Source organism: Piliocolobus tephrosceles, chromosome 6, assembly GCF_002776525.5.
Source record: "Piliocolobus tephrosceles isolate RC106 chromosome 6, ASM277652v3, whole genome shotgun sequence".
Lineage (NCBI taxonomy): Eukaryota > Metazoa > Chordata > Mammalia > Primates > Cercopithecidae > Piliocolobus > Piliocolobus tephrosceles.
Genome location: NC_045439.1, coordinates 104,585,304 through 104,657,392, shown reverse-complemented (window position 1 = coordinate 104,657,392; position 72,089 = coordinate 104,585,304). Strand labels below are relative to the sequence as shown.

Genomic DNA, 72,089 nt, shown 5'->3' with positions numbered 1-72,089 from the left:
GCTTATAATGGTAATAACAACTTACTGGCCACCATTTTTATACATTATCTTATTTGATCCTTAAAACAATTCCGTAAGTAAATATCCTCATTCCTTATGCATAAAATGCTAGCTTCCTATTTCAATATTCATTCTTCCTTTCCTTTTAGAAATAGAAACTTAATTTCCAGCAGCATATATTTTGGCCTAGTCAAAAGTATTTCAGAGATACTCTTACATGTAACTGTGGCTTTATAACTAAATGAAGCAAGATAATCATATGAATCTTCCATGGAGTTTCTGTGCCTTCATATAGCTTCATAATCTTCTATGCCTCCTTCCTCATTCCTGCTTCTCAAAACATGACTCTAATGGCTAGAGCCTTCACTGCCATTTGGAACCATGAGGATAATGACTTTATCCTAGGCATGGTTAAACAGGGAGTTGTAAGGATTCAGAATCCCTGATCATTTTGAGGAGCTACTAAGTAATTGCTGGACCACCTACCCTGAATATGCTTTTGTGTGTGAGAAAAAAATTAAACTTGTTTAAGCAACATAACCATAGGCTTTTTATTAAAAGAAAAACCTAATCCTAGCTGATGTAATACTATTTTGCCAATGAGGATAAGGAAGCTTAAGGAGGTTAAGGAACTTCCTCCACTTCTATGGAGAAAAATAGCATCTACATAGGATGCTATTTTATGTAACATAAACCTATTTTATTTTGGGGGGGCAGATAGGAAGAATACATTTCCCAGATTCCCTTCCTGTTAGATTTGGATCATGTGACTGAGTTCTGGCCAATGGAATGTGAGTGGAGGTAACATATAACACTCCCAGGCCAGGTAATAAAATCCCCTGCACTATCCTCCATGCTTGCTATTCTTATTTAGTAGTGATCATCTATGCTGAGGATGGGGGTATCAAAGAATAGAAGGACCTTGAGTTTTGGGTGGCTTTGGGGAACAGAAACTCCCACCATGCCATACAGACCCATGTTTAACTGTGACATAATAGGGAAATAAATGTTAGAGTGTCAAGGTACTGCAATGGTGGGGCTGTTACTGCAGCTGGTATTGACTATCCTTACTAATTAAACTTCTTTCAACTAGCAAGTAGAGAAGCTGAAATTTGATGGTTACAATTGACTTCAAAACGTATGCTTGGGTGTCTGCCCTAGAGAAGCTCATGGCGGGTGGTGAGAAGATGGATGGATACATTGTTAGGTTCAGTGGAGTTTTAGGGTTGTATAACAGAAGTTTGCAGAGTATACAACATGGTGCCGAGAAGATAATGGTCAATTTTGGAGGTTTGAGAAAGCATTGGTCAGGAGTGGGGAAAGGTGACATTATGCTAGATATTTTTAGTATATAAAGAAGCTTAGGGTAAAGATTCTGTCCTCTATTACCTTATAACCAGGCTACGACAGCAAAACAACTACAGAGGCAATAGTGGGAGGCAGTGCAGTGTGTGATTAAGAGACAGACTAAGTGACACAGATACTGAGAGCTTTTCAAGAGCTGAGAAGAAAGTGGAGTGAAATATGGAGTGGGCAGGGAAGACTTCAAGGGAGTCTGACTCCAAACTAGACCTGGAATGACAGATGGGATTTGGGTTGGCAGAAGAAAGATACATGAAGTATTTCATGGGAAAGAAACAGTAAGAGAAAAGGCAAGGGTGAAATTTCTCATTTAACAAATGCATTAAACCCCTATAAAGTGCCAGGGAGTTTGCCTTAAACTTGAGACACAAAGATAAATCTGACAAATTTCCTGTCCTGGAGGACTGTATGGTCTAGAGGGAGTGAGAATGTCTCCGGATCAGTAATTACCACGGAATAAAAGCTGCTCTCAGAGGTGGTGCAAAGGGCAGTGGGAACATAGAGGACACAGGAAGACCAGGAAGGACTTAGGCAAGGATCTGGCCAACAGAACACGGAAGACTTCACTGGGTCCTGAAGGAAGAGTGATATTCGCCAGGCTGGTAAGGTGCAAGCAGGGAAAACCATCCCAAGCACGGGAAACAGCCTCTGCAGAGGGGGCAAGAAAGAGTATGGCGTGTTCACGGATAGTAACACAAGTCATGAGGCTATAATAGAGATTCACACTAAGATGGAGTAATGGTAAGGGAGACTGGATAAAGAAGCAGAGTGGATTAGGAAGATTTTTAAAAATCTAGGCAGAAGGATGTACGTCAAATGCAACAATGGGGGAAATGCCCACAGCATAAATAAGAGTTATGTGGAACAGGTATAAATAAGCTATTCCTTTAGAAATATGTGTGGAATCCAGACCTCACTTTTCTCAGATTGGGGCACATTAGAGGAGAAGATGCACATTCAACGTGGCTTAAAAACGTGGAGGGAAAGTGTCAGTCAAGTTACAGTGCAGAGTTCCTTCATCTCAGATCTCAGCCAGCCACGGCAAGGCTCAAACTGGAGAGTGGCAGAAGTAGAGCTGCATAGAGAGAAGGTGAGAAAAAGATGTGCATAGTAGAGAATGGTTAGGAGATGTTAACAGTGGACGTGATTGAAAGTTTTGGAAAACTAAATAAGGCCTTCAGGTACCAGATGTTTTCTCTTCCTCTTCTTCCAAAAATATTGAATTCCTTACTCTATCATATTTTTCCAAGTGTGTTTATGATTTAGCCATGAACTGTAAGTAAAAGATCAACAAACTAGAGATGATCAAAATTTAAGAATCTGCTGTTCCAAAAATCACTTTTAGGAAAATGAAGAAAAAAAAAGTAAGTCACAGACCAGGAGGAAATATTTGCAATAAACTAATCTGATAAAGGACTTACATTTACAATCTACAAAGACGACTCAAAACTCAATATTAAGAAAACAAATTACCCAATTAAAAAATAGGCAAAAGATTTGAATGGACACTTCACCACACAAGAATTATGGATGGCAAATAAGCAAAGGAAAAGATGGTAAGTATCACTAGTCTTTGGCAGTATGCAAATTAAAACCATGACAAGACAGCACTATATATTACTCTAATGACCTAATTTTTTATTTAACGGACAATAGCAAATGCTAGTGAGGATGCAGACCAAATGAGACTCTCATACACTGCTGGTGGAAATGCAAAGGGGTCACTTTAAAAACCAGTTGGCAGTTTGTATATAGAGTTAAATATACACTTACCACATGACCAGCAATTATGCTCCTAGGTATCTACCTATGAGAAATGAACACTTATGCCTATATAAAAATCTACGTGCAAATGCATGTAACAAGTTTAGTCATAATCACCAAAAACTGGAAGCAAACTAAATGTCCTTCAACTGGTGAATGGATAAACCAATTGTGGAACATCCATACAATAAAATACTACTCAGCAATAAAAAGGAACAAACTACTGATACATGCAGCAACATAAATGTCAGCGTTTTTCTAAGTAAAGGAAGCCAGACTCAAAGGTCTAAATACCATGTGCTTCCATTTATATGACATTCAGGAAGTGGCAAAAGTATTGGAAGAGGAATAGATCAGTGATGGCCAGGGGCTGAGATTGTGGGAGGAGACTGATTACAAAGAGGTACGTTTTTGGAGTGGTAGAAATATTCTAGATCATGACGGCAGTAGTAATAGCATGGCTGTTTACATTGTCAAAAGTCATAAAATTGTTCGCCTAATAAAAAAAATTCATTCTGTGTAAGTCACACCTCAGTGACTATGACTTAAAAACAAGAAAACAAAAAACAGCAGTGCAGAGAGGCACAGCCTCCTGAAAGGCAGCTGCGGAAGGAGCTTCAGCCGTGTCTCTGGACATGTGGTTCACGCCTCTGCCTAAGTGGCCATTGGCTGACTCTCCTTAGATGTGGCCTTGAATGACGTGCAGTAGAGCTCACGAAACAGGATTTCCAACCCACTGGGAAACCCAGCAGGGGGATTCATGGTTAACCTATAGAAGGGATTAGGTATGGCAAACTGATTGGAAGAGGGATCTAGGAAAGGGATGTTGAAGTTGTGTTTCCCAGCAAGTCCATTATTCTTACTCAGGTTGCTTAACACAGATCAATAACAGCAAAACCTCCTGGAAAAGCATCATTTACACTCCACATAGGATTAAGAAATGGTCAATAGTCGTACTCAATTATATACATTTTTTTTAAAAATTTAGGTGGCCTGGGGAGGGTTAGCCACCCCAGGGTTCCCTCACTGAAGTCAGCTTCTACTGCATTCACTTAAAGAAGAAATGAGCTGCTTTTACCTGAAAAAGCAAGGTTCTTAACCTCTAGCTTCCCTCTTCTTGCCAACTCCTCAAGGAAGAGACTCTCTTGGGGGCAGGGACCTCAGACAGAAACATGTACAGCTCCGGGAACCAGGAGTATTCAAACGCCTTGGTGCTGACCCGGCCTTTGAAGAGACTCCAAGGGGGGTCGCCTCTAACACAAAGCGCATCACACTGCCAGTGAGATTCTCAGAAAACATTCCCTTTCCTCCTAAGACATCTGAGGGAAATATTTTACAAATTGAAGTATGTTTTCCCAGAGGGGATCATTTCTTCATCTCATTTGATTATCCATGAGGTTTTAAGCACCACAGTTTAAAGGGGTTTTGCTAGAATAAATTTTTGAATCAAATGGCTATGAAATCCCAACGGGCCCCCAACCGCTTTCCTTTGGTAGCACACCATGAGCAACTGGAATTAAAATGGAACCAGAGAAGATAATCTATACAAAGATAAAGCCAGCTGAAAGGTAAAAATAAATGAGAACAAATCAGCCACGCGGTAGAACATTCACAGCTCCAGGAAAGTATCAGTTAAAAGTATTAGCTGCAAATATTTCCTGAGGAACTAACACTAAAATTCCCCCACTGTGTCTCTCTTACTATTTACCTAGGTGTTTTAATTTGCACCTTATGCAAAATGCAAAATGCAACATGCTTTTCCTCATCGTTTTGGTTTCCCATTTACTTTATTCCTCTCTAGGCAGAATAATGACTGGATGCTTTAAAACATATGGCTGTTTTGACAACTTAGAATAAAGTAAGTGAGTTACGTCGTTATCACTAAGAAACCCTGTAATTTGGTAATTTGGCACTCAGCTACTTTCAGTGAGAAGTCAGCTTAACTGAGCATCAACCATGCCTCACACATTGTGCCAGGCATTGCGATTAGAATAATAAAGACGTAGTCCTTCTTCAAGGAGCTCACAGCCTGGAAGAAAATGGGGGTATGCAAACAAATTATAATACGTCATCATAAGGGATACAGCAAAGGTACCGTCTATGGCAGGAGGGAAATGAGTAACCCTGTCTATGAAGAGTCTTTGAAGCTGTCTTCTAAGCCTGCTATTTGAAGGCTGACCAGTAATTCCTCAAATAAACAGGGGCAGAAAGGCATTCTAGACAGAAAAAAATGCATGTGGGGAAAGGGTGAGGAATATTGACAGCATGATGCATTGCAGAAACCACAAGAATTTAGGTATTGTAGGACTATCAGGTGCAAGGTAGAGGAGGAATATGAAAGCAGCAAGCAGAGGCCAGATCACAAGGAACTGTGTCTGCCATGCCAAGGAGTCCAGACCTCACTAGTCGGTAATGGGGTTGCCAGGGCAAGGATTCTAAGCAAAAGACAGACAAAATTATATTTCTATTTTAGAAAGATTACTTTGTCAGCTTAGGGAATGCCAGAGCCTGAACTAAACCTCATGGAACAGGAAGATGATGATTCACTGAAGAGATACCAGAGAAATGCAACCAACCTATGTGGTACCCTGGAAGAAGGAGAAACTGAAAATTGGTAAGTCTCAAGTTTCTGGATTAGGAGGCTATGTGGTGGATGATGCCACCAAAGAGATGGAGACTACAGAACAGACTTAAGGATGGAGGTAAGTGCTATGGTCTAAATATGTTTCCCCCACCTCCAAATTTGTGGATTGAAACCTAATCCCCAGCGTGATGATATTAAGAAGTGGAGCCTTTGGGAGGTGGCTAGGTCATGCAGGCAAAGCCCTCGTGAATGGAATTAGTGCTCTCATAAAAGTGGCCTAAAGGAGTTTGTTTGGCCCTCCCACCAACTATGAGAAACCAGCCCTCATCAGACACCCAATTTCTGATGCTTTGATCTTAGGCTTCCTAGCATCCAGAACTGTCAGAAATAAATTTTTGTTGTTTATAAGTTACCTAGTCTAAGGAATTTTCTTATAGCAGTTCTAATGAACTAAGACAACCGGGAGGAGAATTATTCCATTTTGGATAAATTGAGTTTTCTATCTGGGTGTAGATATCTGGGAAGTAGTTATTTCAAACTCTATAGCGGAAACTCACCCAAGGAGAATAGGAGAGGAGCAGAAAACCAAAGCAGACCCTGGAAAATGCCACCTACATGTCTTGACAAGCAGAGGATGTTGATGACAAGAGCAATGCGTCCAAATGAGGAATGAGTCCGTGCTAGAGATCTTTAGACTCCTTGTTTCAAGAGTCCTCTCCTCAAATAAAATCTCAGGTGAAGCCCAGAAAGTAAAACAGAAGTTGAGCTGCTCTCCCTGCAGTAACTTCACCAACACTGAGCCCCTTCCCTACATCTTTAGCCAACAGAGTAAAGCCTCAGAAGCACAGGACTGAAGATATCATGAGAATTAGGGAGCATGGATACTTAACAGCAGAAGGCTTGAGGCACAGACCTCCTCCCAAAACTAGGTAAAGGAAATGAGAACTATATTGATGGGTGTCAACACAGAGTGCAGACTATTAGCACCAGAGAACCATTTCCTTGCTTTCCATTGAAGAAAGGGAGGTGCAGAGTTAGGTGATTGGATTGGTAGTCAGGTTAAGTCTGGTCACAGTCTAGAGAGTGGCTGAGAGAGGACCAAGTTGCTAGTCCAGGAGTCTTACTACTTACTATATCCATTTCATTCCAATTTCCCTGGAACTCAACCTGGAGCTGAAACTGAAGCCCGAGGTAGAATTAGCAATTCCATCATAAGCTCTTTGGAGGTGAAGCTATGGGTTTGGAGTTCTACATGGTGGGCTCCCTGAAAGAGCTTACTAAACCTTCCTGCATGGGTGGCAGAGTACATCTGAAAAAGACCTGGGCTTTCTCAGAACCGGGGCTGCTCTCCTTAGGACAGGGGACCTTCTGATCAAATAGAGTATCTTCACTTATTCAGCATTATCCACCAGAATAGCTCCTTAAACCAAGGTAGATGGCACTGGAGGAATTACGGAAACTCCTGCCTGTCAGATGGCAAAACCACTTAAGGAAAGATTGTAGATGATTGTTACATAGCATTTTAAAATGTTAACCTTCCCTACTGTCAATGGCTCCAAGAAAATCTCATGAGAATATCTGTGCCAAGGTGACAAGATCAAGTAGCAGGCTAGAATGGCAGCTAAATCTCTAAGCAAATAGAGGTGGTAGAAACAGGGCTGGAAGTGAGAGCTTACAGCATGTCACTTCTGTCCCTTCCATGCCATCATGTGGCTTCTCAATGCTAAAATATCCTAGCAGGAGTCAGCCACAACTTAAAAATTCTTGGAAATAGGAGGTGAGCCTGAAAGATTTATTATCCAACAACCTCAAGGGCCAGTCTCTGACAGATACTAGAAGAGCAAGGAGGAGCAGCAAGCAATTTGCCTTTTAATTTATCTTGCTTTTCTGGATGAAATTAACTTTTGGCTTGCGGCAACACAATTTACCTCTAAGTTTGCTGCTGGAGAAGTTAGTGACATTGCTTGCTAAAGCTTTGCCACTATGCCGAGTTTTTTCCGTCTGTTTCTCTTTTATACCAGGTGAGTGAAGATGAGGAGTTTGATCCTTAGTCTGACTCAGAATCTCCCACTTGAATAAGTAGTCTTGACCCAGATCATGGGACAAGACAGGGTAAATATACAACTCAGCTTACTGTCCAAAGAAATCCAAGTCTCCTCCTTTTCCAGAGGTGAAATCAGAGGTGATTTAAATAGGCAAGGTGAAATTATCCAAATCCAATCTGGCTGGAGAGAAGGAAATTCCACTTCCAATGTTCCCAAGTATCAAATGTGGATTTTGAGGAGCAAATATAAAACAGAGACTAGCTAATGATTGCTCAACTTCCAAAACTCCCAGCAAGTAACACAAATGAGCCGATGTCCTCCTAATGCTGTTCTGGAATCCTGTTAGTGGAACGGAATGTCCCACAAGATTCCACAAATTTCTATATCTGCAACACAGGCACAAGTAATTTTCCCAGTATTCAGCTTTCTTTGTTCAATAGGAGCTGGTTTGGGGAGTGGTATCTATAGGGGGTGCTTTTTGCTGGCTTTTTAAAATAAATGACTGACTGAAAGTCAAAAAAGAATCTCACAAACCACTACTGAAACAAGTCTCACTGTGGATCTCAGGTTTTGGAGATGAACCACCAAGCAGACATTTTGGGGAAACCAAAGAACAGAGACGGGTCAGGATACAACTTCCAGCCTAGAAGTCACATTATTCGGCATGAGAGAGTATAGACACAACCATCAGTAACCAGGGACAGATGTGGGTTAACCTCAGGATGTTCAGAAAAATCAAAGATGGAGAAGGATGCAGAAACACTTGGACTTTCTGCCTTCTAACTGAGGCATCCTTATCCAGCTGCCAGTTCTCAGGAACAAGTGACAGCAGGAACACCTATAACCTGGATAAGTGCTACCAGCCAGGCCAGCCTCAGGCACTGCATCTGAACTTGGCCTCAACAAGGAGACTAAAGGGAAGGAATCTGATCACAGTGGCAGCATCTGGACTCTCTACCTGCTTGCCTCATCCCTGGAGCTACTCATTAAAGTCCTAATCCAGCTCCCAGAGGCTATGGAACAGTAAGTCGTCACAAGAGCCACCATTTCTTGGAGCACGATGCAGGCATTTAGATACAGTTGACCCTTACACAACACAGGTTCACATTGTGTGGGTTTGCTTACACATTTTTTTTCATTTCAGTAAAAGTTCCACCTACTGTTCCTGCCTCTTCTGCCTCCCCTTCTATCTCCTCCACCTCTTCCACCTGTGGCACACCTGAGACAGTAAGACCAACCTCTCCTCTTTCTCCTCTTCCTCAGCCTAGTCAGTGTGAAGATGATGAAGATGATGATCTTGATGATGATCCACTTCCATTTAATGAATAGTAAGTATATTTTCTTTTCCTTACGATTTTCTTAATAACATTTTCTTTTCTCTAGCTTTGTTGTAAGAATAGCCTATAGTTGACCCGTGAACAATGTGGGGGCTAGGGGCACCACCCTCCTGTGCCCTCAAAAATCCAACACTTAACCATGAATAACCTATCATTGACCAGAAGCCTTGTCAATAACAGTCAATCAACATATATTTTATATGTATTTGAAATGTATGAGTCCACGGGCACAGATGTACTAAAACCTATTCTCAATTTTGAAAAGTTATATATAGGCAGCAGTGGAAACTACCCATGCCCCCCAAACACACACAGTTTCCTGGCCCTGTACTCACACTTGATGCTATGATCTTTCTTACCTCCAGGTGGGAGGATGCTGGCTCTTATTACTATAGGCCAATTTCTTTTAGAGGGGGAAAATCCAGGCTCTGAGGCCAGGAGATAAGGGGATGGACAGAAGTTCAGGTAGGTTCCCTTGAGGCTTAGAACTATGAACACTGATGAGGCCCCAGCTCAGCCCTGCTGTCAACCTATTGCCCCTAGAATCACTGCTTTGGACTGATGCCCTGGTTATCAGAAGGATCCTGCTGAAGTACAAGTATTCCCTTGGCACACTGTACTAACTCACGATCCTTAATCACTTACTCAATGGTTTGAAAAGCAGCATAGCATAGCTGTTCATGTGGGCCAGACTGAGTTCAAATCTTCACTCAACCACATACTAACTTAACTGTAATCTTGGCTTAGCTTCTCTGTGCTTCTTTATCTCAGTTTCTTTATCTGTAAATGAGGATGCTAATGCAATAATAGTGCCTATAGCATAAGAAAGGTATGAAAAGTAATGGATCAGGTACCTATAAAGATCTTAAAACCACGAGTTTGCCATGTTGAAACCACTTTACTTTTTGGCACTAAGGGCTACCAAAAAAAAAAAAAAAAAATTCCTAAAGACCCACCTCCAAGAAACTGAAATTCTTCAGAGAAATGAGATAGGCACATCCATGTTAAAATTCTAGGTCCAAAGTGGTAAGCACTGTAAGAGAAGTATAAGTAAATGTTAAGGGAGTTTTGAGGAGTAATGTCTTCCAAAGTGTTGGAGCGGGGACTGGGAAAACTTTGGAGAATGGAACCTGGCCTTAGAAAGTCATAGGAATTTTATGCAGAGTTATTGAAAATTCAGGCACTTCACAAGAAAGAAGTATATGATAGAAGACAGAGGTAGAAGAACCTGAGGTTTGTGTGAGGAAGAAAAAATAATTTAGTTGGTCAGTGTAGAAGTTTTTCATTTGTTTTTTGTTGTTGCTTTTTTAAAAAATGTGGTCACTATGGTATCTAATCTGGACTCCTGCAATGGTCTTCCAGTCCTTCTCCGTGATATCACTCTTGCCTCCCACAGAGCAGCCGGAGTGGTTTTGTTGACACAACCCAGATCTTATCTCTCCCTTCCACTAGCTTCTCATTGCATTTGGAATAAAATTCAAATGCTGTACCTAGGCCTATGAGGTCCAGCTTGGTCTAGCCCCCTCCTCTCTCTTCAATTTCAATTCCCATGGTTTCTTTGATCCTTTATGTCCCAGCTGCACTGACTTGGTCTCTTTTTTGTTCCTCTGATATCTAAGCTTGTTCCTGCCTTAAAGTCTCTGCACTTACTCTTCCCTCAGCTCAGAACGGTTTTTGTTTTTGTTTTCTTCAAATTTAAGTTCGGGGACTCATGTGTAGAACACGCAGGTTACATAGGTATACATGTGTCATGGTGGTTTGCTGCACTAATCAACCCACCATGTAGGTTTTAAGCCCTGCATGCCTTAGGTATTTGTCATAACGTTCTCCCTCTTCTTGACCCCCAACTCCCAACAGGCCCCGGTATGTGATGTTCTCCTCCCTGTGTCCATGTGTTCCCATTGTTCAACTCTCACTTATGAGTGAGAATATGCAGTGTTTGGTCTTCTGTTCCTGTGTTGGTTTGTTGAGAATGATGGTTTTCAGCTTCATCCATGTCCCTGCAGAAGACAGGAACTCATCCTTTTTCATGGCTGCATATAACTCCATGGTATATACGTGCCACATTTTCTTTATCTAGTCTATCATTGATGGGCATTTGGGTTGGTTCCAAGTCTTTGCTATTATGAATAGTGCTGCAATAAATATATGTGTTCATGTGTCTTTATAGCAGAATGATTTATAATCCTTTGGGCATATACCTAGTAATAGGGTTGCTGGGTCTAACTGTATTTCTGGTTCCAGATCCTTGAGGAATCATCCATTAGTCTAACAGCAGATCTCTCTGCAGAAAACTTACAAGCCAGAAGAGAGTGGGGGCCAATATTCAACGTTCTTAAAGAAAATAATTTTTAACCCAGAATTTCATATGCAGGGGAGTTTGTAAAAATACCAATGCTTCAGCCTCACCCCAGCCCCTAGATTCTGATTTAATAGGTCTTCATAGGATTGGAGCATTTGTAAAGCTATGGTTCTGTTGGCTAAAAGCCAGAGAGTGGACTAGAGAGGTACTTAGGAGTCAGCAGTGGAAAGCCTTGAGGGTTGGGTGGGAGGGAGGAAAGGTGCCTGGGAGTCTTTCCAGGTTCAGGCTTAGATGGTTGAGGACCAAGGGGGGCTGTTCAGTGAGACTCAGCGCAAAGATGAAAGCAGCACAAAATAAGGAATTGTGAGAGGGCTCTCGTGTCTTCCTTGGCATCACATAAGAGATTCATCATCCATATTTGATGAGAATCATTGGTGTTTTACCTCACCTGTGGACAAGGAGCCCCACATGGGTGGTGCCTATATTCTGAGAAGCTTGCCTTGCCTTGGTTCTGAACCTGCCTGTCAGTCTCCTCTCAGTTATTTCCCTTCTGATTCCTACAGCTCTCTTCACCAATTTCCCAGCCAGTACCCAGGGTTTGTATGGTTGGGCTTTGCCGGCAGGTTCACGTTCACTTGTACCAATCCTTTCATGCATCTTCAGGCAGTTGATGCATCCCTTCTCTGCTTCAGTCTTTCCACTCCAAAGCTTCATCCTTTCTAGTCAGCCTACCATCCTTTGAATGGTTCCCATGCTCTTTCTCTGTACCTTCTCCAGTTCTGCAGATTTGAGAGCCCGAAGTAGCATCATGTATCCCAGGTGTGGATTCTGTGAGGTTCCAGGAGCAACCATGATTCATTGCATGGAGACCTTCTCCTTTCCCAGTGAAACCCACTGTCTTCACTGGGAGCTGATCAGATTGCTGGATACAAGAGCTTTTTTGCCCATTTTATTTAATATATACATATTACATATGTAAATATGTATGTATGTATATACACACGGTATAATAATTTGTTCCAGGTTAAAACCAAGTACCTGTTATACTCAAAATGCAAAATATGACTATTTCAGATTAAAGGGGCTTATTTTGAACGAAGTGGAAGGATGTCCTGTCTTCAAGACATAAGAGGCTTTCTTTGATTTCATTTTTCTTGGTGCACATCTATTCAAACACTGCTTAGCAAATGAAGTTCTGCAGAAGAGGAACTGGGACGGCATCGCTGACATCCTCAAAGAACAGAGAAACATTTTTAGCACAAGCACCATCACACACATTTTCCACTGCCTCAATTAGATGACATGCACTGTACGAAAATGACACCTGCCATCTATTCTTAAGTACATCACAAAATACAGTGATTTTATACATAAATCTTTAACAGAGGAGGAACAATGAGACGCAAGCTCAGCGTTCCTTTGTTTCCAATCACCCTGGGTGTGGCGGCCATAGGCACAAGGGCAGAACACACTTGTTCCGGCAGCCTTTGCTGCAAAGGAGACCAGGCGCCACAAACCCTTCCTGTACTCACCCAAGCCCTCTGCTTTTAAATGTTATTTTTTTCCTTATTTCAAAATCATCTAAAGACCAATTGGTTCCAGGCAGCTCTTTCTGTATATTAATTTTTAATTGGAGAAATAGCAATTAGATGCTGCATTGATTGCCAGTTCCCGTAATCTTTTTTAATTTGAGATAACAATCTATTCAAAAAAATGAGTTTGTCCCTAAAATATCTTTTCTTAATGGCAATAATAACTGAAGTTATACACAAAACCAGCAGAGCAGCCCACAGGGAAGGGGTCTAAATTATACATGGAATATTCTGCACCTGGTTTGTCAGTTACAACAAAAACTTCACCACGTGTGCTCTAGGAAAATGGTCAATTTCATATGTTGTTTTTATTAATTTCATTTTTGAAACGACCCAATAATCTCTGAAGAGAAGATTTTCATGGTATTAAGCCTGCTTTTCTATACCCAAGAAACCTAAGATGTGTAGATAATAAAATTCTTATTTAGCTCCTTTCTGTAGACACTGGCAAAAGGCAGATTATGAGGGAGAAAGGGGAATTAGAGAGGAACAGAATCCCCGCTTTAGAGGGACTCCCAGTGTGAGACTGAGTAGATAGGAATGCAACTTCAATACATAGGCCAGCACACCTCAAGTTTTCACCAGATCTTCCTAGGAGTGAGGAATATTAAGGCCTCCAGGGCACCCTCTGATAAATAATCACCTTCTTGTAGCCCAATTCTCAACAATTATTAGAAAACAGAAACGTCAAGGTAGAAGCCAAATATTACCTCTTCTATCACAGACACTAAGCAAGGGCCTCTGGCTTAGGGTGACAGTCCATCAGACCAGCCAACTGAACCCCTGAACTAGGAAGGTTTCTTACCCACCCCATCAAGACGTGACTGCCTACCCAGAAAGGAATTGCATATGGAGGCGTAAGGGACCTCAGTTCCACTCTAGAAAGGAGGAGGGCACTCCCGAGAGAAAGAACAAAGGAGTTGCCATGCTGAACACGCTTACCCTTTCCACATTTACAAAGATGAGATGCCCACTCCACCTCCCCAGGTGTGTGTGTGTGACAAAGCAGAGAAGAGAGGCTGCAAGTGTGTATAGGAAAAATTGCTCCCCATGGAAACCATGATCAGAGAAAATCAATGTTCCTCTAATAAGGACAGGAAATTGGGGTCTAGAAAAGATAAAGTAACTTGTTCCTACCCAGCATAATTTTTTGCTGTCTCATATTTTATCTTAAAATTGTATAAGATTTTTATATTCTTTTGCATAAGATTTCATGTAACATGGTTTTGGCTGTGAGATATTTTACATTAGAGAAGTCTCTGAAATTGAGCAGATCTGGGCTTCAATTCTGCCATTCTGGTTTGGACAATTCTCTGTGCTTCAGTGTCCTCGTCTGAAAAATGGGGACAATGACTGTCCATACATAGTAGAAGATTAGAAAATGATTAGAAAAGGTAAGTCAGAGAAAAGGCTCTGGCATGCAGTAAAAACTCAGTAATTATTACCCGAATTTATTTCCATTACTGTCTTCCAGGAAGATTTCCTTATTTATACTATGGGTCTCATGCCTCCTGGCTGCTCACTGAGAACCCTGTGGTTCACATTTTCCAGCAAAAGAAACTGTTTTACCACTCAACTGAACATTCCTCTGAAAACAATATCCCTCCCTGCCTTCCATGCCCTACACCCTGCTCCCTCAATCATTCTTAGTCCATGTCTGTTGAAAGCCTGTGGTGCAAAGTGTTGGGGGTGGAGATGGAGAGGAGGAAAGAGGTAAAAAAATGAAATACACGGAACTCTGCCTCTTAAGAACTTCTCATCTGGTAAGAGTGATAAAACTTGTTTATCCACAAGGTACTGTTTATTCACAAGTTGTACAAGTAGCACAAATAGAAATTTATGATAATCTGGAGTGAGAACAGGGTCTAAAATCCTCCCTTCTCTGTCCTGTGATCACTCAGGAGTAGGTCTCAATGCACTCACTGGAGACATATTAGAAGGAGGTGACCACCCATGACTGAAGCTTACAAAATTAGGAAGAATATTGGTAAGAACAGATACATTTGCCAGAATTCATATGATAAATAACTAGCCTCCATTCATCTTGAAAGCTATAATTTGGGGGATGGGGGTGTATTCGTTCATTCTCATCCTGTTATAAAGAAATACCTGAGCCTGGGTAATTTATAAGGAAAGGAGGTTTAATTGGCTCATGGCTCCATAGGCTGTAGATGAAGCATCTGCTTGACTTCTGGGGAGGCCTCAGGAAACAATCATGGGGTGGAAGGTGAAAGGGGAGCCAGTACTTGACATGGCTGGAGCAGGAGGAATACAGAGAGTGGGGAGGTGTCACACACTTTTAAACAACCAGATCTCCTGAGAACTCACTCATTATACAGTACCAAGGAGGCACGGTGCTAAACCATTCATGAGAACCCTGCCCCCATGATCCATTCGCCTTCCACCAGGCCCCTTCTACAACATCAGGGATTATAATTCGACATAAGATTTGTCAGGGATACAAATCCAAATCATATCTGGTGAAATTATACACAATTTATTGCTAAGGAAAAATAGTTGCCTCAGAAACATATGACCCACCAGGAGTGATAAAGTCTAAGATACCTATAATTTAAATATAAGATATGTATAATTTAAATGGATAAAAATAATGGATTATAATAGCTAATATACAAATACTGCACAGTTACTATTGTACTCAGGATTTGTCTTATATTATCTCATTTAAAAACTGAAACATTCTCATAAAGTTTGGGATGAAAGAGGTGTGTCTTGAGTTATCTGGGAAACAGAGTCTGAGGCAGAGCTTTGTGGGTGGGACGTTTAGTGAAGAGTGCTCACAAGAATCACACCTGCAAGGCGTGAGGAAGCAGGACTGGGCAAGGGGGAAGTTGAGCCACAATGCGGTCACAACAAAGGTCTCAGCTGATTCCCACCAGGAGCTATGAAGCTGGGATAGCTCTTCAGAGATGTCCCCAGTGGAGGACAGGGGTCAGGACTCTGTATCCCTACATTACCAGTCATTGGATACTGGCTGCTCCTGAAGGCGACAGGTGACTTGAATGAGGCAGCACTCTTTGACAGATATTGATATCTGTTAATATCAATCTTCTTCCTAATTTTATAATTTTACCTCTGCCAAAGGGTACTGCTGCCTCTTTCAAGTCACATGCCTTCTTAGGGAGCAGTCAGTATCCAATGACTGGTAATGTAGGGCTATAGACTCCTGAAAGAGACTAAGCTGTGAGCTGTCAGCAGCCAATGCTCCCAGTAGTTGGGGACATGGGTACCTCAATCCTCAAGTGAGGATCAGAGTGACACACCACAGTATCCACTACAGGGAAAGAAGAATAAAAAGGAGGTAAATATACTGAGCACCAAATACATTCCAGGCACTATGAAGGACAATTTTCTTATTGCATTTAGTCCTGCTGTATAGACATCAGTGACTTATTTAAACCTCCAGAGAGATTAGGACATCCCTTCTTTCCTCTAATTTAGTCATTCTCAACTGGGAGTAATGTTTTCCCCAGTAGACATTTAGCAATATCTGGAGACATTTTTGCTTGTCAAAATTGGGAGTGGGGTGCCACTGGCATAAGTAGAGGTCAGGGATGCTGCTAAAAAGCCAATAATGCATAGGACTGCTTCCATAGCATTTATCCAACCCAAAATGCCCACAGTGCTGAGGTTGAGTGCGTTACTCCATTTTTACTTTGCTATAAAGGAATACCTGGGACTGGGTAATTTATAAAGAAAAAAGGTTTATTTGGCTCACAGTTCTGCAGTCATACAAGCATGGCACCAACATCTGCTTGGCTTTGGATGAGGAAGCTTTTCCTTATGGAAGAAGATGAAGGGGACCAAGCATGTCACATGGCAAAAGAGCAACAGAGATGCCAGGCCCTTTTAAACAACCAGCTCTCATGTGAACTCATAGTGTGAGAACTCACCCAATATTGCAGGGAGGGCACCAAGCCATTCATGAGGGATCCACCCCCAATGACCCAAACACCACCCACCAAGCCCCACCTCCAACAGTGGGAATCACATTTCAACATGAGATTTGGAGGGGACAAGCAATCAAACTATATCATTGAGAAACTGCTCTCTAAACCCATAGAAAGAAAAACATACAGTTGGGCCACAGTAATTGGTGACTTTTCAATGGTGTGGCTCATTCTCTTGGCCTCTCCTTCTCCTGGTTCCCTTGGAGTCTCTAAGCTTCTTTACATTTCTGAGTGGAAGGGTTTGATCCATGTGCTTGGTACCACGAGATGGGCCTAGGGCTGCCTCCCCTTTGGTACTTTTCCAGCTTGGCAGGACCAGGTGGGTTTCAGGCGAAAGGGGCCTGGGGATCTAGGGAGATGAGTTAGGCCAGTCTTGCTCTAGTCTCTAGCAATGGAGGAGGGTGCTCCATTCCTCTGCTTTATCTTTGTACCTCTTCTTGCTTAGAGGGGTAAGACTCCAAAGGCACAAATAGGATGGGTGAGGGGGAAAGGGCTCTGTAGCTACATTTATTCTGGGTCTCCAACCACAGAAGAAACTCACTCTGTTTGCAGGTTACCAGGGTGGAAGTCCACTTACGGCTACAGTAGAAACATACCAACATACATTTTCCTGAAATGCTCCCACTGTTGATCATCTACAAACTCTTTAAGCTAATGAGGAAATCAGGATTGCAACCATCTCTACCTTTTCCATCAGAAAATTAACTAGGAATAGTCATCACTATCACCATGTTATAGGTTTAAAAAGGTTAGAAAGGTTAAGCCCTCTGACCGTGGTCACACGGCTAGTCAACAGCAAGGCTGAAATGTATAACCACATCTGTCTGGATACAAGACCCATGCTCATTTATTTGGAGTACATATGTATTCCTTGAAATTCACCGAACGTGATATCCATGTCTTACTATCTGTTCCTTGGTACCATAGACACAGCTAGCATGGACGAACTTTGGGCTGGACCCAGGATCATAAGATTTCTATTCTTTTCTTAATTTGAAGTGTAATAACTCTGAGCTTTCCAACTTCTAAGGGAAGGCAAGAAATGAAGGACAAGCTGGGTGATTTATATAAAGTGATAATGCGAGCTCATCTCCTTGCGGCCATCATTTGAGTCTGCAATAAAAGTGACTGGTCTGACACCCTCCACTTCCTGAACATCCAGAAGGCCTAACTGCTTGGACTCCCGGACATAAAGCTCTCTGTTAATGGACCTGTCAATTTCTTAAAGTGAGCAGTTTTTCATAACTCTCCATAAAACCAAAAAAGTAAAAAATAAAATTAAAAAAGAGCATAGCATTTAACATGAAAATATCAGTATCATTTATTGAGCATGAGCTAAAAGCAGCAGAAAAAGGAACTGACAGATGAGCAGTGGTTGGTGATAGAAAACAGAAAGATTCAGGAAGGGGGTTCTTTACCTATCAAACAGGATCCCTATTTTTAGCAAATTTAAAACAACAGACATTCATTATATACTTAAAAGTAAAAAGCTTTATGTTATAATAACAATCTAGCATCCTTGTTATGATAGATTTACTAACCCCAATTTAGACTCTCAGAGATCAGATTCATGTCCCATAAAACATATAGGGAATACATCACTGAGCAAATATATAGCAACAGATTACATAAATATCTATGCCCTATTAAGTTTTCAGTTATAAACTATGGTTTATTTTTGAGCTGTTTTAATTCATGAAATTATTTACAAGTTTACAGACACCAAGAAACAAACTGGATATACTGTGTTATGCAAATGTTATTCCAAATATGGAAGTCATAAGAATAGACTGCATCTAGTGATCAACATATAATTATAAAGAATATTTCAGAGCTTCATTAATGGCAGCTGTTCACAAGATAGTTGCAAGTTTTCAATGATTTTATTACTTCTCTATAAATACAGCTGAACTTTACAAAGTTCATCCTCCTTTTACACTGTCCTATTGTCATTTGTTCTCAAGTTTTAAGTTCATTCAAATGTAATTTAGAGGTTCTGTCTACATACTAAGTAAAATCTGAGCATATAGAAGCTAACAGCAATATGATGGACTTGTCTTTTTGGAGAGGTAACATAACACAATAAACAAGCACTGGAGTTTGAGTTAGTTGAGATGGTTAGGGTCTCAGACTGACACAAACAAGCTGGTTACCTTGAGCAACTCACGGAGTCCTACTGTGTCTGTCTCACATATGGAAATGGATGTCATCTCTGCCTTACCACTATCTTAGGATTGTTATGAGGACATGGGAGATGGTTATATGAAAATACTTTGTCCCCTGAATGAACAAAAAAAGAAGGATATCATGAGAAATACAATTATGTTTTTGAAGAACATTCCATTGACAGAGAAACAGCAATTGAGTACAAACATTCTCCAGCAAGAAGGTATTTTGGTCCTACATGCCTAAGGCTATCAGAGTTATGAAAACATTTGAATGCTATAAAGCACTATTGAAATGATATATAATAATAACAATAGCAAGAACAATAGAGCAAGGGATCATTACTGAATCATGAAGCAGAAAAAATGCAGAACATCCAGTTACATTTGAATTTCGGACAAACAATGGTTTCTTTTACTATAAGTATGCCTTGTATATTGCATGGAACATACTTAACGTTACAAATTATTCATTGTTTATCTGACATTCAAATCTAACTGGGCATTCTGGTTTGTTAGTTTGCTTTTGGGGGAGGAAGACAGCACTAAACCTGGCAATCCTAAAGGCAGAAAGGCTTTGAGAATTCTTTGTCCCCCTTCCCTGAGATCTTCCCCCAAGATCAACCATCTTGATCATTCAGAGAATTTATTTCTTGCCTTATCTCGTTTTGTTCATCTCGAATATTAAGGGTTTCAAGGATATCTCCTTCTTCTGACCATTCTGTTCATGCCTCCTTCAGCACATGTGCCACCATACATCATTAGAATATTATCCTATACATTCAATTATGAATTTGTCTCCCCAGCTTAACAATGAATCCATTGAGAGAGGGACTCATTCATTTTGAACACCCAATGCCTGGTACAAACTAGGTGTTCTGGAAATATTTTATGAATTAAGGATTAGAGAGTGTTTTTCTCATTCCATGCCCTCATCATGGCAAACCTTGCTCATGTCTCCTACTTAAATGATGAACCAGTGTACAAATTAATAATCCATGTCTCTCTGGTCTGACCTTTCCCATTGACGTCCAGATTCATCAGTCCAGTTGTAACAAACTATTGGCTGTCTCAACCTAGATTCCCACGGACACCTCAAATACAACATGTCCAAGACTCAATGCATCATCTTCCCCTTCTTTCTTGGTGCCATATCCTGTAACCCAGGCTAGAAACCCAGAGTCCTTCTAGACTACTTTCTCTCTCTCATCACTGAGGCCTTTCATTAAAAACCTTTGAGGAGGTTTAGAAAGGAAAGTTCTGATTCCGTTGGTTTGGCCTGGGGCCAGGGAATGGGTGCTTTTTAAAAGTGCTTCATTTGATTCAGTGGTATTTAGAAATCAATGTCCTATAAAATACAGCAAAAGACCTACCAACAGCCTTTCTGTACAGGCTTCCTAATTCCATGTGAAACATGAAAATATCCCCATCTAATTTGTACTTACAATTGAGAACCTTATTAGATTTCGACATGAAATACTATTTTCATTTATGTATGGGAATGTTTTAAAAGTGTTCTTTGCATGCTGATGTGATTTGGGATAATCACCCTCCCCAACCCCTCAGCACACGCACTTCAAGAAGATATTTCTCATTATATAATGAAAATTGTTGCCAAAAAATTCAGTATTAAAAAGGCATGCTATAAGTAGCATTTACTTGGTAAAATATTTGTTTTATTACAAGTTTTCCCACCTAGACTCCAAAAAACACTATTAAATGGAAACAAACAGGACGGGAAATAAAAAGATTTTAGATTATTTGGAGCTATTCTCTCTCTCACACACACACACACACACACACGCACACACAGTTTGTCAATTAGGGATTTATGGCCACCCCAACTTATCCATAATCTTGCTTGAAGTAAGCCCAGACTAGAACTTAATTATAAATACTCAACACACACTTTCATTTTTCCATCCTTTTATTATAGATAGCAAAATAATTTAGATTTACCCCCAAACCTGCATCCTCTCATACAGAAATGGCAACTCTGAAAAATCTTACAATCAGTGAAAAAAAAAAAAAAAAAGTTTTTTCTAAACTTTTTAAATAAATGGTTTGCCCAGGGGTAAGACCTTTATACTGTCTTAGCCAAGAGCAAATTTCCCTAGACAAATTGGCTGGCTGCTTCTCGAATTCATCTCAGCTGAAATTGAGGCACTCTTATTATTGATATTATCTGACCATGTTTTTTTATTTTTTAGCCACATATTCTGTTTCACTGGAAGAAAATTAGATTATATTAGGTTGTGTACAACACAGAGCTTCAAAACATTCACCCTGTCAAAATAATTTCTTAATTAGTTATACAACATACTTTTTTGAGACAGAGCTTGTCAGAAAACCATCCTGCAGTGGGGAGTTAAGTGAATTCATTCTCAGGATTTTAATAAGACTATATTTTGCCTTCTATATGTTGGGAGAAGAAAGTAATTGTCTGGCAATTCTTTGCTTCCTTGGAGACCTGCTTCAGATTTTTTTTTTAAGTTTCAGCTACTGTTTAGAAAGGAATTGCTTACATTTTAGTTAATAAAAAATGCATTAGTTCATTAGATGTTGGGTTGGTGACAAAACTAATATAATAAACTACTGAAAAGAAAATTAAACCCTCCCTCTCAAAACATATTTGTCCATGAGTTTGTGTAAAACAACTGATTAACTACAAGGGTCCAATTAAAGAACACACCATTCTTTATTGCAAAAGATTTTTAAACGTTTTACCACTTAGTCTCTAAGTACTTTAAAGAATTTGCTTCATCCACCAAAATTTATATCAAGTCCAATATATCGAAATGTTTTGGGTTTAGAAAACAGAGGATTTGAATTTTCAACCTCATTTAGTCATGGCATTTCTGAGTAACATTAAGAAAGCCACTGAACTTTTCCAGACCTCTTTTGATCTACCTGTAAAACAGTTACAGGGTTCTCATGAGGAAGAAATATTGTCGTAACTGTGACCAAGCTTTAAAATTTCAAACTCAGTAATATCAGCAACCATTTACTTACTAGGTGTCTACTCTATGTAAGGCACCAGATTAGATGCTGTATTTTCAAACCCCATAAATGTAGTATGAACCAGGAATTCTTATTCACAGATCTTAAATGAGGAACTCAAGACTCAAACAGGTTAAGGCAAATTGCCCTGTGTCAAATACTTAAGCAGCAAGAAAACAGATTTGAACCTGTGTCCATGGGACCTAGGCCTGCCACTGCCACTTTCTGCTCCCTTTTCGTACTTTTATTCCTCAAAATTAGGGCCTGTACTTTGATAGAAGCCAGAGGGAAGAGTTCACTACTAACCCCGTTGGCTAGCACACAGCAAGGGGTCATCGACATAGCTTGCACTTGAAAAATTAATGCCTTGGAGTGCCGCCAATCAGCAGCATGAAGAGCAAACTGGAACTGGGGAGCTGGGCTCAGCTACTCAATCTCGATTCAATGAGAAGTTGTAAAATGGGACCCTAGGTATTCAGGCTCAGGGTTTCCAGAGCCATAGATGACACTCTGAAAAACAGAGGCAGTTCTTCCACTCATTATGATTCAATACGGTGACCACATGGTAATTATGTGTTTTGTTTGTCAATGCAAATATTTGATGAGTACCTGTTTTGTGCCAGGAGCACTGATAGGCACCCTGAGGACCTGATCCCTGCCTTGATACATGGCAAAAAAAAAGCAAAAATAAAACATATGAGAAATGAAATGACAATACGTGATTAAATTGTTCAAGAGAATGGTCAAAAGCCATCAGTACACATATAGCCATTTGTGTGGTGCAGATAATAATGTGTTGTAAGAATCTGGGATCTGGGAGTGGGGAAGAGGAGGAGATCCTTCAAGCTAAGAGTGTCAGGAAATGCTTTAAGGAGATCAAATTAACCCTTTATGGCAGATCATTTTCATTTTCTCCCATCCTAAGAGCGTCTATTCTTCACTCCTTGTGATATCTTCTACAACACATATATTGGCTGGAGCTCCTCGTTCTATGTGTAAAAGAGCTACATGAGCACATTAGGGCTTGTGTATCATTAATGCCTATTTTGTTAAGAAATATAAATCCAGGTCACAAAGCATTAAGCACGGCTTTGGAGAACAGATGGGAGAATGGAGAGAAGATTTCTGGGATGGAAGAGAACAGCACGTACAAAAGCACAGAGAACAAAAATGGTAATGTGTCATTCAGCAGGAAGTAGAACTATTGGGAGGAAAGGTGGGAGGTGAGACTTGCATGCTAAGTTAGAAGCCCTTGGAGGCCAGGGTAAGGAGTTGTAATTTCATCATATGGGCAACTGGGTGTTACTGAGGTTAGGGGCTCAGGGTGACCAGAGATAACTTTGCTGATGAACCTAGGGAAAGAAAAGGTAGGAGCAGTGACTAATCATGCCAAACGCACTGATAGGCTGAGCAAGGTGAAGATGAAGAATCCACCACTGGTTTTAGTTACATGGCATTCAAAGTGGTGTGTTGGTGCAGTTTTGATGGTGTATACGGACAAAGACCTCATTGGGGTGGTTGAGGAGAGATAAAAGAAGAGGAATTTTAGAGGCTGAGTACTTACAACTCGTATGAGGAATTTTTCTATAAGGGGAACAATGAAACAGGAGAGGGGAAGTGAGGTTCAGAGAAGGTTTTCTTAAGATGAGAAGAAATAATAGCACATTTATAGGAGTTGTCCAACAGAAGAGATTCCTGGAGCAGAATTCTTGCATAAGTAGCAGGAATAGAATGTAGCACAAGTAGAGAGGGATGATTTCGCTTTGGATAAGAGCACTGACAGTTCAGCTCTGTTAACTGGTGGGAAGACAGAGTCTAGGAGTCACTAGAGCGTCTAAGTCAGGAATGCTAACTGTTTTTAAAGGGTAGGGGCAATGTTAAGCAACTTGGTTTCAGAATATTTTTGTTTAATACTTTTTCTTAGGTAGGAAGTGTACTGAAATTTTTTGCTTTATCACTTTCTGAGAATGATTTTGCTTGAGTCCAGATCAGACTGAGCCTCTCTCAAATAAGTGGAATTCCACAAGAGAAGTTCTGAGTGGCCCTTACTGTCCTGCTGAACAGCATTTAGCTTTATTTATTGATTTCTACTTTGATATCCAAAATAACATTATATAATCTGTTCTAACCTAATGATATCCTTTTTAAACAACTTAGAAATGGTCCAACTTAGGTCGTCAAAAGAACTTGTAGGCAGTGACCAGATGCCTAAACCACCCCTTAATCCATATTTATCAACTAGTGTCAAGTTGACTCATTTAGTAACAGCTGTCTGCCACTTCATAGTCATCACGGGACATCAGGTATTCATTCATTCCACAAATATTCACACAGTACCCACCCTGTGACAGCCCCTTTACTAGGCCTTGGGGGAACAGCACGGGCAAGATAAAGGTGCTGTCCTCAGAGCACAGTTAAGTGAGGAGTGACTACAGTTAAGCAACTGATTCCCAGTGCTAGGACTGAGGACCTTCAGAGAACAATGAGAGCACCTCAGAAGGTTTGGCATGCACAAACTGGGAAATAATAAGCATTAAAATGGTAAGTGCATAACCAATTTACACATGGCATACTTTAAGTTCCCCCTTGAAAAAGAATCCCAATGATTCCATGGACTTGGAGAAATACATTGCTACTCTTGTCCACTTTGGCTGATGACTTCACTGGTAATTTATTTATTCATTTAACAAGGATTTACCAAGCGCAGAGATATTTCATGTCCAAGTGGTACACTGGGAATACGAAGATGAAGACAGTGAAATTCTTTTACTCAAAAAGCTCATTTTTTTCCTACTCCACAGGTCCACCTTCATACAAGCGGGAGTTTGGAGCTTCTATGCCTACAGAGTTTCTATCTCCCATCACTAGCTACGGGAGAGTAAAAAAAAAAATGAACTGATGGAGACAACTATGTCCTCCCCTTGCCTTCTTGGTTTATCAAAATCCCCCTTGAAATGCAAATCAAAACCACAATGAGATACCATCTCACACCAGTCAGAATGGCTATTAAAAAGTTAACAAATAACATATGTTGGTGAGGTTGCAGAGAAAACGGAACATTCATAAACTGTTGGTGGGAGAGTAAATTAGTTTAGCCATTGTGGAAGACAGTGGGCAATTCCTTGAAGAACTAATAACAAATACCGTTCAACCTAGCAATCCTATTATTGGGTTTATACACAAAGGAATATAAATTATTCTGTTATAAAGACACATGCACGTGTATAATGTGTATATTCATTGCAGCACCATTCACAATAACAGAGACACAGATTCAACCTGAATTCCTGTCAATGATAGACTGGATAAAGAAAATGTGGTACATACATACCATGGGATACTATGCAGCCATAAAAAAGAATGAGATCATGTCGTTTGCAGGAACATGGATGGAGCTGGAGGCCGTTAACCTTAGCAAACTAATACAGGAATGGAAAACCAAATGCCACATGTTCTCATTTATAAGTGGAAGCTAAATGATGAGAACTCATGAACATAAAGAAGGGAACAATGGATGCTAAGGTCTATCATAGAGTAGAAGTTGGGAGGAGAGAGAGGATCAGGAAAAATAACTAATGGGTACTAGGCTTTAACACTTGGATGATGAAATAATCTGTACAACAAATACCCATGACACAAATGTACCTATGTAACAAACCTGCACATGTACCCCTGAACTTAACATAAAAGTTAAAGAAAATAAGACGTAAGGGAGATAAAATTAATGACAATAAACATCAAGTGAAAACTGAAGGTAAGAAAAACCAAAAACAAAATCATCCTCACCCTGTGTGGCTTAAATCAAGTGCCGACTCACTCACAAAGCCTCTCCCAATAAAGAGAATGTGACCTATATATTGTTTAAGCCAAGGCCCCTCATGTGGGAGTTTCTGTGGTCTTTAACACATGGACTCTGAAATTATACATGTTATACATGTTCTAAACATTCACATCCTGTTAAGTTCCAGATTGAGGTAAAGTACTGTTTCTGTTCTACTTTTACATCTGACAAAGACTTGATTCTAGAATTTTCATATATTCAGTGGTGAGTGAACATTTGACGAATAAATGAATTAAAACCACAATTTACACCAATGGCTTTCTCCTTTCTTTTATTTCTTCCTTATTTCTAATAAATGTAGGTATTTTCAAAATATTGTTCCTGCATACTACCTATGCATTTTTCTATCTGTAGAAGTAATAAATTCATTGAATACAAAAGATGATAAAATAGTGAAAGAAGAATTTAAAACACCTATAATCTCATCACCTAGAATATAAACACTGTTTAACATTTTGGCATATTTTCTTTCAGTCTACGTGTATTCAGGCTTGAAACTAAAGTTCTGTCATGTTCTATATAAAGCTTTGTATCCGATCTCAGAGATGATATTACAACAAGAATGTCAACACAAAAAAAACTTTAGGCTGAATTAATGTAAATTAGAAGACGAGGCTATCCTAGAAGATTCTTGGATTAAATCAGAGTATGCTGTTCCATCCATTAATCCCAAAATCTACTGGTATAATTGGTCTCTTGGGACCTCAGGTGTTTCCTCATCTGTAAAATGGAGGTAGGGGGACATCAATGACTGAGTTCTCATCTCTGATGTAATATGACAATACCATTACATGTGAAGAAATGGCATGCACTATTATTTGGTGTAGTCACACAGAAATCTCAAGGCTAGTAGTACAACAACCTCCTTTCCTAAATGAAAAAATTGGAACTCAAAGAGGAAAGTCCCTGGCAGACTTCAGCTCCAAAACAGTAATATCCAACTCCAAGTCTGTTCATTTTTCTCAGTGCTGGGATGTTTATCAGAACCAAACTAAGGGGGGGCCATGTCTAGCTACGGGTGATAGGACAAGATGGGAGAGAGGCTCATCAGTGCCAAATCAACTTTCAGGCCATCTGTGGTGATGTGTTCCTCAACACTAGGATGGATGTTGGTTTGAGAAAGTAAGTGAGGTACAGTCATTTTTTAAAGGAGCTTAGATTCTCATTGAGAAGACAGACTTATCACACTACCACATGCTGTCCATGGTGATTTACTAGGCAAGAGCCAATAAGCATTGCAGGACAGGGCTGAGGCAAGCTGTCATGGCCAGGTGGAAAAGGTAAAGCCAACAATTAGTGGAAAAGCCGAGAGAGAGCAGGTGGGATGCCAAAACCTGGGAGCATAGCAGGAGCTCACGGCTGGGATATGACCAGGTGTAGGGAACTAGAACAGCCAACAGAAGACATCCAAGTCCCAGCCCGACAAATGCCAGAGATCGGCTTCTTTGCCAATCTGAGCTCCAAAACCAGGGAGCGAACAGCCAAGGTGTACTCCCTAGGGTTGAAACATTGCTTTGGGCCAAAGTGCTGGCACTCCTTTTGAAGAGTCTGCTCTCCTGAGCCCCTGCACCTGCACTTATCTTCAAGAATGACCTCTAATTCGACATCACCCCCAATTCCAGGCCCTGCACTGTAATATGATGGCACTGTAGAATTAGGCTGATGTAGACAGGATGGTTTTAGGTTACAGACCCCACTTCTCAGCCTCATACCCAACTCTGGTGTATCCACCTCTTCAGGCCCACATGATAGATTTTAACAAGGTCTGTGGGGAAATGATAGGACAAAAATTCAAAATCTCATATTTTCTTTTATAAAAGAGTTCGTAGGTCAATCTCTAAGTCTCTAAGTACATTTTCAAATATATCACCAGAGGGGGTCGGGGAAACAGGTTTGCAGTCACTTCCCTTTTCTGGAAGTCAGTTTCTTTCTATATAAAATAAATGAACTAGATTTTTCCAATTTTCATTTATTATTATTTATTTTTCTCTTTGAGAGAGGGTCTCACTCTGTCACCTAGGCTGGAGTGCAATGGTGTAATCACAGCTCATTGCAGCATTGAGCTACTGGGCTCAAGGGATCCTCCCACCTCACCCTCCCAAGTGGCTGATACCACAGGCCTGTGTTGCTGCATCTGGCTTTTTTAAAATTTTGTTTTTAGTAGACACAAGGTCTTGCTATGTTGTACATGCTGGTCTCAAACTCTTGGCCTCAAGCAGTCTTTCCCCCTTAGCATCCTAGGATTATAGGTGTGAGCCAACATGCCTCAATTTTTTTTTTTTTTTTTTTGAGATGGAGTCTCACTCTTTCACCAAGGCTGGAGTGCAGTGGGGCAATCTCAGCTCACTACAAGCTCCGCCTCCCGGGTTCACACCATTCTCCTGCCTCAGCCTCCCCAGGAGCTGGGACTACAGGCACTCGCCACCACACCGACCTAATTTTTTCTACCTTTTAGTAGAGACGGGGTTTCACCGTGTTAGCCAGGATGGTCTCGATTTCCTGACCTCGTGATCCACTCGCCTCAGCCTCCCAAAGTGCTGGGATTACAGACGTGAGCCACCACGCTTGGCCTCAAATTTCATTTTTTTAAAGTAAAAGTTCATTTGACATGATTTTAGAAAAGGAAAGTTACAAAGATAGTGTAAACGGTTCCTGTGTAATGTTTACACTGTTCCCCCTAATGTTAACATATAACCATTACACATTTGTCAAAACTACCATCAGATGGTATCAACTAAAACAGACTTTATTCATATTTCACCCAATTTCATTTTGACCCCAATACCATTGTTTTAAAACATCAAGATATTTCATTTCTTTTGCTGTTTATTTTATTTTATTTTATTTTATTTTGAGACGAAGTGCTGTTTATTTTTTGATATAACTTTTAAGGGCCTATTTTGGGGTAGAGGATGTCTAGTGGTAATTCATACTTAAGGAAGATGTTCAGGAAAAATTTCTGAAATGGGAAAGAGATGTCAGTCGGAGCTTCTGGTTTCAAGACTGAGGGACAAAAGCCTTCACTTGTAGGGACTGTGGGTAAGAAATGAGGCCGGGCGTGGTGGCTCACGCCTGGAATTCCAGCACTTTGAGAGGCCGAGGCAGGCGGATCACGAGGTCAGGAGATGGAGACCATCCTGGCTAACACGGCGAAACCCCGTCTCTACTAAAAAATACAAAAAAAAAAAGCGCTAGCTGGGTATCGTGGTGCGTGCCTGTAGCTCCAGTTACTCGGGAGGCTGAGGCAGGAGAATTGCTTGAATATGGGAGGCGGAGGTTGCAGTGAGCCAAGATCGCGCCACGCACTCCAGCCTGAATGACAGACCAAGACTTCGTCAAAAAAAAAAATAAATAAATAAATAAATACATGGAATGGTTTTGTATTTTACTCAAATGATTCTAATCTATCCCCACCCCCGAAAATGTTTGAGTCTTAAAATATAACATGGGACTCCTGCTCCTCACATGCTGAAACACATTATGTACATACTTGGTAATTCAGTCTTTTCAACTTAGTTGTTTTTGCTTTGTATTTTCATTCTTAGCAAGGATCTCGTCTGGATTAAGATGGTAAAATGTATGCAAGGAGCCTTTCATTTAAATATGCTCACTGGAGCCTTGCAATAATCATCATGAGATAATCAACCTTATGTTTTTAATCAATTTTTTATTTTCCTTCTTTCTACTTTTCTCATTCATTTAATTTCTTGGGAAATTAAGTATTGGGAATTCTGAAAGTGATTCTCTTCAAGTGATGCTATTTCTAGAGCAACTTAGTTAATACATAAAGATTAACACAATAATTTATTGAAGAATTAGGAAGACTTCTGATAAACACAAAAGCAAAGAAAAAATGTGAGGCATTGTACTGACAATTTTATAAATGTTAGCTCTTTTGTTACTCCCAGGTTCCATTATTATTCCCATTTGACAGATGAGGAAACTGAGAATTAGTTTTCTAGTTCTCCTAACTCTGACAAGAATAACTTGCTCAAATCACACAGCCATGGCAAATGGAATCAGGAATCCACCTTCCTCAACCTCCACATTGTACGGGGCCCTGTTCTCCCAAAGTTTGCCTACTAGTTATAGAGCCAAGGTTAACGCATACAAGACAATTAGAAAGTCAATAGTGTTGCCATTAAAAAGAAGTAACTGTGACTGTACCCTGGGAACTATACACAAATCACATGAGTAACATTTTTATTATTGTTAACTGGTGACACCAAAGGCAAGAACTATCATATGCCAGAATAAACTGGCATATACAATTGGTCCATATACCAATTGTATAAAGAAAGATGAAGGAGATACAGGCAACAGGAAGGAAGGGAGAACCATTTTGCATTTTTCAGAATTTGAATAACAGACAACTTCTAATGTTTCAAGACTAACCTAAAGGCAGAAAATGCTTCTGGAAAAAAAAAAAAAAAAAAAAAACTTTCCCAAAGTTTTGTTTTCAAAGAGATTATAGTTTCTGAAGACAAATCCCACTATCCTTTTTCAATTCTTCCTTTATTTCCTTGATAATTTTTTAAAAATATATACATCTGGACACTTTACAAAGTCCTCAGAGGCTGAAAAACTAGCTATAGCAAGTACTACATTTGACACATTTTTCAGGCTATGTTAATTCATTTAAGGTTTTAATGTTTAAATAAACTGCTGCCCAAATCAATAATCTACAAAATCATTTACTCAGGGAGAGGTCTTCAATCATTTTGCCCCACTTAAGGCTGATTTGTATGACAAATGAACACATTTTATTATATTCCTCAGTCTGCTCCACATACTCCTAAAACAGTGGCGTGTGTATTTTCAAAGAAACTAAGGCACTTCTCTTAATATCATGTCACAGCAGTACTTAGTACAACCAAGACACTAAATATGGTTGGAGAATGTGACAGGAGCACATATCACAGAAGCATCCCTTGTTTCCTGTTCACCACAGGCAAAGCAGCAGGGTGACCAGGCAGGAAGACATTGAGCTTGCTGCACTGACACAGTGGAAACACCAGCCACTGACACAGTTGAAACTCCATTTTTGCTCATTGCTTAATGTGAGACTTCAGGCAAGTAGCTAAAGCTCTCTGTACCCATCTCTTTATCTACAAAAAAGATAATAATGGAACAGGTACTTCATAAGGTTGTTGTACAGGTGATATACAAATCTTAGCCATTATTATTTATCATAGACTTACAGAAAAAAGGGTAAATCAAGTGTATCCTTAAAAATTATATCTAGGCTCAGCAATATCTCAGCTGAACGCTATGCGAGTTGCCTCAGGATAAACTGCACAGCCCCCTCCTGAAACAGCTCTGCAGACCACCTTCTTGCTTTCTTGTAGAGCAGAAGGTCATTCCCATTGTAGGTCATGGCCATTTGCAAATTCAAAATTATACTCTGTAATGAAATCAAATCTTTCTGTTTATGAATAATTATTATAAAACCATCCATGATTCCATGACACATTTAGTGGGGAAGAGATAGTTCATTAAAAACATTTACAGGCAAAAAATCAAACCACCCCATTAAAAACTGGGCAAAAGATACGAACAGTTTCCAAAAGATGACATGCACATTGCCAGAAGCCTATGAAAAAATGCTCAACATCACTAATTATTAAAGAAATGCAAATAAAAACCATAACGAAACGCCATCTCACACCAGTCAGAATGGCTATAAAAAGTCAAAAAAATAACAGACACTGGCAAGGTTGTGGAGAAAAAGGGAACATTTGTACACTGCTAATGGGAGTGTAAATTAGTTTAGCCTTTGTGGAAGACAGTGTGGCGATTCCTCAAAGGACTTAAAACAGAAATACCATTCATTCCAGCATTCCCATTACTGGGTATATATCCAAAGGAATATAAATCATTCTATTGTAAAGACACACGCCTGTCTATGTTTACCACAGCACTATACACAAAGCACTATACACAATAGCAAAAACATGGAGTCAACTTAAATGCCCATCAATGTTAGACTGGATAAAGAAAATGTGGTACATATGTACTACGGAATATTATGCAGTCATAAAAAAGAATGAGATCATGTCCTTTGCAGCAACATAGATGGAGCCAGAGGCCATTATTCTAAGCAAACTAACACAGGAACAGAAAACTGAATACCACATATTCTCACATATAAGTTGGAGCTAAAAAACAAGAACATGTGGACTCCAGGAGGAAAACAATAGACACTGAAGCCCACTTGAGGGTGGAGGGAAGAAGGGAAAGGATCAGAAAAACTACTTATTGGGTACTATAATTATCTATGTGATGAAATTATTTGTGCACCATACTCCTGTGATGCAGTTTACCTATCTAACAAACCTGCACATGTACCCATGGACCTAAAATAAAAGTTTTTTTTTAAAGTAAACAAATAAACATAGAAAGATGTCTTAGGATGAGAGGAGTCCCCGCTTACATGGAGATTACTTACAGCCTCTCCAACAAGGTGGCTTTAGAGCAAAGGCCAGAAATAAGTAAGGGAAGAATCTTAGCATAGGCAAAAATAAGTTCAAAAACCTTAGGAGAGGGATGTGCCTGATAAGTCTGAGGAATGACGGGGAGTCTAGAATAGCTGAGACCTTGGGCAAGAGGGAGAGTGGGGGAAATGGGATCAGAGAGAAGTGAGGCCTGGTCTTACAGGAGCTTGTAGGCTATGCTGAAGGCTTTGTATTTTATACTGGGGATCCATTGGAGGGTTTGAGCAGGGAGTTGACTGATCTTTTAGAAGGTCATTAACTGCTGGTAGAGAAAAGATCACTAGGGCTTACTGGTAAAAAGCAACAGAGTGAATGTGGAGAAAGTGGCCACATCAAGTCATCTATGACTTATCTGTGACTACACAGTCATACCATAATGGTGACTTAGGTTGTGGTGGCAATGATGGAAGTGGAGACAATTGTTAGATTCGGAATATATTTCAAAGAGAGTCAAAAGGATATTGTGACAGACTAGATATGTGGGGGGGGGGGGTGGGGGGTAAAGAACTGTGAGATAAATAGAGGCAGTTTTTGTTCAAAACTTTAGTAATATTTAATGAGACAGGGGTGCTACAGGCAGAGTTTCTTAGCCATCCTTACTTTCATCACCAAGACTAGTAATGTGCTATCTTTGTGCCATTTTTTTCCTCAAAGGAATAATAGTATCAAATCATCACTTCACAAGAGCTTCTAGTTTGTATACAGAATATTGAAACCATATTGAGAGCTTGGCTGTATTCATCCACTAAAGGATCTTTGATTGAACATAGTATTTATGTCTGTTACATGTTGGGTACTGTCCTAGGTGCTGAAGAGGCAGTGATTAAATATGACTCCTCTGAACAGGTAATTCAAAACTGAATCTTAGCAAAATTTATAATTACTCCATGTCAGGGCCTTTAGTGTTGGTTGAGAGTAGTTAAAAACGCAAAAATTAAGCGTAGAATTGCAAATAATCCACCTATATAAGGTTCCCCAAGGACCCCTGTAATTTCACTGTTCTGTGACTTTCCACATTCTGCCACTGACTCCCTATCTGCATAGAAAATCCTGGTCAGTTTTAAACTCAACCAACTCAACTCAATCAACTCCTAGGAAACCTGTGCTGAATTTCCTTGCCCACAGCAGGGTTAAGTCACACTTTGTGACCTGTTCATTTCAGCACTTAGCACTCTCTATTGCAATTATTAGTTTGCATATCTGTATTCCCTGATAGACTGTAAACATCATTAGAAAAACATGTCTTAGTTTTTGTGTTTGGAGTGCCTAGAACAGGATCTTATATGTAATAACACTCAATAAATAGATATTTTTAAAATAAATGAACCAAACAATTGGGTTGCCCCCCCTTTAATTCCACGATTAATTCCTAGAAGCCAAATACTATAATTTATACCTCTGAAACACCTATGTCATCTACAGCAGAGCAACTATTTTATATTTACTACTTAAACTTCCAGCCAAGTAGCATCTCACATATTTTCATCTGTTCAGAATTAAAAATATGACTGTAGATGAGATCTGGCATGTTCAGGGTGGTATGGCCATAGACATAGGTCGTAGTAACAAAAACAGCATGGTACTGGTACAAAAACAGGTCTATAGACCAATGGAACAGAACAGAGGCCTCAGAAATAATACCACACATCTACAACCATCTGATCTTTGACAAACCTGACAAAAACAAGCAATGGGGAAAGGATTCCCTACTTCATAAATGGTGTTGGGAAAACTGGCTAGCCATATGCAGAAAGCTGAAACTGGATCCCTTCCTCACACCTTATACAAAAATTAACTCAAGATGGATTAAAGACTTAAATGTTAGACCTAAAACCATAAAAACCCTAGAAGAAAACCTAGGCAATACCATTCAGGACATAGGCATGGGCAAAGACTTCATGACTAAAACACCAAAAGAAATGGCCACAAAAGCCAGAATAGACAAATGGGATTTAATTAAAGAACTTCTGCACAGCAAGAGAAACTACATCAGAGTGAACAGGCAACCTACAGAATGGGGGAAAAATTTGCAATCTATCTGACAAAGGGCTAATATCCAGAATCTACAGAGAACTTAAATTTACAAGAAAAAAATAACCCCATCAAAAAGTGGGCAAAGGATATGAATGGACACTTCTCAAAAGAAGACATTTATGTAGCCAACAAACATGCAAAAATGCTCATCATCATTGGTCATTAGAGAAATGCAAATCAAAACCACAATGAGATACTATCTCACTCCAGTTACAATGGCAATCATTAAAAGGTCAGGAAACAACAGATGCTGGAGAGGATGTGGATAAATAGGAATGTGTTTACACTGTTCATGGGAGTGTAAATTAGTTCAACAATTGTGGAAGACAGTGTGGCAATTCCTTGAGGATCTAGAGCCACAAATACCATTTGACCCAGCAATCCCATTACTGGGTATATACCCAAAGGATTATAAATCATTCTACTATAAAAACACATGCACACATATGTTTACTGCAGCACTATTTACAATAGCAAAGACTTGGAGCCAACCCAAATGCCCATCAGTGATAGACTGGATTAAAAAAAAATGTGGCACATACACACCATGGACTACTATGCAGCCATAAAAAAGGATGAGTTCATGTCCTTTGCAGGGACATGGATGAAGCTGGAAGCCATCATTCTCAGCAAACTAACACAGGAACAGAAAACCACACACTGTATGTTCTCACTCATACATGGGAGGTGAACAATGAGAACACATGGACACAGAGAGGGGAACATCACACACCAGCCTGTTGGGGGTCGGGGGCTAGGGGAAGGACAGCATTAGTAGAAATACCTAATGTAGATGACAGGTTGATGGGAGCAGCAAACCACCATGGCACATGTATACCTATGCAACAAACCCACACATTCTGTACGTGTACCCCAGAACTTAAAGAGTAATTTAAAAAACTGTAAACAATAAAAATTGTACAAACTTAAAAACCAAAAAATAAATAAATAAAAATATGACCTCAAGAGGCAGATTTCTGAGTATTCACTATTCCTTGAATGGGACTCAAGTACTGGTATTTTCTAAGTTACAGAATCTGAGAAGAAACTTATTTTTCTCTAATCATAAAAATCTTTTTTGCAGCAATGAAAAAAAAGTGGAGTCAACCCGTGAAATTCAGGCATCACATAAACCTAGTTATGTCTGGAGAAGAGTAGTTCTGTGTTATTAAATAAGAATAGAAGAGAATTTTTTGAAAGAAAATTAAAAACTAGGCTCCAGATATTGTGCTTTATTTTTTTAGTTGGGATATTTGTGTGAAATTAACATTAAACATCTTTTTAAATGTGATACTGAACATTAAACACATACACACACACACACACACACACACTTGGGATTCCTGAAAAGGTGCCAATTTTAGGATATGTGTCTCACTTCCATTATAATCTTTGAAGTGACAAATATAATATGAAAATGAGGAAAATTCTGTATAAAATTACAAATTGAGAAAAGAGGACATCAAAAACTCTGAAGACTTTTTGGTTGATAGCACTTGGGTGGGTGACATGTAAGGAAGGCTGTTTTTCGGGGTAAATTTTAAGTAAATTTCATTGCAGTATAACCATACCCATTTGTTTGTTTGTTTATAAATTCTTTCTCTCTAAAACATCAGATGTGAGTAGTTTTGACAGAGCTATCTCCTGATATACTTAAAATACTTACTACCTTGGTCTTTATTTAAAATGTTTGGAGACCACTGATCTAGTCCTAAACTTCCCCATCTGGGAAGAAACAGCTCACCTAGGAAATAAGATGAAGACATCCACTAGGGCAGGCTGAAGGACAGGTAGGAATGTGACTCCCACCACTGCCCTTGCAGCATAAAAACTCCCAATGGCCATCCCAAGGAGGTAAACCACAGCTGTGTGATCCTGATCCATCTTTCATGCTGTGCGCCTCACTAGGCAAAGAGATCGAGTAGTAGCTAGGTCATATATGTTTGCCATAAATAATCATTAATTTTTCAGCCCAGAGGCACAATCTCCTGATACAGACTCTGAATTTGGCATCCTCCCTACACCCCCAGGCTACTGCAAATTCACACTGGTAAAGGGAAAAAAAAAGAAAAATAAACTTCTTTTGGCTAGAATATTTGAAATAGAACATGCACAGAATCTGAAAAGACCCATGTTGGACTCCAATGCTAGAAAAGCATAAAACTCCTTTGGAAAAGGCAAGCCCAGGAAGAAAAATCAGCAGAAACAGGCATTTCTGCAGCTTACAAAACAAGAAACACTGAGAAATCAGAGCCAATACCTTCCTATGAAAATTACTGCAAGAAAAAAATCTAGCAACTTTCTATGTTCTCAATGTATTTCAACAGGAAATTGTGTTTATAAAACTAGAACAGGTAGTCATAAAGAGAGAAGGAAAAACTGCATGAAAGTGAAAATATTGCTAAGTTAGAAACTGCAATCAAAGCAGTAAACGGTGTTATCACAGAAGGAAACTCCAGCATCCCAAAAGACAAAGACTTTGCTGACTTGCAGAAGGTTTAAGATGTTAGGAACCTTAAGGTATACGGAAACAGTGATGGGAGCCAACACATTCCATTTGACACTTGATACTCCATTATTTTTTATACCTTGCCTTATGAAGTACTTGCCAAACAGCACTCCAGAAGACCCAGAGTTATCTGAGTTCTTACGATGTTTAGTATCAATACCTCGAATTATATTAACGCATATAAAATATGTAATAAGTGCCACATTTTAATGAATCCAATATATCATAGGTGGGAAGGTATATTAGTCCATTCTCACACTGCTATGAAGAACTACCTGAGACTTTATAAGAAGAGGTTTAATTGAGAACACATGGACACAGAGAGGGGCACAACACACACCAGGGCCTGTTGGGGGTTGGGGGTGAGGAGAGGGAACTTAGAGGACAGGTCAATAGATGCAGCAAACCACCATGGCACACGTGTACCTATGAAACAAACCTGTACGTTCTGCACATGTATCCCATTTATTTAGAAGAAATAAAAAGAAAAGAGTTTTATAAAGAAAAGAGATTTGATTGACTCACAGTTCTGCAGGCTTCACAGGAATCATGACTGGAAGGCCTCAGGAAACTTAAAATCATGGCGGAAGGAGAAGGAAGCATATCTCACCACGGTGGAGCGGGAGAGAGTGAGCAAGTGGGGAATTGCCACACACTTTCAAGCAACAAGTTCTCGTGAGAACTCACTAACTATCGGGAGAACAGCAAGGGGGAAGTCTGCCTCCAGGTCTCAATCATTGCCCTCCAGGCCCCTCCCCCGACACGTGGGAATTGCAACTCAAGATGAGCTATGGGCGGGGACACAGAGCTAAGCCATGTAAGAAGGGAAGTGCATTATTAAGGGGACTCTGATTCTGGCCCAACTATATCCTAGTCGGGTGCTTCCTAAAGTAGGGTCTCCAGACCAGTAAGAGCAGCACCTGTGAAGGTGTTAGAAATGCAAATTACAGGGCCTTACCTCAGACCTTCTAAATCAGAAACTCCGAAGGGGGAACCCACATTTTGGTTGAAGAAGCTCTCCAGGTGATTCTGATGTACACTAAAGTTTGACTACCACTGGCATCATCATCACACACACGTGCACACATAATAGATTAATAAAAGGCAGTGGTTCTCAATCTTGGCTGCACATTAACATGGCCTGGAGAACATTAAATATCTTTAATGCATTCTGGACCCCAGAATAATTACATCTGAATTGCTGCAAGTGAAGTTCAGGTGATTCCAATGTGTAACCAAGTTTAAGAACTACTGTTTCATAAGACAAAAGGAAATCCAGAGTCTAAGTAATGGCACCATGGTAAGAAATGGAAAAACTGAAGAAGGTATTAATAGAAATGAGAAATCCAAACAATAAACTTTTGTAAATTAGGATTTGGACTGCTGAAGAAATACAAAGAGATAGTTATACACTTACCTTCCCCAGGGGGCAAATGGAGAGGAAACTGGGCTAAGTCAGGCTTTAAATGTCTGAACCGCACATTGTGGTGCACAGCAGAACACACCTGAAAACGATGAAGAAAAGAAGAAATGAACAACACATCCAGGGAAGGTAATACATCTGTGGTTTCCAAATTTGCCTGCACATTGGAATCAGCTGAGGAGACTTAAATACTCCCAATGCCGGTGCTCATCTGATTTAATTAGACTGGGTATGACCCTGGCTGATGAAGGTTTACCCAGGTGAATCTAATGTGTAAACAAGCTTGGGAACCTCTACAATATATGTAGAATAATCATTTCAGAAGAATTCCAAGCAAACAGGAGAGGAGCAAAACTAAAAAAAAATAGACGAAAATGTTCCTGAGATGAAGAAAAATTTGTGCCTCAATGTAAAAAGGAACTCACTGGTGTTTAGATAGACCCAGTTAAAACAGATAAACTTTCAGACCCAGCCCAGTACATTGCTGAATTTCAAGGACAAAGAAAATATCACAGAAGAATACAGGCAGGAAAAGAAAATCAGGTTAATACACAAACACGGAAAGATAAAGGAGCAATGTCTAGGCAGTGCTGACCATAAATAGCAATAAACAGTAACCTGAGCACAATCACCAAATTCTCACTCATGTGCAAAGACAAGCAACGATACTAACTTCATGTGCTATCAGAATCAGAAGAGAGTTAACAAGGGAAAAATTGAAAATGAGAAGTTAAGAGTGGAGATGCTTTGTACTTTTGTTACTGACATATTACACTTAGCATACTGTTGTCAAGGTTCATACACACTGTAGCATGAAACAGAATTTCCTTCCTATTTAAGGCTAAATAAAATTTCAGTGGCGTGTTTTATATATATACCACTTACATGAGGTACCTAGAGTAGTCAAATTCGTAGAAGCAAAAAGTAGAATGGTGGCTGCCAGGGGCTGGGGATGGGGCAGGGGAAATGGGGAGCTAGAGTTTAATGGGTACAGAGGTTCCAATTTTACAAGACGAACAGGATATGGAGGGTGGTACTGGTTGCACAACAATGTGAATGTACTTAATGCCTCTGAACTGCACATTTTAAAATGGTTACGATGGTGAAGTTTATGTTATGTGTATTTTACCAGAATTAAAAAAATAATTTATTTAAAAAATAGGTGAACTTTGGTGCAAAAGATTCGGTGGTGAGTGATGCGACCACTAAACCAGTTTGTTCTCAAATGTGGCTGCATGCTGGAATCTCTGGAAGCTTGTAAGAGTACCATGCCCCTGTTACTACTCCCAGATATACTGATTTAATTGGTTAGAGTAGGCCCCCAAAAGTATTTTTAAGTGGTTCCCCAGGTGATTCTAATGTGTAGCTATGGTTGAGAATTGCTGTACTAAAACACAGTTAATTAAATAATGATTACTAATAACAGTTACTGAAAAAATATGTCAAATGAAGAAAATTTAATAACAATCTGGCTGTAAACCTGTATTATATTTACTCTGTGCTTGCATGAAAAATAAGTCAGTGTATTATTGCACAGCCTGAACAGCTCTGCCTAGGGAGATTCTCAGAGCCCCACAGCAACAACCCTGGTGTGTGCATGCACACATCCTTCAGAAGTTAGGGTTGACCCCCAGGTGAGGTTCAGAGTCCCTCTGAATCAGAGATGCAGGCAAGCAGGGAAGTGCTGGGACTCAGGAGAGAGACTGGGACTCTCCTGATGCCGTCTGTGCTTTCATTTGAATTAGCCTCAATGTGTGATGGGAATAGTGCCCTTATATGTGCCAACCATGGATAACGTCTCGACTCCCCTACAACATGCCTGAGAGGGGTATGGACAAAAGTCAATAAATAACAGATATTTCATCAGAGGGGCTCATTGATTTTTAAATAGAACAAATTAAGATATATAAGAGAGAACAAGAAGAGTGATAATATATACATGCAATTCCTTTTCTTTCTGTTTTCAATTTTGAAAATAGGGGAAAAATATCTGTGGTGGTCAATTTACCTAGCACACGTAATGAGGCAAAAGTGTAAACCAGGGTTTCTCAATCTTGGCACTACTGAAACATTGAACCAGACAATTCTTTATTGTAGGGAGCTATCCTGAGTATTGCGGGATGTTTAGCAGCATCCCTGGCCTCTACTCACGCGATGCAGCAGCACTTCCTCTCCTCAGCTGTGGCAGCCAAAAATGTCTCCAGACATTGCCAAATGTCCCCTGGGGGGTGGAGGGCAAAATGGCCCCTACCGGAGAACCACTGTGATAAACTAAATTTAAGTGTTTTTAAAGAAAATTCAGAGATTATTTTTCATCCTCTTGAGTTTCTATAAAATATGATGTATTTTTACATTTTATTCTTGACATTGTTAATTAGATACAGAAGTTAATTCAAATACATTCTGGAACAATGTAAAGGTAAGTACTAATAGAGAAAAAACAGACTTTATATCATCACAACCACTTAAATTAAAAAAAAAGAAAAAAACCCAAAGTCCGTCTGTCAAATGACAAAGCATAAAAAGCAAAAAGTTAAAACAAGGTGACAGAAGACAAGCATAGCTAGAGAAAATAAATGTAGATGGAATAAATTTCTGTTAGAAGATGAATAACTGCAAATTAGGATAAAATCACAAATTCAGCTGTTCAAAAAAGATAGAATTAAAGGGCAATAGAAAACATACTTGGCAAAAGCAGACCAATAGGAAACAGGAGCAGTGCTATTCTCAGAGTTGAAGTTAAATCTTACAGCTTTGCAGAGCCAAAAGTTTACTCTTTACTCTATAGTTCTATAATTAACAACGTTAAAATAGGCTCGAACTAAGAAGACAGTAGAATAACAAGCTATTGTTATTTTCTTCTTTATACATTGATGTAATTTCTAACTTAAATTCCTTGAAGGCCGCAGCTGTATTTTATTTATCATGTATTCACAATGCCACTGTGCCTGCCAAGGAAATCACCCTCATTTATAAATGCTGGATAAGTGAATGTGTTTACATGATCTATGGACCCTGGTGGAGTTAAATGATTCATTGCCAGGGGCTCCATTTCCTCCTCTATAAAATGAGGAGTCTTTGCTTTCCCATCTCGATGCTGACATTTTTATTCCATACTCCCTTTTTTAAACACAAGTTGCCAACATTATGCCTCAAAATTAGTGTTAAGCTTATGGGACATGCAGACAGTAAGGATCTCCCACATTAAGCAGTTTATATTGAGAAACTGGTTATTAATTCAAAATGCTATAAGACCCATATTCAACAGAACTATAAGGTAGCGTTGCTATGAGAACAGTCATGTCAGATCGGATTAGATTTTGACAGTTCTTTTCACCCTTATATCTTTCACAGGGAATATTGCCTTGAAATGGTAGGAAAAGCTACAAGTTCTTTGAGATCAGTGACACTGTGTTTTCCATTTTGATATCCCCTTGCCTGACTCATAGTAGGTGCTCAGTAAATGGGCGTTGATGGTGAATTAAAGACCCATCTTGTTAGTTCTTGGATGGGGCCCTCAAAATGTCATTCCTTTCCTCTACATTTCTCAACAGCTTTGAAGAGGATGTTTAAAAAACATAACCTGCCGGGTGTGGTGGTTCACATCTGTAATCCCAGCACTTTGGGAGGCCGAGGCAGGCGGATCACAAGGTCAGGAGTTCAAGACCAGTCTGACCAACATGGTGAAGCCCCGTCTCTCCTAAAACTACAAAAATTAGCCGGGCATGGTGGCACGCACTGGTAATCCCAGCTATTCAGGAGGTTGAGGCAAGAGAATCACTTGAACCCGGGAGGCGAAGGTTGCAGTGAGCTGAGATCACGCCGCTGTACTCCAGCCTGGGTGACAGAGCGAGACACCATCTCAGAAACAAACAAACAGAAAAATGACATAACCTAGACATGGGAAAATGAGACTGTGAACATATGCAATAGTTATAATGGTGCCACCCAACTTGTCACCACTCAGCTAGGATTACTGCACAGAGGATACTACAGGAAATAAAATCAAGACTCACTCCCAGCAACAGACTGAGGTGTACACCCATCTCTCCCCGCATCTTTACTGTTCCCGCCTCTCCAAACTAAGTAAAACAAAATAAAAACTTTCAGTCTAACAAGGTCTTATTTAATGTTCCAGACTGCCTCAAAGCCATATTGATCAAGTTTCAATTTGAAGTTGGAGCCTGCAGCAATAAGTGAGATCAATATGAGGTCTTTATTTAAATATCTCATCTGCAAAAAAACAAAAAAACAAAAAAAGATTCTAACACTATAAAAACACAGCCTGACAAGAAAGCCAGATTTTTTCAAAAAAAATAAACTACTATAAAAAGATACAACCAAATATTTATGCTTGTGATAGACTTAAACATTTTTTTTTAAAAAGGAGAAAATATATATTTTAGGTAGAAAAAACGAAAATCACTAAGACTTGCCTAAAGCCCTTACTAATTTAGTTGCAAGGTTTACTTCTGTGTTTCTATGTGTTTTGTTTTTTTCTTCATGGAACTGTAAAACTACTTTTTGTGGATGCTGAATATAACTATTTACATTTACTCAGTTGGCGAATACCCATTTTGTGCCTAGCATTGCGCAGACTGCTAAGAAGGATCTGAAAGAAATGTATGACATTGCCCAAGGGTGTACAATCCAGTGTACAAAGCAGATAATCAAAAAAGACAAATGTTGCATTAAATAAGTCTAAATAAGTGATCCTAATAAGGACTTTAGGAAGTCAATGAAGGGAAGGAATAGTTTAAACTTAAATGATGTGATATGAAGACAGATGTCTGCCACTTACTGCTTCCTTAAACAAGTTTCCGACCTCTTTGTTTGTCTGTTTCTTCATTTGTAAAACAAGAAATGTGAAAGTCTACATCGCAGGGCTGTTGGGAAGAGATACAGATGTCAAGAACATTGACCATTGGCTATTAGAGTTAAAGAAAGGGGATCTCTGTGCATTTAAACAAGCCAAAAAACGTGGTAGAGGAGATATGGCCTGAATGTAGGCAAAATTGGCTAGGTGGAGAAGGGGTGAGCTTGGACAAGTTATTTATGTTTTCTGGGTCTCAGTTTCCTTAAGAAGATAATACATGTTATGCTTTCAGCACACAGCCTGGTTATTCATTGCTGTGAAACAAATGACCTCAGAATTTAGTGGCTTAAAACAACATTTATTTGCTCTCTAGCAGCAATTTGGGCAGGGCTTAGTAGAGACAGCTGTCTCCGTTCCACTTGCATCAGCTGGGGCAGCTTAAAGTCTAGGGGGTGGAATCACGAGAAGGCTCCCTCACTCCCGTGTCTGGTGGCTGATGCTGGCTGGACCCTAGCTGGAGCTGTCAGCTGGACCACCTCCATGTGGCCTCTCTACATGGCTCTATACTTCCTCACAACTGATGACTGGATTCCAAAGGGAAATATTCAGAGGAGCTGCATCCTATTTTATGACCTAGCCTTAGAAGTCACATAATATCACTTCCCCATATTCCATTGGTTGGAGTCTATGCAGATTCACCAGGAGAGGAAATTGACTTCAGCTCTGAAAGGGGAGTGTCAACGATGTAAAAGAACATGTAGCACTGGAAATAATACTGTAGACATTTTTGGAAAATATAATCTCACACAGCATGCTTTCTAAAACCTTTATAGTTAGTAGTAGTAGTAATATTGGAAAGGAGAAGCTTGATGCAAGATAGCACAAGTTAGCAAGGGATTCCACAAATGTGCATTTATTATGGGCATAAATGTAAATAAGACACAGATCCTACCCTCAAGGAACTTATGATCATACAAACAATTATAACTCCATATGTTAAATTCTAGAATGTAGAACGTAAAAAGTTTTAGAGCAAATAAAATAAAATAAAATTACTCAGAGATGGGGAAGCTTCAGTGATGCAGTGTCCACCATAGGATTCAGGTTTTGTGGGGTCTAAAGTTTATACAATTTGAGGCTCCTCTTTAAGAAAAAAAAATATGAAATTACAAATGCAAAATCAGGCACCAAACCTTCTAAGGTGCCTGTGGAAGTAGGGATCCTTGACACATAAGCTATAGCATCACAGAAAATTGGCTCTGACAAGGCTTAAACCAGAGAGGGTAGGAAGTGAGGCTAAGAGGAAACTGACAGATTCAGAGAAAAGGGAAAGGTCAAGGGACAGAGGGTCTTAATAAGGCTAAGGAGCTCAAAATAGGGAAAAGACAGTAAGACAGTGAAAGGATGGGCTGCATCTTTGCAGAGGAAGGCAGTGGTGGGAAACAATAACTTATTTATAGTTGGGTTGGGTTTGGAGAGCCTACAGGATGGGAAAGGAATTAGGGTTTTATGTCCTAAGCAACTAAAATTCATTGAAAGATTATGAAAATGAGAGTGAAATGATTTATGAAGTTTAATAGGCAGGAATAACTGAATAGGGGAAATGCTAGCCATCAACAAATTTTTGATACTTTCAACCTATTTGTCAATGTCCCAGATCACATAATTGGTGTACAGCCGTATTGTTTCTGCTAAACATATCACTGGACCATTTACAAGAGCTATAAATGGAAAATCAGAGTATTTTAAAACATGGACATTTGTTATATATATGTTTGGCATATGTGTTCTTTGGGACATTATGATGTAATTATTAAAATCATATTTATGAAAAGTCTTTACAAACAGAAAATACTTAAAATTTCAAGAAAAAGGATATAAAACTATGTGCTATATATTTTCCTAATTATACTTATGAATATATATGTACTTATGTACTTCAGTACAGAGAAAACTGCTGTAAGAATATACCCCAAAGTATAACAATAATGTCCTTTATTGATTGGCATGTGGTCAATTTCTTTTTACTTTTTTTTATGTGTTTTCAATAATGTGTGTGTATTGATTTAATAATTGGGTAAAAAAAATTCATTTAAAACCTCATGCTCATTTTTCAAGGTCCATCCCCAAATACCACCTCCTTAGGAAGACTTCTGTGATGCCTGATCCTTCTCCTCCCTCCCAGATACCCATTAAGGTGCATATTCCTTCCTCCAAAATCCATTAGAACTGCTTATGTTTCTCTTGCCTCATAACCATACTCAGTATTCTGTGCTATCTTCTCTAGTACCCCACAAACAACATAAACCCCATGACAGGGAACTACTGCTGCAACCCCATTTCAATGCCTTCAACGTAGTTGGTGTTAAATCCTTATGGAGTTGAAATGGGTTCAGAGTATGTTGGTAATTGCGAGAAACAGCGTGCAAGTTATTCAAGCGGTAAGACTAAGCAAAGTAACAGTTCCATAAAAAGGAAAGTACAGACAATTTCCAAGTGACCAGTGAGCATTCCATGTAAATCATGGAATAATTTACGTGATACCAATAATAATACCTTGGTATCTAGCATCTCGTTTGACCCTTCCCGGAGCTCTGTGAGGATATTTTTATCCACTGTAGATGGGGTTATTTGTGAAGTGATAGAAATCCCTACCCTATGGAATCGTTGTAAGATTAAATGAGACTGTATATGTGCTTGCGTGCCTGGCACTGAATAGGTGAATAAACAGTAACTGTTTTATTATTTTCTGTGATTTGTCACAGAGCTTAGCAAAATGCTAAGACAGGAACTGTTTAGCCCTCTCTCTTACTTTTCTACTATGCCACAATAGCAGGCCTAGAAATCTACCGTCTTTCTTCTCTCCCAAGGATTCCTGGTGCTAATCTGCCCCTGCAGCTGACAAGGGTGAACAGCCTCTTGAAATCGTAGGCTTTTTAATCCAAGTCACAACTTTTTAATTCAGTCACAACTTCAGTGACCCTGATCACCATTATGGTTCCAGAAAAGACAATTAAACATTTTGAAATCTTAAGAATGTTATATATTTAGTGTCATCAGGCCACAAACTTTCCAATAACAGATGCAATTCTTTCTAAAATGAATGCATCTCTCATGGCCATTATCCCGATGATAATAGTATTCACTTACTGAATGGTGATTATGTATTCTACCAGGTAACCTGCATAGGTTAGCTCCATTTAATTATTATAGAAACCCTATGAGGTATGCATTATCATCTCTATTCTTCACATGCATTTATTCAGGCTCAGGCAGGTCAAGGAAATTGTCCAAACTTTCCAAGCTAGTAGATGGCAAGCTAGGTCTTTCTGGCTGCAAATATCATGCTTGTTTCACTTTTCCATATAGGAGGTAATCAATACATGCATTATGATAATGAAAGAAATATAGGAATATGTTACTATAGTAATGACCTGTATAAATACAGCGTTGTGACCTTCATGTCATCACTGATTTTCCCATCTTCAGGTAGGGAGGTAGCTGGGTAGATGAGAGAACAGGAGAAAAGGGTAAAATATGTTCTTGTTCCATCAAAACTGTTCTATTTATTCATTTCCTACCAAAGAGTCAAAAATAAACATCAAAAAAACAGCAACCCCATAATCAATCCAAGTCTAGTTTTAACCCAGTTCCTCCCCAGGCCCTCTATGGGGAGGATGCACATCACCAGCTTTTCTTTTGCAGACCTTGACCTTCCATCCTCCCTTTCCTGGCTGTTCTGCCTGTGCCTTCCTGGCACATCAGCAGTCACTGCAGGCACATCAACAAAAGGTGAGTAAACACACTTAGAATGAACAAGAAGCCAAGGGGACAGGGTCAGGAGCTGCGTGTCGGTACCATCAGCCTCCCCTCGCTACTGCTGCCATCAGCCTCGAGGCAATAGGAACAAAAATGGGAATTGCTGAAGGGGAGAAGCCTGTGGCATTCAGTAGCTCAGTTTGGCTGGTCGACGTGGCAGTCTGCCCTCTTTTAAGAGGTAGTGGGCAGAATCATCGCGCTGCTCCCCAAAGCTGAAAGTTTGGGTTTTCTCCTTTTGTGCAAGCTGCAATGCTGTTTCTACCACCTGCCAAGGGCCAGCTGCCAGCTCCTTTGGGAGGCATTGTTTCATTGCAGAGCAGGGGTGGAGGGAAGTCGGTGCAACTCTCGCTCTTTTCTTTCAGGAAAGCATTTTGTTCCTTCAGCTGTCATGAAGCCTTTGTACAGACAGGTCTTTATTCCCAGGGCAGAAGAACTGGAGACAAGCATTAGACATTTGCCAATTTTTGATCACTTTCCTCACCCATTATACTTTGTTCTCTTGAAATTTGTTTAGACCATGCCTTTTTTCCTGAAAAGCTTTGAGACCTTTCTCAAAATAAGGTTTATCTACAATTAGTATATAAAATAGTACATAAAATAGTATATAAAAGTAGGAAGCCCGAGTCAAGCAAAGTAGAAGCAGTACATATTTTAATTTTGTATTGGTATACATTTAAGGGGTAGAAGTACAATTTTGTTACGTGAATATAATGCGTAGTGGTGAAATCTGGACTTTTGGGGTATCCGTCATCTGAATGTTGTACTTTGTACTTGTTATTTTAAATGTAAAGATAAGCATTGCTGCTGTGATGAAGCTTTAAAGAGAAAAATTTTGTCTTACATTCTTGCCAGCTGGAGCGGGAAAGAAAATATGACATTAGGTAACTGTCAAACTAGGCATCAAAGGGGAGTCTGGTGTTAAATGGCCAGTTTGGGCATTTGGCTACACCTGCTTTAAAATGTTCAGGTTACAGCCATTCAGGACTTGCTGTACAGAGCAGAACTCTATAATTCTGGTGAGCCATTTGTATAAGCATTAGAGAGAATAGACTCAATTATTTTTTATGGAGAATCTTTGGCCCAGCCAAAGAAAAGGTGGACAATCTTCTGTTTGGGATCCTCAGTTCTCTTAAAAGGATATAATTCCACCTCCTTTTGAGTTGGCTATTATAGCAAGCAGCATCACCTCTAACTGGCAACATACACTAGCTATATCCTTGATATTCGATAAGGAGTATGATCTTCAGTTTTTTATTACCTTGTGTCCATCAAGTTTATGGAAGGAAGCAATATTTGTGGGGAGTAATCCAAAAGATTTTTAGTATATCTTTATCCAGATGCACAAACCCTACCATTGGATCAAGTCAGGTCAACTGGAAAATATATCTCAAGATGGTGATGGATAACTTCTTTCTCAAAGCCTCCTCTCCGCTTCTCTGAAGTGCTTAAATGCTTTTACTGAACTGTTCCCTGAGGTGATGCCATCATCCTGGGATGAGGAGTGGTCAAAAAAACTAGTCAATTAAACTCATAACCATATCTACCTACAGGTATTCAGGTGGTCCTTTGCTGGAGAATGCTTGAGACAAACGCATCTCTCTGATACCCGGAATAGGGAGGTACCCTTCTTAGGAGGAGCTAGCTTGCTCTGATAGTTTGGATAGGGTTTGGCAGAATTTATCTAATTTTTCTAAGGATCTCATTTCCCTTTTAGAATCAGCCGATGTGAAGCTTACAGGGAATCTTGGGAATCTGGGTCCCAAGTAAGACAGAGTATAGACCTTCATTGTACCAATGCTTGAATAAGCTTCAATGCTAAAGTCATTGGAAGAGGCTACAGGAGTTCTCACTTTGCTTCACTGTTTTTATCCATGTTGAATTTTTAATTTTGCAAGGTTTTCTTTATTTAATTAAGCTGGCTAGTTCTTTCTGGGACAAGGTAGGATATAATAAGCACAAGTATTAAAAGAAAAGAGGAAGCATATTAATTCCTCAAGAGAGTTGAAGCTTTTCTCTGGCAGTAAATTCTAAAACCCATGGCAGGATGACTTAGAGGCCATTAAATAGTCTAGTGGACAAGGTCTTCAAAGATAAGTTTTATAAGAAGTACAGAAGCGGCATTTTTGTGCCTTTTCTTTCTTTTTTAAAATAAGTCTTTGATAAAAATTAAGGGCCTAAAAAATGGCTCAGTGTCCATCAACAGCAAAATGGATAAATAAATCTGAACACATTTACACAAGGGAATACTATACAGCAATAATAGTGAGTGATCTACAACTCCATATGAGATGGATAAATCTCACAATCATGATGCCCAGCTAAAGGCAGATGTGAAAATAATACATGTGGATAATTCCATTTACATAGGTTCAAAATAGGCAGTGCATCTCTGGTGTTAGGGGTCAGGATAATTGCATTCTCTGATGATGGTGGTTCCCAGTAGGGGCATGAAGGGTGCTTCAGAGATGCTACTATTGGCTTTTTTCTTGATCTGGGTACAAGTTACTTGGGAACATTTACCTTGTGAAAATTAATCAAACTGAATACTTACGATTCGAGTACTTTTCATTATATGTTATGATTCAATAAAATGTTTTAACAAGCAAGAGAAAAAAGATGAGAACCTACACTAAATGAGGAAAGAAGTTCATTGGAGGCCAGTCTCAATCTTGAAATTGTCTACTTTTTTTTTTTTTTTTTTTTTTTTAGACAGGGTCTCACTGTCGCCCAGGCTGAATTGCAGTGGCACGATCTTGGCTCACTGCAACCTCCGTCTCCTGGATTCAAGCGATTCTCGTACCTCAGCCTCCCAAGCAGCTGGGACTACAGGCGTGCACCACCGCACCCAGCTAATTTTTGTATTTTTGGTAGAGATGAGGGTTCACTATGTTGGCCAGGCTGGTCTCGAACTCCTGACCTCAGGTGATCCACTTGACTCAGCCTCCTGAAGTGCTGGGATTACAGGCATAAGCTAACAGGCCTAGAGAATTGGCCATAATTCTGATTTCAGCTTCAGCTTCAGCCTTCAAAGGGCTGAATCACCAAATGCTCACTCTAAAGTCACTTCTGGCTTCCCTGGTATTGTTTATCATCCATGATCATATGACCAATAACCATTACTTCTGATTGTTATACTGTAATATTGTCAGCGATATAAATGAGGTGTGTCATTAGATTTTCTTGCTATTTTCAAATAAAAAATAGCTAGTTAACTTACATCCTTTTTGAGCCAAGGAATTATTTAAATATAGGAATTTAAATAACAATACAAGGCAGAATAATAGAGATAGAATTGTATCATAATTCTAGTCCTTGTCGAATTGTTTGGTGTATTAGCATCCATTACATTAAAAAAAAAAAAAAAACCGTTAAGGAGTGTATTTAAATTGTCATTATTTAATTCCATTTAGGCCAAAATTCTTTTAAGAAAAAGTCTTATTTATAAGGGAATTCTTCATATCTTGTGAGGACAAATTAAAAGCAGAATGTCAAATTCACCATATCAAAATTTCATGAGGAAGAAAAACTCCACAGTCATGTACAATAACATTCATAGTAAATTATCCTTGATATAGACAAAATGAAAAATAAAAAGAATATGAAGAAAAGAGGAACTTATTAGACACAAATGAGAAATTCAAACACATTTTATTCTTACCAAACTTCAAAACAATTGACTTGATGAGACAATTTTAGGAAGACAACCCTTACAGTCTCTCTCTTCCCCCAGCCCTCATGAAAGCTAAACTTTTAAACAAAAAAGCTTGTTAAAATGATGCTATATCATATACTATTAAGTATATTACATTTTCAATATTTAAAGATGAAAGGTTTTTGAAATTGATTAATCTGTGTCCTTTTCCTCCCAGAAAATATGTTACTAAAAGCCTTTTTTCCTGAATTATATTCTGTTGTGAACATAAGTCTAGTAATATTATTAAATATGTCAGTTTAAAGTGAGTTTCTATGTAGTGCCGAAAGTTCCTGCACTATAATGACAACCACTACTAAAATTTTAATAATAAAATTGTCACAATGATTTATTTTAAAATAATGTATCATACTCATTCTTAACTCCTAGAAGTGTATTCAATGATGGTGATATTTGGCTTTAATTGAGTACTAATTTTAACACTAATACAGTGTTTCATTTGGGCAATACTTGTATTTTTGCTGCACATGTAATTTAAGCATATGTAGAAAGGTGAACGTGCCTGGGGCCAAGGTCTTATGGTCAAAGTATTTGATCTTCTGAAAGTCTCAACTACACCTACCTTAGAAGAAAATAAAATAACCCCCACTCAGGGCCTTTGCATTGACTGTTTGCTCTGCCTGAAGCACGTTCCCCCAGGACGTTGCATCACTAGTGCCTTATTATCATCCAGGAATTAGATCAAGGACTCTTTTCCAGAGGCCCACTCTGACCATCCTGGTGAAAGCAGAAATACATCTGGCCCACAATTACTTTTTTTTCCCGGGTCCAGCACCCTGTTATGTCTGCTTCTCTGGAGATTTATCACTAATTGAAGAAACTGTTTTCTCTCACGTTTGTTGTCTTTCTGTCTAATCAGAGGATAGCAGTGGGAATAGACTCTTCTCCTTCTTTCCTTCTCACGGGTACACTGAAAATTTCTATGCAGTAACTCCCACCATTGTCTAAGTATTCTACCCACCTGCAAGAAGAAGGCATGCTGACTCCAATATGACAGTTTTAAGACCAAACAGGATGGGCAGCAAGCCTGGGTCTACCATTCCCTAACTCGATGACTTCAGACAAATGATTCAATCTGTCCTAACTTTCTTAAAAAATAATTTTTAATAGCAATGTTTTATTCATTAAGCTACGCAGTTAGGTACACAGTCATATTAATTGTTGCATATATAATGGAAATAATATTCTTTCTATCATGTAATATTTAATTTAAAAATATGTGAAGCGCCGGTACAAGATAACATAATTGGCAAAGGCTAGCATCCTCCCTACCTCTTCTCCTCTGTGCATTTTGAGCATGCTACCTTTCCCTGTCTAAAATGTCCTCTTGACTTCCAGCCTACTTTTCTACCCAGTAAGTTCCTATTCATCTTGTAGCCCTTCAAGGAAGTCTTCCCTGCCCCACTGGAAAAGCTAGTTGCTCTAGACTTCTGTCACACCTTGTATATGCCACATTAACCTACCATTACTGTCTGCATGCTCATCATCTCCACTCAACTGGAAGCTCATCCCAGAGCATGTGGCATACCTAAGCCATTTTGATATTCTTAGGACTGACCCCAGTCTCATTTATATAACAGGGACTTGGTATTGACTATATTCACAAAGCAATGCACTGATGATTACCCATGTAATCTGGGACAAATTACTTAATTGCTCCGTACTGCACCTCAGTTGCTCCCTTTATGACCTATCTTATTGTTCTATCGTACCTATTACCTATTGTTGCTCCCAATATTGCTTATCTTATTGGCCTATTAGGAAGTATAACTTTAAGAGCTCTGTCAGGGTAGAATTTTTATGGTTTTTGTTCACTGATGAATATCCAGTATTTTAAACGATGCCTGACACACACAGTAGGCACCCCATAAATATTTTTAGCATGATCATTTAGTTAATCCATGTAAAGTGCTGGGCTCAGTGCCCGACCTATATGTGCTCAATCAATATTAGCTATTATTAGTAACTCTTGCTATTCTGGTTAGTGTCTGCCTTGGTGAACACACATAGCAGTTGGAAAAGTGATCCCTCTTTTAAGATGATATTTCCCTGGTCTTATAGCAATTCCCTTAGTCAACTGCCCCAAGCCCTTCCTTCTTCACAGACACCTCACCGCCAACTGCCTTGATTCCCAAGGAGCACAACCTCTTCTGAAGGACTCCAATCCATAGTGTTAGGAACCCTCACTGGACCCTGGTCATCCTGAGCCCCCAACTAACAAGTGAGTTCCCTGGGGCTTTTTATAGCACTTCCCTCAACAGTGCATAGTGGTTCCATCTACTTAATGAGCCTTATGTCACCTTATGAACCCCTGCCTTTAATATATCCTTCCCTACATACACACACACATACAAACTCCATATTCCCATCTCTCCCTACCCCTACCACAACTCCTTTATTTCCTTGCAGAATTCTGCTGATAATTTACTAGACACCATCCTTGGGGCTTGGCTCAATTCAATCCACATGAAGTTCACAAACACGTATTAAGACAATCTATTTTTGAAATATAGAAGGTACCCCAGGTGACTAACACAAAGTTCTTGTGGTCAAGGAGCCCAGAGAAGTTGAAGATACCTTCACAGTTATCTCAACCTTCAGCATTCCCCAAAGAAATGCTGCCCTCTAGGAAGTTCTCTCCAAGGAATCCCACCCCTGCCCTGTGTATTTCTTTAATCTGCAACCCTCCTGGGGCTGTGCATTGCACAGGGGGGTGTGCCGATGAGTTCTGCACTTGTGCCCAATGCCTTTAGTAAATTGACCTTCCTCGAGGACTTTGGAGCCCTTGGAGGATTCTCAGTATTTGCATCTCCCAGAAGCTCCCAGGAGTCAGTTGGCACTTGATGGCTGTTTGTAGCTAAGGTACTTAGGCTGATTTTATTTAATCTTTAGTATCAGGCTGATATTTTTAAAATTCCAATTTATATAGAAGTTTTAATTCTAGGTTTTCATTTCATGGTCTGTCTTCTTTTTGGCCTCCTCAAAGCCTTTACGCAAATCCACTTGACTTTTCCATCACAAATTGTGGGTTTACTGTTTCCCTAGAATTGAAGGAAGAATTTATTCAAATTTGACCTAAAGCTACAGACAATAAGTCACTAGCAAAAGTTTCCCCAGACACAACTATGTCTCTACCCAATACAGTAGCCCCAGAGGAATTCTTATGGCCTAGTTATATCCTCCAGGTTAGGAGGGTGGGGGTAAGAGTCGGGGGAGTGCCACACCGAATATGCTGACACTGCACTAACTATATAGCAGGCACCCTGTAATGACACCTTTGGATAACACAGAAAACGACTGTGTTCCAAGGATGAGCTGTAATGAGAGGGGAGGGTACAGAGAGCCACGGGCGGCACTGTTCCCAATCTAACAACACAACTGGGGGCAGAGGCAGGTGTGTGCTTGCTTTCAAAATAATAAATACTGCTATGGTGTTTCCGCCCAAGGCTTTTGAGGAGAGGATAAAGTTGGAAGAGCCAACAGGCTCTTCAAAGGTGGAAGTGGGAAGAGCAGCTTGACCAATCTAATAGTGCATGATACTGTTCTGTCACTGACAAATATTCTACCAACAGTTTATAGACTTCCTCTTCACTGATGTTCTATTACTTGGGCAAATGACTGGACCTCTTTTAGCCTCAGTTTCTTTATCTGTAAAATGGGGATAAATTATAACACCTAACTAATATAACAATCACATTCAAAATATTACATGCATGTGTGTCTACATGCACAGGTAGATACACACATATGTAATATTTTGATAAATGGATAGATGGAATGAACTTACATACCTGACTCATAGTAAATAAATAGTAAAGGTTACCTCTCCCCTGTTTCCCAAGTTCCCCCAACTTTTGATGGGAAAAGAAAAAAGCAAAATCAGCCCATTTGGAATGGCAGTGAAACCTGATCTTTCACGTGCTATATGAAGACAAAATTCGTTCAGTTTAAAGAAAGAGTTCAAAGCCACAAAGCATCATTCTATAATCCTTTACAGAATGGTGACACTTGGCTGATTTGTCAAAAATCCTTCTACATACCCACACTGGGTACTTTTAATGAATGTCAGCTTTTAAGAATCACTGACATTGACATTGCTCCATGGAGCAAAGACTGACGGCCCAACTCATAAATTCCCTGATGCCTGTATTAGCAAGGTGGCAAGATGAGTTTTCTGTTCACTGGTCTTGTTCTGCTGTCAGATTCTGGGGGACTTGCATTTCAAGCAATACATCTAATCTCTTTAAATTAAATTATCTTTCTTTTGCCAGCCAGAAATTTTTTTAGAAGAATATTATCAACTAAGTGGATCAGAAAATGTGGGTTTAAGACTTGCTTCCTGGGTGAAATGATATTAAAATGAATGTTATTCCCTGGATAAATGATGTGTTGCCAGGGTCATACACTACAGCTGTTAGAAACGTTTTTAAAGTTTGAAATCAAAGGAGGAGGGAAATATGAAATTAGAGGGAATTTCCTTCTTCAAAGGGATAGTGGGTATAATTTAGCTTTTATCAGAGCAATGAAAACTTTTCCCTCCTAAATTTGTCTTATCTACTGATACTGTTTAACTACTGATATTTAATTGTTAGAATATGTGTAAAATATTTTTCTGTATGAAAAAGATTCTCTGCCGGGCATAGTGGCTCACGCCTATAATCCCAGCACTTTGGGAGGCCAAGGCAGGCAGATCACCTGAGGTTAGGAGTTCAAGAGCAGCCTGACCAACTTGGCAAAACCCCGTCTTTACTAAAAATACAAAAATTAGCCAGGCGTGGTGGCAGGCACCTGTAATCTCAGCTACTCAGGAGGCTGAGGCAGGGAGAATTGCTCGAACCCAGGAGGCCGAGGTTGCAGTGAGCCGTGATTGTGCCACTGTACTCCAGCCTGGGCAACAGAGCAAGACTCCATTAAAAAAAAAAAAAAAAAAAAAAAAGAAAGAGAAAAAGAATAAGATTATCAGCAGTTAACTAGTTTACTCATAAGCTGTTTTTACACTAAAATCCCCACATACCTACCACAGCTTTCTAAACAATTCTAACTTCTGCCCTGAGCCTCATCCCCTGCTCATATGACCTGTCTGCAACATAGTTTGTTGATGGTTATAGTCACAAATATTGGTTCCTATTTTGGTGTAGTAAATACTGTCTTTGAGTTCTCTCAAAACACATACTTACATTTTTTTTTTGATTGCCATGTGTTTCAAAGTTAAAATAAACTAAGTCAAATTTGCTTAAAGCCTTGCATCTAGTAAGTGATAGCAGTAAGATTGAAATCCAGTCTTCTTGACACCCTAATGTAAAGCCATGCAGAAGTCACCAGCAATTGTCATTTTTACCTTTAACTTTAGGTTGCCTTCATCAGTGACGTCTAGACCAGGGGTCAACATGCCTTTTCTGTAAAGGGCACAGTAGTAAATATTTTAGGCTTTGTAAGCCATATGGTTTTCGCTGCAACTACTCAGCTCTGTGATATAGTGCAAAAACAACCATAGACACTAAGTAAACAAATGAGCGTGGCTGTGTTCCACTAAGACTATATTCATCGAAACAAGCAGCAGGCTGGATTTGGATCATGGGCTTTAGTTTACTTCCTCTTTGTTTAGACCGTATTTGTCAATCATGGCTTGGTTAGATTCATAACACACATTAGCTGTGCTTATACCTTATGTCCAGGACAAAGTTGTAAATGTATTGAAGTTCACAGCTGGTCTCACCCTGCCTTTCCAGCCAATCTAAGTTATCTAGCCGAGTCCTGACATTAGGTAGTTTCCTTAAAGATACCTGATAACTGTTGAAGTAAAGGAGGGAGGAAGGAATGTATATATCTCAAACCCTGGTTACTAGTGTCTAAATGGTATCTAGATAGTTTTAGTTCTACAAATGATAATACATACATCTCTGTATTGAGCAGCTTCCAAAGATTTCAGAATGTTTCACTAATTTTCCCCTGAATCCACTCAATATTTATGTGAGAAGAGATGTTACAGTTAGTTACTATAGTAAATTAGATTGCTAGATTTAAATCACCAAAGTTTATTTCTTGATTAGGAAATATCAAGGGCACACTTACTTTTAAGTAAAACTTTCCAGTAAATGAAGACTGAGATGATATAATGAATCCTAAAAGAGATTTTACCATGTTTGAATATTGTGGGCTTATGGAAAACCCTTAATGTGTTATGTCTTTAAAGGCAAGACAGAAAGACATTTTTATTACACTTCACCCCTTTCTCTTTCCATATCATTTTGAAGAAAGCTGGGTTTAATGTCTGGCCATGGATATAATGTCTCAAGATATTAAATACATTGTGCAACTTATGGTAACTCATGCCATTTTACACTTAGAAACTACTGAGTAATTAGTAAATGGCAGGCAATATTAACTCAGCTACCATCACTGTTTGTTCAGAAACTTCCTGTTCTATAATCTAGTCAAGTCCAACCCACCATTGAGAAATAGACAATAGCATTCACCCCACAATACAGTAAGAAATAAAATAACCTTGAGAAGGCGGAATTTTTTCTCCTATCAATGAACTTATACATTGGAGATTATAGTGCTCTGTAAGGTAATTATTTCTGAAGGCATATAATCTATCATATGTAGATTTATCCCCTCCAAGGGAAGGAACAAAGCTATTTCCTACACCAGGTCAATAACACAACATATGACTTCCCCATGACCAAGGAGAACATGGATGAATTTTGAAGGTGACATCAACAGCTCTTCAAGAAGAATATGAAATTCTATATGACTTTAGTGAAAACATCAGCTTGCTTTCTTAAGGTAATAAGAGAGAAAGCCAAGGCTATGGCAAGAATGACAGGTATCTCCATAGCCCACAGAGGGACATCAAACCACAAATCAAGAACAGTCAGGGACTCGGAATTTCAGCTCAAGTTTTAGACTCTAGTGATTGACACTAAATGTAGAGTTTATGAAACTTCTTAAATCTGAAAAAATTGTTTAGTGTGGAAACAGTATAGTGTGGTTATTAAGAGATTAGGCTTTAGCCCCAACCAACCTTTCATTTCGACTTTGGTTTGGTTTCAACCTTTCAACTTTGAGTGCATGTCCCAGCTCAGTGCAGTTTCAGCTGCATGACCTCTAACAAATTACATGAGCACTTGCAGGCTCATTTTATAGATGAGGCTTTAATCTAAATGAGAGGGATAATCACAGTACTCCCCTGAAAGGGTTATGAGAATGAGTGGAATGATGCATCAAAAGCAGTTGTCCAATGCCTGCAGCACAGTAAGCATATGGTAGATTTTATGAGTTACTTGCAACCAGGTTGAAATAAGGTCAACCAAAATTTCTGTAACACCGAAAGACTATATAATGCTTCAGGGCATCTCCTCTAAGAGACTGACCTGACTGTGTCTGGCAGTGCTTATTTCTTCTTTTCTGACCATTGACAATTTATGCATGAAGATTTTATTGAGCACCTGCTATATTCTAGGGGCTTTTCTCACCAATGACACCTCTGTAAGCCTGAGTACTCCGAGTTATTACCTTGGAGGGAAAGAAAATAGCTAAAGGCAGAATGTACAAAGGTTCACGACAGAGATATGAACACAATGCCACTGGAGGGAGAGTAGAAGAAGATCAAGGAAATCTAACTGGGAAAATCATGAACAGCTATCTGAAACAGGTGATGTTTGACTTGGGCAGTGAAGGATGGATATGATTTCGACAGATGGAGATAAAGTAGGAAGAAGTAAATTCCAAATTGAAGGTTCAGTTGTAGAAGGGAGCAGAATTAGGCAAGTACTGGGTCCACTTAAAGTCCAGTGCATGGGGTGAAAAGGTGGGAATAAAAGAACGTTAGTAGGAGTGGCTGGAAAGTCAGTGTGGGGCCAGAGCATGGACCCTAAGTGACAGGCTGACTCAGAAGAATCTGCTCTCCAAGAGGTTTGCTTTCTGAAGAAACACCCATCAGTGGTCAAGCAGGATGAAGAATGAGACAAGGCTAAAAATTTTAACATTGGGAATCCACTGAGCAGAGTTTCTATGGACTAACAGGAGTAGAAGCCAAATGCAGTAGATTGAGGAGTTAGAAATTGGTAAGGAAATGTGTTTTGTCTTTTTTGTTAAGAGTCTGGCTCTTAACAAAGAGCCAGTTGGAGGGTTAGAGGACAGGAGACATGTAGAGTTTTTTGTTTGTTTTGTGTCAAGGAAAAGGAGAACTAAGTATATTTTAGTCTGAAGGAGGAGAAGCAGAAGAGGCTGCAAAAAGAGAAAGAAAGAACATATAGTAGAGCTACCTCCCATAAAAACATACATCATACTAGCCATTCAAACTTCCTTATTTTCAGGAGTTTAAATTCTGCAAGAATGAAGTTATTTCTTCTTCAGGCTTAGGAATGAAACCAGGATGGCGAGTGCAAATATTGAATTATTCTGTGGTTAGAAAGGGGTAGGTTGAGAGCTGTTAAGTTTCATAGACTTGAGTGGTCAAAGTGATGGGTTTTAATCTGCTCAGATTACAGGGACTGAAAATAGAAAGACAAGTCTGGAAGCCTGAAGAAGGGTTGGTTCAGTCACTATGCAGAATCCAGCAGGTAGTTGACAATAAATTTATAGAGCCAGAGACCAGCTGTGGCAATGTAGACCACCAATATTTCATGGACCACATTACCACTGCTTTCATAACTTTTTCTAGACATGGGAGATAAGAAAGCAGGCAATAGAGGATACTCAGACTGGAAGCTGTCAAGGAGGACAGGTAGACATTATTGGCAGTGAAAAGGGGTAGGGAGCAAGGAAAATTCTACTAGAAAAAGAAGGCATAGATGGCCATGGGGTTTTGGCCAGAAAGGAAGGGAAGTGGATCCAGAAGAGAGGTGATGGAATAGGAGAACAGGGAGGGCTCAAGGGACTATGGTCTCAATGCTGAAGACTAACAAGTCTCACGTGGGTGAGGGAGTAGAGCGATGTGGAAGGTGATGGAGACTGCCCAAAAAAGGAAAACTCAGGCTTCTTGCTCTTTTCTGATGCACAAATTTCTGGTACTGAGAATGCTAGAATTTTAGGTGGTCAAAGCTGGCTTGTATTAATTTCTGTGCTTAATATATACTATCAAATATGTAAATACTTTTCAATGTAATAAGATGACAAGTTTCTTGAGGGCAGGTACAGCACAATCCTTTTCTCATAATGCTAAAATATGTAATAGGATAAAAGCTTATCATCAACAGTGACCATTAAGTATTGATGACTTGAATTTATGTTCATTGAAAATCATAGTGCTTGCCTTCTCAAAGCCACAATTCCCCTTTTCTGTAACTGCCAAAATTTCTGCTATGAGAGAAGAAACTAGGACATGACCTAGCCTCCTTCAGAGGCAACTGAACTCCATTTATGGCACGTAGGATGAAAGATACGCTCCTGGGTCAGTAGAACAACTCTTAGTCATGTTAACCCATCTAGGGATTAAGAAACATATACTGCTGTAATTGAGCACGGATTTTAGAAACCAATAGCCCTGGGTTCTAGTCTGAGCTCAGCCACTTATGTACATCATGACCCTCTGTCATCTACTTAGCTTCCCTAATCCTCAGGTTTCAATCTGTCAAAAAAGGTATAACCCTTATAGGATTTTTGTATAAAGCATTTAGCATACAACCTTCTACACAGTAAGCTGCCAATAACAATGGTGGCTGTGTAGAAACATGTACTTCAATGCAAGTGCTACCTGAAAGATTTAAGCAAACTTCTAGAGAATATTTGCATGAGAAAGAGAAACCTTATATCTCTATAAATCTTAACCTCTTTTTGCATCAGTTTCTTCATCTGAAAACAACAACAACAATAATACCTACCTCAGAGAGATGTCATGATGATTCAAAGAGCTAATATTTGTAAACTGCTTAGAATAATGTCTAAGGTTCTGGGTATCAGCTGTCATTTGTAGTTTCCTCTCTGCAGAAAGATCTTTGAGCCTAATCATGTTAGATATAAATGAGTGGCCAGCATGCTACAAGATCTGGACTATAAGTCAACCTCTCAGAATGGCTTGTCTGAACAAGCTGCCATCCTTGTTACCTGGATACAATAATCTAAAAGAAAATTACAAATTCTTCTCATTATTAACTTCTTTTCAATTTCCACCAAAGTCATTCTGGCTCCTCTCCCAAGTTCACTGCACGTATCTCCCCAGTTCGTCTTTTCCGGGCTTCAGTGTCTTGCCCTACCATGGTAGCAGATAATCTGTGTTTTGTCTGATAGTTCCAAGAAAGATGAGCAGTTCTATCTTTGAAGCTCCTTCTGTTTCTCAAACATGGGCATATTAGTGGGCCCATGGAGGGGTATAGTTGACAATATCAGAATGCTTGAGTTTGGGTCCATTCTGCAATTTTCTGGTTGTATAACCTTGGGCAATTCACTTAGCCTTTATGGACCCCAGATTTCAAATTTATGAAATGAAGGTGGTGCCTGCAATAACTAGACTTACCTCAGAGAACTCCTTTGAGTTGCAAATGAGCTAATTTGTATAACAATATCTCACAGATGTAAATTGTTACTATAAACATTCTCACTATTCCATCTTATTTTTAGAAAATGGGGCATGTTTTGTTTATTAAAACAAGCAGAGTCCATCCAACACAGTGAGAAAAGTGAGCCACCCTCAGCCATTTCTGGGGCAGGATGGTAGAGTAGACAGTGATCATTCCTGGTTCACATCTCCCCACTTCTTTTTACTCCATCTCAGAGAAGGTGGAAGGGGATGCCATCTTCAGCCAAATTAGCCCAAAGGACTATCACAATCCATTAGTGGACTGACAACTGCTGCTTTTGTGTCAACCTCAGAGCTGAGTTGTGAAGTTATGTAACAAGAACAAGAACAGAAAATAATTTGAAGGATTAAAGAGAAAAGGGAGGTTAGCTTCTTTTCATCCCTGAAAGAAAAGCTACACAGGCTACTCTTATCATAATTGCCAAGTAGGCACATTTCAGAGAGGAGACACTTTACTACTTTGTCCACTCTCCTTCCATTCCCATGCCTCAGCTGCCTTTCCCTTCTATGTCTTGACTCTTCTTGGATTTTTTCTGGCTCCCAGAACTAGGTTTTTCAACAGGCAGGCCAAGCATATGTTTTTGGGACATTCACAAAGCAGGGACAGTGACGTAAAATGCTATGGAAATACTATATTGTAATGGAAAAAAGTCAAAACTGAATTCAAGAAAAGTGACATCAGCGAGATGGTGGAATAGAAAGTCCCGCCTTTGTTCCTCCACAGAGACACTAATAAACAATAATATATAGACTAAAATACATTAATGAGAATTTCAGTTAACTTCAGTTAAGAAGTCACACTGCCCCAGCAGAGCACAAAGATGAAGAAAGCCACACTGAAATGGATAATAAGAGCAATTTCACTTTATCCATGTCAGCCTCTCCCCCTAGCTGGCATAGCTTAGTGCTGCAAAATAATCCCTGCTTGTGACTTCTCCCTCTTCAGAGAAAGAGAAAAGAAGCATGCGTGCAACATTCCAGTTTTTTGGAGGACTTTCCAAGGGAATGGTTTCTGTTTGAGTTCCCTCAAAATCCTCATGGAACCACATAGTTTGGATGCCTGGGGCTGCTGAGAACAAAGGAGTTTGTTCTTTGTTTGTTACTTTACAACCACAGAACTTGCAGTACCACAGAAAGGTAACAGAGGAAGCAGAAGATTATGAACCCCTGAAAAAGAAACTGGCAAGACTCTCTGAGAAATTGCCTGCAAAGGCCCAGAGAAATCACACAGCCCCAACCCCACCCCCAACAAAAGATCCAGAGGCCCTCAGAAACTCTAGCCAAGATGCTCAGTGAAGGTCTTCTCCTACACAAAACATATACATCAAAACTGGGAGAGATGGCAGTATTTTCAAATGTGCAAATCCCACATAAAGTTATGAGATATATTAAGGAAAAGGAAAACATGGCCCAAAGATTGGCACAAAATAAGTCCCCAGAAACATCATAAAGAAACGTAGGTACATAAGATACCTGAAAAAGAATTTGAAATTACCTTATAAAAATGCTCTATGAGCTCAAGAACATTATTTATGAACAAATGAGGATATCAAGAAGGAGATCGAAAATATTTTAAAAAACAAACAAAAATTTTGGAAATAAAGAATGCAATAACTAAACCAAAAAATTCACTAGAGGGTTTCAATGGCTGACTTGACCAAGCAAAACAAAAAAGAATAAGTAATCTCAAAGATAGGTAATTGGAAATTATACGGCAGAAAAACAAAAAGAAATAATGAAAAGGGATAAAGGAAACCTAAGGGACTTATGTGACACCATCAAGTGGACCAATGTGTGCAATATGGGAGTCTCAGAGGGAGAAGAGAGAGAAAAAAGTGTAGACAACTTCTTTAAAGAAATAATAGCCAAGAACTGTCTAAATCTGGGGAAAGAAATGGGCATCCAGTTTCAAGAACCCCAACAGATATTGACCTAGGATGAAACCAAAGACATTCACTCAAAACGCATTAGTCAAACTGTCAAAAGTCAAAGATAAAGATTGAATTTTAAAAGCAGCAAGAAAAAAGTGAGTACTCATATACAAATATACCACGAAATTATCGGAAGTTTTCTCAGCAAAACTTTACAGAATGGTAGGGAGTGGAATGATATATTCAAAGTTCCAAAAGAATAAACTGCTAAACAAAAGTATTCTATCTGGCAAAGCTATCCTTCAAAAATGAGGGAGAAATAAAGATATTTCCAGTACATAAAATCTGAAGGCATCTGTCATCACTAGACCTGCCTTACAAGAAATGTTAGAGAGTCCTACAAATGTAAACATATAGATGCTAAACAGTAACACATAAGCCTATGAAAATACGTTTGCAGACCTAATAGGCATATACAGAACACTTAATAAACATTCTTAAGTGCACACGGAACATTCTCCAGGAGAGATCACATGTTAGGTCATAAAACAAGTCTTAATGAATTTAAGAAGACTGAAATTATATCAAGTATATTTTCTGATCACAATGGAATTAAACTAAAAATTAATGGCAGGAGGAAAACTAGAACATTTGGAGATATGTGGAAATTAAATAACATACTCTTGAACAATTAGTAGGCCAAAGAAGAAATCAAAAGGGAAATTAGAAAATATTTTGAGAGAAATGAAAACAAAACATACCAAAACATATACAATACAGCAAAAGTAGTATTAAGAGGAAAGTTTACAGCAATAAACACTTTCTTCATCTGTTTGGGCTGCTGCAATAAAATGCCATTAACTGGGTGGCTTATAAATGACAGAAACTTATTACCTACAGTTTTGACGGTTGGACTGTCCAAGATCAAGTCATAGGCAGATTCTGGTGACAGTCGGCTGCCTCCCGGTTCATAGACAGCTGTCTTTTTGCTGCAACCCCACATAGTGGAAAGATCTCTGGGTCCTTCCAATCTCTAGGTCCTTTTTTATAAGGGCACTAATCCCATCCATATGAGTTCCACCTTCATGACCAAATTATCTCCCAAAGTTCCCACCTTCAAATACAATCACATTGGGGATTAGGCGTCAATGTGTGAATGTGAAGGAGCCATAAATATTGTCTACAACGAACATCTACATTTGAAAGGAAGGAAGGTCTTCAATAAACAAACTAACTGCACCCCTCAAGGATACAGGAAAAAAAGAACAAACTAATCCCTAAATTAAGATAAGGAAAGAAATAATTAAGATTACAGCAGAAATAAATGAAACATAGAATAAGAAAAGCAACAAAATGAAGACTTGTTTTTTAAGAGATCAACAAAATAAAAATCTTTAGCTATATTAACTAAGAAGAAAATAAACAACACTCCAAATCAGAAATGAAAGAGGAGACATTACAACTGATACCACAGAAATTGAAAGAATTATAAGAAATTACTATCAACAATTATACATGAAAAAAAGGGATAACCTGGAAGAAATGGATAAATTCCTACAAACATACAACCCACCCAGACTGAATTGTGAAGAAATATAAAATCTGAGCAGACCAATAATTAGTAAGGAGATTGAATTAGTAATTGAAAACATCCAGTGAAAAGGCCAGGACCTGATAGTTTCACTGATGAATTCTCTCAAACATTTAAAGTAGAGTTAATGCCAATCCTTCTCAAACTCTTCCAAAAATGTGGAGAGAAAATAACATTTCCAAATTTATTTTATGAAGCCAGTATTAACTTCATATTAAAAGATAGAAAAAGACTCTATAAGAAAAGAAAATTGCAGGCTAATATCCCTGATAAATGTATTTGCAAAAATCCTCTACAAAATACTAGCAAACCAAATTTAACAACACGTTAAAAGAATCATATAGCACAATGAAGTGGGATTTATTTCTGGGATGCCAAGATGGTTTAACATATATATATATATATATAAATCAATTCATATTATACACCACATTAACAGAAGAAAGAATAAAAATTACATCATATCAACAGAGGAGAAAAAGCATTTGACACCTTTTCATGACACAAAAACAGTCACCAAACTAGAAATCGAAGGAAATTACCTCAATGTAATAAAGGTTGTATATGAAATGTTCACAGCTAACATCACATTCAGTGGTAAAAACCTGAAAGCCTCTGCTCTAAGATCAGAAAGAAGGTAGGAATGCCTACTTTTGCCACTTCAATTCAACATAGTACTGGAGGTTCCCATCCAGAGCAATTAGGTAGGAAAAAAAAAAAAAAAAAAAAAAAAAAGGCATGCAAATCAGAAAGGAAGAAGTAAAATGATCTGTTTTAGAAGATGACATGATCTCATATATAGAAAACCCTAAAGATTCCACACACAAAAATCTGATAGGACTAATCAACAAATTCAATAAACATACCCAAGTGAGGATACAAAACACACAAAAATCAGTTACATTTCTATACACTAACCAGGAGCAATCCACAATGGAGATTAAGAAAACAAGCCCATTTATAAAAGAACCAAAAAGAATAAAATACTTAGGAAATAAACTCAATCAATAAGATGAAATTGTTATACACTGAAAATTATAAAACCTTGCTAAAAGAAATATTAAAAGGCACAAATAAATGGAAAGACATCTTGTGCTCATATATTAGAAAACTTAGTAGTATTAAAATGGTCATACTACCCAAAGCAATCTACAGATTGAAAGGAATTTCTCTCAAAATCCAATAGCATTTTTAACTGAAACACAAAAATAAAAAACCTAAAATTTATATCAATGTCCACAAAGGACCTGGAATAGCCAAAACAATCTTCAAAAAGAACAACAAAGCTGGAGGTCTCATAACTGCTGATTTCAAAACATATTATGAAGCTAGAGTAATCAAAACAGTATGGTACTGGCATAAAGACAGACATATAGTCCAATGGAACAGAATAGAGACCCCAGAGGTAAAACCACATATATACAATCAACTGATCTTCACAACAGTGCCAAGAATATACAATGCAGAAAAAACAGTCTGTTCAACAAATGGTGTTGCTAAAACTGGATATCCATATACAAAAGAATAAAATTGGGCCCTTACTTTATACCATTCTCAAAAATCAGACCAAAATTGATGAAGAACTTGAACATAAGACCTGAAACAATGACACTCCTAGAAGAAAACATTTCTTGGATATGACACCAAAAGTACGGGCAACAAAAGCAAAAATAGACCAATGGTACTACAGCAAATTACAAAGCTTCTTGCTGCACAACAAAGGGAACAATCAATAGAACAATGAGACCATCTATAGAATGGAAGAAAATATTTTAAAACCATATGTCTAATAAGGGGTTAATATTCAAAATACATAATAAACTCCTACAACCCAAAAGAAAAGCAAACAAAGACACAGAAAGCTTGACTAAACAATGGGCAAAGGACTTGAATGGACATTTCTCCAAAGAAGACATACAAATGGGCAACAGGTATGTGGAAAGCTGTTCAGTACCATTAATTATCAGGGAAATGCAAATGAAAAGCACAATGAGGTCTCACCTCACACCTGTTATGATGGCCACAATCAAAAAACAAAACAGAAAATAAGTGTTGGCAAGGATATAGAGAAATTGGAATACTTATGTATTTTTGGTGGGAATGTAAAATGGTGCAGCTGCTATGGAAAACAGCTGAAGTGTCCTAAAAAAAAATAAAAATAGAACTACCATATGCAATCAGGATCTCAAAGAGACATTTGTACTCCCAAGTTCATTGCAGCATTATTCACAATAGCCAAGAGGTGGAAACAACCAAATGCCCACCAAAGAATGAATAAAGAAAATGTGGCATATATATATACACATACATATATATAACAGAATATTATTCAGCCATAAAAAAGGAGATTTTGTCATATGCTACAACGTGGATGAACCTTGAGGACATCATGCTAAGTGAAATAAACCAGTCACAGAAGGACAAATACTGTCTGATTTCATTTACAGATATCAAACTCACAGCAACAGAAAGTAGAATGGTGGCTGCCTGGGGATGGGGGAGAAAGAAATGGGGAGTTGTTGTTCAATGGGTATAGAGTTTCAGTTATGCAAGAAGCAAAAGTTCCAGGGATCTGCTCTGCAACATTACAACATTGTCCTTATAGTTAACTATAATATACTCTATATTTAAAATTGTATGACAGTAGATTTTGTGTTTTCTTATTACCACACAAACCCCCCACAAAACTGGGTTCAACTTGCTTACACTAATTGTCTAGTATAGGATGCTGTTTATTTTGCATTGCATACAGAGGGCAGGGACCACTGTATTTTCAGTGCTTGGGGCTTCCATGTGGTAAAGCATTGCCTCTGGCCTGCTTCCCCCAGTCTTCAGGCCCACCGGTCCCTCAGGGCCTTGTTTCAGAATGGTGAAGCTGATAAATAAATGATGCCAAAGCATTTGTGACTTCCAGGGCTTTCCGATGGGAGCCCTACCCAAAAAACACTCGTGAATCTTAACAGGTGACTTCAAAGGCACAGATAGGTAAAATCAAGGGAGATTCCAGGTACCTTTATAGGTCAGAAAAGTAGATAATTGTAGGGGCAAGTCTTTCCACTTGCCCCAAATCTTATTGCATTAGTGGCTGTGGTTAATCCTGGAGTCTGTCCTTACAGACTATTTTCATTTAACTCTCCAATAACAAGTTTGACGCTAAAGCTGGTGGGTAAGGGTTGGGGAAACATATCATGTGAGTCCTTTACTTCCACTTGATCCTCAGTTATCCACAGAAAGTAACCCTAGGCACCTTTCCTACTGTGCTGTTAGTTTATTTTCTTTCTATAGTCAGTACCCAAATATATAATTTTTCCTCTTCTTAGTTTGTAAACGGCTCAGTCACTAGGAAAAAAAAAGCACAGTGATTACTAATGGGAGATGCCACTAAGGTTCCAGCTGTGAACAGGAGAAATCCAAGATGACCCATCATCTAAATGTCAATGCAAACACCACGCCATTCAGCTTGAAACAAGGAAGCCTGCGTGCAGACAGCCAGAATACATTACCAATTGCATATTCAGCTCCAGAACTCGTGAATCTTTGCAAAGAAATTTAGGGGCTTCTCGCTTGATTAAATAGCCGGTGATGGAGGATTCACTTGTTCCCCACAATAGTTGCATGCAAATAATAGATTCACATGCGCTACAGCATACAGAGCCCTTAGGGGCTGTACATTTTTAAGTAATTCTGCCATTGTTTTTGCATAGTAATTGGAAATGTACATTCTATTGGAATGTGATTCTTATTAGAAGAGAAGGTAGCTGCTCTCTGCTACAGGATTCTATTCATTTAGGGTCACCAGGACTTAAAAACAGACGAAGAGTCTGCATTTATGCGCTAAATGAGGATCTGCCTTAAACACCAGCAAGTTTCTAGCCTGCATTAAAAGCTAACTCTCACTCTCTACTTTCATCTGCCTCTTTTCCCAGCTTCCTATTATTTATTTAGCCTGATTCTGCTTTGTGAATAAGTGACTCCCTAATGACTGAGTAGTAACTAGAGTTAAATTAGTCATGTAAGAGTGGCAAATTAGTAAATGGCACCCCAGCTACCAGAGAGGAGCCATATCACTCGATGTGTTTAAAGTACTATTACCATGTAGGAGTCAGGAGCTGTCCTGTGCATACGAGTCCTCAGTGGTCCCACTCACAGTATGACATAGGATTTGGCCAGGATGGAAAGCTAGGGGGCAGGGGAGGCAGTCATTTATATCCTCCCACTCATTTCCCCTGTACTTCTCAGATGTTTAGGTGAAAGGTGGCCTAGGTCAGGGTCACCGAATAAAGCTGATGGTCTCGTAGGAAAGATCAAGTCTGTGAAGCTGTTAAACTCCGCGAACACAAATGAGGACACTCAGCCAGTCATTTAGAGGAGGAAGGGGAATAGAAGTTCTTCGCATTCTTGTTATGCAAAGGATGGGGCTTGGGCCAGCAGCACCTGCATCACCGAGGAGCTTGTTTCTTAGACCAAAGAGCTATGGTCTTTAGCCCCTCCTCAGACTTCCTGAATTGGAATCTGCATTTTCACAGACCCCAGGTGGTTTTCACACACATTGATGTTTGGGAAGCACTGTCTTACATCTCTAAATATCAGCACCCAAAACACAGAGACCCTGTGAGTTTCAGTCAATCCTATATCGGCAGTATCTGAATCAGTGCCTGGTGCATAGTAGACACTCAAATATGTGTGGAGTGAATTGAATGGGAATGAAGAAAGAAAAGGAAAAAAAATCTTCATGGCAACATAAAATAACTTTTGTAGCAACAATAAAAAAAGGAGGGAGGAGAAATCAAGTTCTAAAGTAAAAATGAAAATCAAAGAAAGCAGCCAGAAATCAACCAGGGAGATGCACCTGGCTGGTGGAGATGGGCTGTGGCCCCACCTGCTGGCCAGAGTCGCTGGAGTGCCATCCTTGTCCACAACCTTCATTCATGAGTCTCTGCCTCTCCTACACTTTGCCTTAGGAGGCTGGCCCCTATCTTGCACACTCAGGCCTATTAGCCATGGTTATCTCTCCCATACAGCCCAATCAGGTTACTTTAGAGCCGAAGCCTAAATGGACCAATGTAAACTCTTTGCAATGTGTTCAAAGTTCTGAGCTCCTGGTTTAAATGGAAAGAAGGTCAATGATGATTTATAAACACCACTCTCCTGGGGGCTTCATGTGCCCAGAGCTTGAGCTTTCCACCTAGGACCCAAAATGTTTAGAGAGAGAAAATAAGTCACTGTATTTGGATAGGCAAAAAGCAAAACAAACAAACAAACAAACAAACAAAAAACAACCACAGCCCCTGCTTTGCTGCTCAATTCCTTTTCATCTCGTCTTAAGAGAGTATAGTCACCACAAAGGTAGCAAATTTAGTGTGCATGAGACAGGGGGATATGGCGGAGAAGGGTATGTCTGTTCAGAAAAGTATGGATTTTTCTTAATATAAGAAAATGAAATAGAATAATTCAGCACCCAAATCCTGTTAGTCCAAAGATCGATTGTTTTCCAGATTTCTAAATGAGATTGGACTGAGAATTACAAGCTGAGTAGATGTACTGTAGTGAGATGCTTTTGATATAATAATTGATAATATTTATTAGAATCACATGGGCACTCTGCTGGACTCTTTATATGCAGTATCTCCTGCAGTCCTCACAACCCAATAAGATAAGAATTATTACTATCACCTTTTCACATGTGAGAGCTGCAGCACACAGAGGTTAAGTAACTTACCAAGGGTCACACAGCTGGTAAATACATAGGTAGTAGAAAATATAGGACTCAAACCCAGGTCTGTGTGGTTGCAAGGCAGTGCATTTAACTGCTCCACTATCCTGCATCTCTCTTATGTTTCCTTAATAAAATGAAATTGAATGAAACGTGGAAATCAAAGTTAGAGAGAGAGCGCAAGATGGCAAATTACCCCATGTGGGTAGGACTTATACACTGTATAAAGAGAAAAGGCTTTTGAGGAGGATGATGATTTTAGATGACTATTCGCAAGGTTGAATTCAACTCTTCTGACTACTCAGAGACAATTTTTTAGACTTCAAGAGTTATTTAGCAAATGGATCTTAGTGACCCGCAGACAGAAAAAGCTGTTCTTAAGGAGGAAAAAATGTATTATTTTCCTCTGGTGGGATTAGGAGCTACCATTGATTTGAGAAGAGGAATGGTCCCTAAAACCCAGCAAGACAAGACAATAAGAAACAGTCACAACTCTGTGTACACCTGGTTTTACTAGGCTCGTTGAGCCAGGCCAGTCATTAGTATAACTCCATGTAAACTGTAATCACCATTTCTCTGATGTGATCAAGCTTACCGTGGAAGGGATTCTGCGGTCTGATGTGACTAGTCTCTCCGACTTCATTTTCATAGCTGAACTGAGGTAGATCTCTTCCTGCAATGCAGTTTAATAATTGTTTTAAGCAATCCTAGAAACTAAAAGTAGCATATGAAAATTTGCAATGCATATAATTATATTATGATTGGAAACTCCAAAATAAGTCATGGCATTTATTTATTCATGCACCACATACTCTGTGGTCCCCTGGGAAAATAAATGTTTAAATTAAGATGTATTATAAGACAGATTCCAGTGTCTTATGCACTGAATTACAACTCACTAGCACGTAGCTTTTACACAATAATTACTCTCTCACTCTGACCTTGACTCTGAACATTTTTACAAAATATTTGTCCCCAAGCCTCACCCCAATTTCAAGAAGCCCATATCATCATCATCATCACCATCATCATCATCATCACATATAATTTAATTGCACTTTTAATTCATCTCTGGCCAAGAAGATCTAGTAACTTGATAGGGGAGAAACATCAAAAGGAAACTCACAATACATGCAAATATAAATTAAAATCCACCTTGCTTTGTTATAATTTTCATTCTAAAAACATGTACATAATTCATGATGGAGGATGGGGGACCAGTAGATACAGGGCTGGAGACAACTTTTTAATAGTGAACAGTGCCATGAAAACAGTTTTTTTTTCTAATGAGCCAAGAGAATGAGGGAGAAACTCAAAGAGGCCATGCCAGTTTGATCTTTCACTTCTACATCTTTGGGAAAAAAAAGAAAATAAAAGAGAAGTTTCCTCTTTGAACTTTCTAAAATGACCCTACATTTAATGAACTATAGTGTCAAACATTTGAAACGTTTAAGAAATCTTGCTCTTTTGTTTAACACACAAGGTGGTGTTAGAAAAAAAATACTCAGCAGTAGTCACATTCCTAACCTTACCTTTCTATGAGGAAAAAGAAAAAGGCATTGAACTCTATGGGGGCGCCCGGACTGCTGTTTAACTGCACTTCCACCTTGCCCAAGGACGAG

General features: G+C 39.2%; 1 long non-coding RNA gene across 1 annotated transcript; it reads left to right on the top strand.

Annotated features, from left to right (window-relative positions):
- Nucleotides 1-46,946: 46,946 nt before the first annotated feature.
- LOC111553684 lies at nucleotides 46,947-53,711 on the top strand. The gene is made up of 2 exons (XR_002735034.1): nucleotides 46,947-47,031; nucleotides 52,875-53,711. It is a non-coding gene; the product is annotated as an uncharacterized LOC111553684 (long non-coding RNA).
- Nucleotides 53,712-72,089: the final 18,378 nt, after the last annotated feature.